General features: G+C 46.4%; 2 pseudogenes; both read left to right on the top strand.

Annotated features, from left to right (window-relative positions):
- The first annotated feature begins 14625 nt into the window (after window positions 1-14625).
- LOC146200817 (uncharacterized) lies at window positions 14626-17946 on the top strand (annotated as a pseudogene).
- A 17990-nt stretch (window positions 17947-35936) lies between these two features.
- Window positions 35937-40452, top strand: LOC146200816 (uncharacterized; annotated as a pseudogene).
- Window positions 40453-72089: the final 31637 nt, after the last annotated feature.

The raw sequence follows: 72089 nt of genomic DNA, 5'->3' as shown, positions 1-72089 counted from the left end.
GAAAAAATAACAAAGTTGGTATGCATGCGCATTTCCATCATAATCACATGGAGCCAAATTATGAGGAAATGGATTGTTGAAGCGGACAAGGCTTTATAAGGACCAGGATGTTTAATTTGGACTTTGGATATATTCTCTGTGTATGTTGCGGTCAATGAATGGGGTATTATTTAGTCTCACTCCTGGTATATGGAGGTACACATGCTATAGCTGAGGAAAAAAATTAACAAAGTTGGTATGATAAGTTCTATATTTGCCTTGACACAATCTATATATTACTAAGTTCTTTAGAACATACTTATAGTCAGCAAAACGAGCACAAAAAGAATGATTAAAAAACAAATGTTGCTCAAAGCGATAGATGGATGTCAGCTCTCAGCTCACCCAGCAGCCGCCGTCAATCTGCTGCAGATTTCATCCTCGGACGCCTCGGCCAAGCGGTGGCGTAGAGTCGCACGACATCTGCGGCTTGAACGTCTTTTTTGTCTCCATGCTGTTTCTACCATTTATTCACATCAAGTTGAATACGTTCGCTGGCCTGGGAAAATTTAGCGCGACTGCCTGAGTTCGCATCCTATGAACAAACTAAGGACGCGGGGTCACAATTCGATGGCGTCAGCAAAAGCCTCCCAATTGTTATAGGGATAAAGAAGGCTTGGGCCCGGATGACAAGACTTCGACCTTTTGTGAGTTCGCGCCGCATGAACCACCCAGGACTAAGCAGCATATGGTGCCGCATGTCGATAATTTCGTATGGAACTTCCTCAGCTAGCTAATTGACCGATGACTGGGCACAGCTGTGTCTCTCAAACTAAACTCAATGCAGTCAGTATGTTCCCACCTATGAAAGTGCATCTCCTGCGTGTCGGCACCTTGTCCGAAGGGAATGTGCAATGGACATCTGTTTGGCGTTTCGTTAATGCCGCACACGTCGCTAAACCGAACTGATTACTGGCTAAGCATTTATAAATAAAATTCTTAGCTTAGTGACAGGTGCACGGAGTACCCTTTAAAAAGACCAAAAGTTATCCGTTTCAGTGCTCATCATATGAATATGCCTTTTCAGTTCCTGCTAAGTCCTCTGTAAATTTGGTCCGCCTCTGCTCTGGCAACAACCACCCTATCTATGTGAGAGGGCCTAAAGGCGACACTTACTCAGCACCTGGCTGCCTTAATTCATGAGCATGGTTAGCGTATTCAACATACGGTGGTCTGTAAACTGCCTACTGATTTGGAACCCTCCAAGACAGCTTTGACTGCTCGCTACTATCCTTGGGTCTTCAGTCTCAAACTACTACCATGACATTGCTTCCATACGCTTAATGCGGCACCGCTTTTCTACGGTCAAATTGAAGTATATTTGTAAACTGCAAGGGAAAGGAAGGGATTGCTGTGCAGCACACTTGCTACCCCATGTGTATGAGATGGCATCTGATATTTTTACCTTTTAAATGGCATGCATTGTTGGTTTACAGGGAATGAATAAGTGCGGACTGTATACGGAAAGACTACCAACTTGCTTTTTCTTGTTGTTACAGGCGATATATCACTCCGTCCTTCTTTTATATCTGGTGCAGGTGCAGGGAGTTAAAGATGTTTCGAATTGTCAAGCGGCAGCAAAGAGTGACATTCATCTACCGATCCTCGACCGGGGAGCTGGTCTGCGCTATTAAAGAGAAGAGTCCAAAGAGAGCTTCGCAGACATCGTTGCTCGGCCCTCGTTGCTCGCCAGCGCAGAGCAACGAGAGCTTGACTCCTCGCTTCGAGCTACAGCCAACCAGCAGTGCGTGTGCTCCACAGGTTGTGGCGGAACGGCCTCCTGCCTACTGTGATGAATACGGCAACGAGTGGCCCGAAGAGCAGGCGGCTGTGTCGGACTGCAGCAAGCACGGTCTCTCGCGAGATCGTCCGCTCGCTTCCTGCGTGGACCGTGCCGCGGGACATCGCAGTTATCTAAGTAACAGGTGCACTTTCAGTAAACGCGAGCGATCAAAGCGTATACGTCAACGCCGCACCGGTCTGACATCGCAGGCTCTAGATTTGCTAGACAAATGTAAGGTTTTGCGCATCCCATTAGACCGGCTGACGCCTTCAGAGTGTTTGAAGCATATGCGTCGTCACACCGGTCTGAACTCACGGGCTCTGAACCTGCTGGGAAGTTGTCAGGAGTTATGCATCAGGTTGGAACGGCCGACGCCCTCCGAGGTGGCCTCGTGGATTACGGGCCACGCACGTTAGCGCACAACTCTTCTGCGGGAGCTGCCCAGCCTCCAGCGGCCCTAGGCGCTGCATAATTCCCATTGTGAACACAGCTAATGTGTTCATCGTTATTACTCATATTCCAACATTTGTGAACTGTCTTTCTAAATGACTTTGTGACCAAACGTGTCACACCTATCTTACGTCGTTGTGGCATATTCTATGTTGCACTGCAAAGGTGCCCTTTTTCAGTTATTTGTACTCCAATGCTTGGCTGTATTCATACTTGATTAATTAAAGCTAGTTGGCTGTGCAGTGTATTTGTAATCTGCTATGCCCACACACATTTGCATGTTATTAACCTTGGCAATCTATGTGGTGTGACCTTATGATAAAGCCTAGGGAACCGGAAAATCTATGGTTTTCTTATTGCAGCCATTTGTCACACAACTTTAGCACCAACCGACAGGTTGTCCCTGAAAATTGGAAACTTGCAGTGGGCAAAGTTCAATTCAGACACATATGTTTTCAGTTCAACATTTTTTGCCGCTTGTGCGTTAGTGGGCATTTTTAGAGTGAAGTAACTGGTATGGGCAGCAGGGGTTACAGCAGGAACTGTACAAAAAAAGTAATCAATGTGAACTAACCTTTGTCTAGAGCACAAGACTGTTGGGGCTTGGGCACAGCCAGAAATAAATACTTCATGGAAGGAATGAGTATTTAAAGCAGTTCTTGTGAGAGTGTTAAACTTAGCTTGTGTCGTTGCCGGGCCACATATCCAGAAGTAAATTGGCGAACTCAGTTGTTTGGTGACCTTTAATGCTTTATTCACAAATTTCGCTCAGTTGACTGAAAGTTGTGTAACTGGTGTACGTCGTTGATTGCTATATATGTATCGGGCAGCTTTTTTTCAAACCCACTGTAATTTTTCCATGTTAGTCTGAGTGAACGAGTCCCAAATGATAACATGGTTTGGAACAAGAAGAACATGACATTTGTAGGCAAGCAGGTGGACACATGGTACAGAACGCAATGCTCATCTTAAATAAAAAGCAATTGAAGAAAACCATTGCACTTTATGAAATTAATATGTATTCCAGCTGAGACTGTTAGTGAACCAGGACCCTAAACACCTGCATTGTTAGTTTTTGAAGTGTCACACTGCTGTTACAGTAATAAAAAAGTAGGACTTGTTAGTGATTATCTTAAATACGGTCTAGTCAGAATTGATAGACATTTGTGGGAAATTGCAGAATGTGAAAATTACCGAATTTCCACACGCAATGACTGAACAGGGAAAATGAATGCGAAAATGAAATGAAACACTTCTGGGAGCCTCCACTGTCTTTAATTTATTCTGTTTTTGGATATATTCTGCATGTAACACTCAATACGTCAACAGTGCAATTATTTTTTTTCCTAACGTTAATATTAATGAAAAAGAGTAAAAAAGATATCCCGCTACATCCAAATTTTTTGCACAAGTCACGGTGACCGGATTTTCCAGTGACGTAAACAAGTGGAGACATTCAAGCCATGGTTAATATATTTTGTGCTACTGCTAATATATGGTGGTTTGTGCTAATATATGGTTGCTACTCTGTCCGCAGCTGTAATGAATTCGCGAAATGCCATGTTCGAGCCATAGTCGAGGCCCTGTGTAGATAGCCAAAATGTGGGATTTTTTTTTGCATTGCACATACTAAGAATTTTGACGTCCAAAACAAAACTACACGAAATCAAAGCATCAGCGCAACAGTTCCAATAAAAGAATGCAGATATTCTTTTGGTTTGTTTTTTCTATAAATAGACGGGTACGATAAATTAGCAAGACTATGATTTCTAAATGTAATTTTGATCTTTTGAGGGTAGATGTTCAACACGACTTGTGGCGATTTTTCCAGCTTGTTGTTCTTGTAATTGAATGTATCACCGTTGCTTTGGACCTATAATTGTGCTCCTTATATCCGTTGATAGTTGGAGTATGCTCTTCTTGTACTTGTGTAAACCAGTCCATGTGCGTTCCATCATTGACTGCCAGTTTCAGAGGTTTTGGGCTGTTCGTAACAGTGTTTATCCCATTTTGAACATTTCCAGGATGTAATTTATTTTTTTCTGGAAAAATAAAGAAATGAATAATTACAAAAGGATTGTGAGAGGTGTATAAATGAATATTGGGACTGCAGAAACAGACGCAAGCGCAAAACAATTTTAAAATAATTTTATTTCCTTTGTTGGTTAAAGGTACACCCTTCCTTGTATCTGTGGTACCTTGTGCACATAACTTCCATGTGCATGAATGTATTCAAGCAACCGGTCGCAAGTGTTTGCGCTCACCTTTTTTACTGGTCAAGCAATTGTTGTAGTTTGTTCCTAAGCTCATGGCCCACTTGCATATTTTTCAGCCTTTCTAAAGAGATATCGTTTCAGGCACTGATTATATCCCATTCATGCTGCCTGTTCCCTGGTTGTTAAGAGATCACTGGTGTTTTACTAACCGTCAAAAGCCATTGCAGTTCTTCCCATCTTATCTTGCAGAGAACGACAGCGCTTTATGGATGCGTAGTTGTTTGGCTGCCCTTTGTGCGATCAATATTTGTTTTGAAATGTCTTGCAGCCTTGTTGGCTAACGCATGTGACATGATCTTAAAGAAGGATTTGGCACGATCGTGAATTTTGCCTAGAACAAAGTTAGCATGTGTCGCGTCGATGAGTGCTTTTGCAAGAGGCTCATTTTGGATGTTATACTCTTGAAACCACAGTGTATAAAATGCCTTGCTCTGGAGAGAGGTTATCCCCTCGTCATTGCACAGGACACTTAGAGGTGGAGCTCGCTGCCCCCGGAATCAGCCGGAAGTGCTGATGATGGGGTCTGCTACGATGTGCAGTTAGCCTATGAAGCCGATTGGGAAGTGCCTTTCACTCAAGTTGTCTAGGCTGTCGAGTTTGTGCTGCTGTATCAGAGACCAAATGTAGAGCAGAAAATAGCATGTGGGAATACAGAAGAGACTATTTTGATTCGGAGTAAACAATGCTATATCAGTACACATTAGAGAGAGGAAGAGGTTGCATCAATACAAACATTCTTCATAATTTAATAAACCATTTTCACCTTGGATACTTCTTATGATGTTCCTAAATTCACTGCCATAAAGTGATCAAAAGCTGTCTTAAGTGGTTGAATGCACTTACGCGTGACATAGTGGATGTTTTAGAAATGCATTTCCTTTTAAATTGTGCATTACGACACCACAGATTGATGCTACCTATTAAACAATAATTACTGTATACTGTTCACTGAGGAAAAATGCCTGTCATGGCAATTACGGGAAATTTAAAGCAAGGGACGGAGCAGCATCTGCTTCACGACAGCCATTGAGGTTTTTTTCCCAATGTTGGAAAGGTGACAAGTTTGAGCTCTCGTAACTTTGTAAGGAACAAAATAATGCAACGTGCATTTTCATATCTTTTTATTGAATACGTCTTGAGCATTGCTTGAAGAATTTTTGGCATTTAGCATTTTTGAAAAGAACTCATGTCATAAATGCAATATTTACCGTAAGATTTCTTATGCTTTCTCCGGATTTATAAGAATTTCATTTCATTTCATTTCATTTATTAACCTTAAAGGCCCCTTTCGGGGTATTACATAAGGGGTGGGGTAGACAATCATAAAATATTGCACTTTAAAAGTTAAAAGTTAAAGTTTAAAATTAAAGTTAGTGTGCTTGATTATTGCATAAGTGCCTATCAGGATGGAAAATTTGAAGGTGTGGCTTCTGGTCTCGGAGAAAATAATTCGTAAATAAGACCTAATTTCTCAGCAGTGTACTTTTCAAATGTTTTTCCTTGGATGTAATAACTGCCTCAGAATGGCGACTCCTTACTCTTTCCTGCCTTTAGTTTGGTTGCATAAAGTATATTATTTATGGCTTGAATGACTCCACTTGCTTTGCCATTGCAAATCCAGGCACAGCAATGTCTGCGAAAAGTCTGCCTGTGGGGTGCAGTTCGCATTTTTGCTCACTTAACGTTAACGTTAGCAAAATAATGGCACTGTTGCCAAATCGAGCACTAGGTTCAAAATATATCTAAAATCAAAATAAATAAATATATCTAATAATTAAGCAGTTTGATCTCGCATGGGATAACTCTTCTGCTATTGGCCATGAATTGGCTGCCTCGCGAGCTGCCTCTGGGTGACGGACAAAATTTCCTAGGAACCCAGAACCTGAGCGCAACCGACGAGCGACAGTGCTCTGGCGGCCGTCAGCACAATGCTGTCACGCATCGTGTCGGCGCGAATTCAAATGTTTACCTTCGTATGTGTCAGAATGGAAGTATGAGTAAATACAGAAATAGGCAAAACGCATTCAATTTGCCTGTTCAGTCATTGCAAGGTGCGTAAATTGGGCAATTTTCGCTTTACGCAATTTCCCGCTAATGTTTATCATTTTCGCAAGACTATATTAATGAGGATCACTGACAAAAAGCATTTTTGCCTTCATTTTGATCTTTACTCTGCCAAATTTGGGTGCCTATAAGCATAGGGGATTTTTTGTTAATTCTATTTTCGCTCTTTACGTGAGGTCCCCGCTGGGGTGGGGCAGTGTTAACACGCCCGACTGCTGTGCCGCAGCACTCGAGTTCGGTTCCGATCGCGGCGGCTGCGTTTCGATGGACGCGAAACGAAGAAGTGTCAGCGTGCTGTGAGATGTCAGCGCATGTGTAAGATCCTCAGGTGGTCGAAATTACTCCGTAGCCCTCCACTGCGGCTCCTCCTTCTCTTTATCCACTTTCACTTCAACCCTCCTCCCATCCCTTACAGCACGGTTCAGGTGTCCACAGAAACAAGTGCGACAGATACTGCGCCTTTCTCTTCCTGTGAACCAATTATTATTATTATTATTATTATTATCAATATTGCATGAATAGGTAGTCAAAGTGAACGAAGTGCAAAGCATGCTGGGTACTCCTGACTTCCGGGTTGCTCAGCGAGGAGCGCGTGTTCATTGTTTTCACCACAATGAAGTCATAAAAAAAAATCGGCATGATCTGCACAGATTATTTAGTTGTTGTCTGCCTGAAAAAAGAGCGAAAAGGCATTGTAAGCGCGGCCATTTCAGCAAGTATCGTCTGTTTGCACTGAAGTTTAGCATACGCTCCAATCACTTGCGGAAAGTTTGTTGGTTGCTACTTTTATCGTACAGCCGCACATCTGTCTAATATACATTAAAGTAAAACATTCTAGCAGTTCTGCATTACCAGGAGCTGAATATTCGGGCTGCTATAGCAACCATAGCCTAGCATTACATATACTGGAGGAAGGGTCGCGCGATTTGCGGTTGCGACGCCGAAGAACTGAACGCATGCACATCTTAAGAGGGCTTTCTGTACTTAAAATCTTTACATAACTTTCACATGTTACGTATGTTGCACTCAGTGTGAGCGGCAAGGGTTTGTTGCCGTGCAAGTATACACAGCAGCTTAAACTGAGACATGATGTTCTTAACGGTGCATCGAGCTTCTTGTCGCGAAGGTGTAGGTACCATGCAGAACATCGTAGCCTTAGACGGGAGCACTTCATGGTCTCTACAGCTGAACTTCTTTATCGAATAGTTATTGAATAAATACTGCAGAAGCTGGCATGCACCGATATCAACTGTACCATGGCTAATATTAAACTAGTAAATAACATACTAAACCCTTTTTTTCTTTATTGATAGCTATCAATAAAATGCTGCTGAGGGCTGCAGCAACCTTTGAACCTATACATATGCTCTTTCGTTGCACATATACATCCCTTCGCCAACCCACGTATGTCGAATTTAAATAGAAAGACAAAAGTTCGAGAAAAGCAGAGAAATGGCGCATTTGGCTTGGGGGACGAGAGAAGAGGCCCAGCACGCCGAGCGAGGGTGTAACTGTCCTCCCACGGGAACGCTTTCTGCGTGTCGAGAACAGCGCGCCAGCACCATGTGACAGCACTTCTCTCCCCAGCATTTTCCGCCTGCCCGCAGTGGTGGCAGTTGCAACCCAGGAGAGGCCAACGCCCTGTGCAGAACCGCTTTTGCATGCCGTTGTTCTCACAGCATGGCGATCTGTCCCTTTTGGCCCTTTCGACGCCAGCAGCGGCTATCAAACATGATTACAGCACCGAGTTAACGCAAATATTGTGCAGCAGTTCAACCCATGGCTGAAGCGAGGGACGTCGTTTCGTGGAACAGCACGTGCAAGGAACTCGTTCCCCCATTTTCGCTTGGCCTTCCGGCGGAAATGGCGGCCAAGCAGGCTTTTCGCGCGCGCAGTAGGGCTACTTGAAAAAGGTCGATTCTGCCACATTTAGAGTCGAGAACATTTTCAACATAGGGGTGTGCAGAATTTGTTTTCTATATGACGTTTACTTGCTTCAACAAATGATTTAAACGAAGCACGTGGTGTAGCTCAGTAAAACTTTCAATATTTAACAAAATGGCCATTATCTATAATCAAGCTAAATTTGTGTGCATTTTATGACTGACTAGCAGCTATTAATAAGCCATCTCACTCATTTTAGTGCACCAGTTCTAATTAACTATTCATTAAAGCTAAACTCATCATGTGCACCTAGATTGATATTTCAGCTCAACGCTACAGAAGTGGTTTTCTTTTAAAAGCAGTAGGTTTCGTCAAAATCTTGGTAAAAACAAGTCGAACAAAAATGTCATTACATGCCCTTCGTTTCTTTGTTCACTGCTCTCGTAAAAACATGATTTGTTTTTGCCAACGCATACCTCCACAAAGAAAAATTGGCAGTGGCTTAGCTTGGTTAAGCCTGGTAATTGCGAAAGCAATAGCTATGGCCACGCCTAGGTTCAGCTGGTGGTGTAGTTGGTTGTGGTGATGCTTATGGTTATGCAGTGATTCACTCTGGCCACGGCATATGGTTCAACTATTGTTTATTGCAGGGTGCTACCTGGTTATTCTATGTATAACTAGTAGCGAGGCAAGCTGCAACGATATACTTGGTTGTGGGTGAGGTTAAGGCAGAATGTACAACTGCCGCTCCGGCACCGGCTGCAACGGCATTCTTTACGCCAGCAGAAATGAAAGCATCCCTGGAGACTGCGTTGGTTCCACCTGCCGCTAGGAGATCTCCCATAGTATCGAATGTTGCACCCCCGGCGGTAACTACGGTAGGAGCGAGAGTTAGGCCGCGGTTGGCAGCTACTGCCTCGCAAGTTGACGGCGCGAGTTGGGGGCCCTGTTTTTGCGGCAGATGGGATGACGTCACTCCGGCTGTAGCGCTCCCTCATGGAGGGAGCGAGAGTTAGGCCGCGTTTGGTAGCTACCGCCTCGCGAGTTGACGGCGCGAGTTGGGGCCCCTGTTATTGCGCAGCGGTGCTTGACGGCGCACCAAAGGTCACGCTAAAGGTCAATGGTGGCTACCGGCTCGCTACGCGAAGGGCTGAAAAGTGAAAGTAGTATTGATTTCGCAATAAAATATGTTTACAGTGAAATAACCGTCATTTTACTAGCTCAAGCAAAAGAGTAACAGCGCTCGCACAAAACATACTGAAAACGGCTGCTACCACTGCTAGCAAGGCGGGATACGAAGCAGCAGCGCCAGGCATTTCTCGTACGCGGCGTTTTCTCAACCCGTCGTGTAGAGTCGCAGCCACATCAGGTTCGGACGAAATAAACAACGCCATAGCATGCTAGGTAACAGTTCATTACCCAGGCTCAAGGTAAAGCACACACTGCGGAAGAACGTTCCGTCGATAAATCGGCAGGCTCACCTAGCCGTCGCTGCCCACGGAAGATCCGACACGCAGGCACAGCGTTGGGAAGAATGCTTCCAGTCGGGAGTACATGTATTTCTCATACCGACAAGCAGTCAGCTGCCCACTCTGAGTGGGAAGAGCAGTGAAAGGAAATATGGAGAAGACGCGCGCGTTCTCAAGCACGTACATGCGTCCTGACGCCAAATTGGGCTCCTTTTACTCCCGTCTGGGGTGAAAAAAAAAGCATTTGTGCTCTGCACGGTGTGTTATTGCTTTTTTATTTACTTTCAGCACTGGAAAATAAAATGTTACAGTTGCTGCTGACTGGCCCTCAGTGCAGCTACGTCACGGCCTTTGCAAAACAACAGTAATGCAGATAAGACAGCCAGGTGCTGATTGTGCTCCACCTCCCGAAGATATTTTCGAAAAAGTGCTTCGAAACCTTAGAAGGGTGCACAGTCGTCGTGATCTTCGCTATTTCAAGCTACATGCTCTTGACAGCTCAATTGGTTTTGTTCACATATGTGCTAGTTTTATGGAAAAATACTGTAGTAGGTAGAATGCAATGAAAACATTAGGAAGATCATGAAAGAAATAAAAATGTTTCTCAAGCCTTTGATTTTTACTTTAGTTGTATTACAAAACTGATGTACGAGTTGCATTTTTAGCACTGGTGTATTCCTTCAGCATGCATGAAGGTGTGTGTATTCCTTCAGCATGCATGCTGAAGGAATACACCTGCTAGGACTGCTGCAGCTGAGGCTCTAATACTTCTGTCACACGGGCAAGTCCCAACTACCTCGAACTTCTTTTCCATAAAGGACCACGGAGGGATTTCAGCCCTAAAGGAGTTGTCGCCGTGTCAGACGGCTAAGAACTAGCTTCTCCGAGACGCCGTCGGGGTCCCATTAGGCGCTGTTCGTTTTGTGTATGCATATAAAATAATCAAGGTAAAACCATGTAAAATAATCTTTAGCTGCTTTCTTTTCAACAGTTTGAATTGACTTTAAAATATAAATGTATCTTCATTCATGTGAAAGGAATACGCTGTTACTTTTACTGGCATATCGGGTTTGTCTGTTCTGCTGGCCACAGTGTGCTTGCGAAATTCTTGCGTGCATGTAGTGTATGCTTGGATATTTGCACATTTACTTTTTTTCCATGCTTTGCGTTGTGCTACAGTATTAAAATTAGCTGTAAATTCAAAATTAGTGCATATGCTTTTTTTAACACCTGCACTGAAGCTCACAGGGAACCAGAGAACTCCCTTTACCTGCTCGAGGGAGAAAATCAGAACTCCTTACGCAAGGAACTTCCTTTCCTAAAGAACTGCCGTGTGACACGCCGCGTATCTCCATTGAGATAAAGACTGCCTTGGGTGAAGGGAGTTAAGGCGGGGGTCCCACTCTGGCAGCGCGAATGTGCCATTTTAGGCAATGTTTGCGTGAGCATTCTGAGCGTTGTTCTTTTTCGAACATTACAATGTAGGCATCATTCGAAAGCTTAATATACGCTCTGTCAAATGATGTGCGCTGCTTTAGTGTGCCAACGTTATCAACTGCATGAGAGGTGGTATTTTAGATGACAAATTCGCTGGCGTCGTTGATATACCCTACTTCGGATTAATTTGCTGAACTGCTGCACTTAGAACAGTTTCCTTTGGCCTACACATAGAATGGGTATTTATCTTGGGGAAAGTAACGCGTAATTAGTTTTAATTTAATCAGTATTTGATCGGCAGCCTTTTAAGCATGGTAAATATGGCTATTTTGGGCACGAGTATATGCGCTTTATCAACGTGCGCAGCAGTAAAATGTTTGCCACTTCGGGCGCACATTATAATAGTTGAGTGTACGAAGTTTCATCGAAATTTATTCGCTAGTTCGTTTTTAATTACCTTTCCAATTTGAAGATTTCCGTAATACTGCCTCACATCGCATAGCTTGACCAGAAAAACCGCTCATTCTACAGCCTAGGAATCATGCATGGCGAAACTAGAATAGTAGTTATTTGTGAAAATAAGTGCAAATTGCCCTTTATACAATTAACACGATTATACTGAGCCTTCAAATATAATAAATTTTTCCTACACGACATTCAATCGAGAAGGCCGTCATACTCAACAACGTGAGCCTTGTTTGAGTTGGCAATTTTTAATATTGTATTACTGTAAAATAAAGTTAAAATAAGAAGCACAAACTATGGTGATAATTAGTATTTGCACCTGTATTCGGTCATTAAAGGTTTTTTAGTGCTAGCGCCATCTAGGTAAAGGCAGCAAAAGTGTGAGTTCATTCAATTGCCAGGAGAGGCGCGCGTGACAACACACCTTCAAAGTATTGAAGCCAGTCATCTCTCCGCGGTATAACTACTTTTGTGCTGTGAAGCGTTTTGCTTGTTGATATTTGCACTGCTGTTTGTGAGGTGAGTGTTAGTGCGAGGTGCGGTGAGTATCGTCGCCTGGCTTGAATCACTACGACTCCAGTATTATTGCAAAGCCATGGGTGGGAGTCGACTACCGGCTTGCAGAACATCGAGGAAGCAACGGGCGCACCTCAAAACTGTGCGCTTGAGCCGTATGAGGTAAGCCTGCTTTTTCATTCTTCGTCCCGTTTTGTAGTGTTGTTATCTTCAAGCACGTACCGTAATTACTCGCGTAGTTTACTTACTCGCATAATGAACCCACTTTTGTCTTGAGATTTACGCACTAGATTTCATTACCGCAGTTTCGCTCCGTACGCAGCGCAGACCACGGCAGCTCACTGATATCACGCTGTATTTGGACGAGAGCGCCTGCGGGTGCGGCGCGCTCGGCGAACTTGGCTGTGCGCCCTTGGCAGAAGTGGGGATGGCTTGCTCAGCGCACTGCTGTGCGCCGTGTGTGCCTGCAAATTCGGCGGGCGCTCGGGGTTCGGAGGTGAAATGCCATGGTGGAAGCAGGACCTCGAGCCCTTCAAGCGGTTTTTCGAGCTTGAGATCGAGAGCGTAAATTCCCAACCTCTACCAAACAAACAAACCATATCTAACATCGCATTAATCGTGTAATCGTCCTGCGCTGTAACCGTCATGTCACCACGATTCGTTGTCGCCGGCGACCAAATCATCGTAACTCGCCGTGATGCAGCAAACATCTTAAAAGCGAACGATGCTGAACGGCACGAACGCAGCTGACCGCACCGTTTGTTGATGTATGGGTGTACGCATGGACGGGTGAGCAGGCGGACGGGCAGACATAACATTTTGACTCGCAGAAATGTTGATTGGAAGTTTTCCCCTTGCATATTGAAGGCCCCCTCAATTTATGTCAAACTTGTTTGTTACAAAACTGGGTTCATTACGTGAGTAAAACCTCAATTATGGCCAGTTTTGTGCTTCAAAGAAATATACTTTGAGTCTTGGACGTCGAGACGGATTTTTTCATAGGTATTACATAACTGTTGCAGGAGAAGTGTGCTTGTCCATGCAGAGTTTTTTCCTTGCTCAGTGAGAATGATTTTCTCGTCTTTTGCTGGAAGAATGCATTCACATTGCAGACACAAAATCAGATGTTTAAGAAAAGTTGTTATTCACCCCATCGCATTTTGAACTAGCGGTGAAAAAAGCCTCACCTCTGCTGACTTTTTATAGGCTGAAGTGTTGAAAAAGTGCATAGAGAGCAAAACTTGCAATGGAAGTGATAGGCAACCTTGTTCCCCAGATGATAACTTTGTGTTCTGTGCACTAGCCATTGCACTTCTTTTGACACAAGAACAAAGCCTGCCTTGAATAAGGCAAACAATTATCAATATGGGTCAGCCCTGATTTTATGTTGTGTGTGGCTGTACCAAGAGGTAGAGAAATTAGGCACCCCAGGTCAAAAAAATGATGCAAACTGCCAAAACAGCACAGTGTCGGCGGGCATGGTATGAACGATTATAACCAACCTGCACTAATTTAGTTACGGAAAGCATAATTACTTCTGTATGGATAAACACTTGTAGTCATACATGTCTACCGCACTAGCCTTGCGAACATCAAATCCTTATCATGGCTGCTGTCCATAAATATCAGGCTGACTCGAGAACACTGATAGCCACCATTTCTATTCCACATTACAGGGTTAGTAGAAAGCAAAAGCCATCAAAAGACAAATTAGATGAAGTGTGAAAATAATTAACCTGCTCTTATCACTTTTATGCCCCTTGTGCTTTTACTATTGCTAAGTATAACAACATATGAGCGCAATGAAAAAATAAACAGAATGTAGAATCTAATGCAAAGCACCTGTCCAATGCTACAAAGATTATAAAAACTTCACAAGGGAAAGTAGACCATAGCTACTCTGTGAGGGTAGTATTCGCTAGATGTGGAACACAGCAAGGACTTCTACGAAACAGCTTTACCACGTCTTCTACGGAATTTGCAATAAATGGACAATCTGTTTATTCTACAGTCAATGAGACTGCACGCTTATGAGCATGGGCAACGATTTATGGTTTCATTTCTTCGTGATACCACTGAACGGTTGCCTTTGGCGGCTGCATGTTTCCCAATTCCCTTTCAAGACCACTATCGGCTTCATTTGTAAGGTTTATTTCACTGCAGTACACCCATGAGTTTTTAAGAATGCCATCATATGTTTACCACTAAAAGAGTTAACTTTATATTTCGAAGCGAAGCAGGCATGCCAGAGATCAGCACCCGCAGAGATAGCGCAGAAATGGGCACTGCTTCACGTGTGGAACCTAATATGGGCCTCACAGATGCAGAAGGAGTTAACAACGAGCCCTTGCCGGACGTCTCCTTTGAAACACAGGGGAGCGCAGTGGAGACGCCACAGTCTCGGGCCATGGCGGGAAGGAGGGTGGTGTCACTAACACACTTCATGGCTGCCATACGGCACCTTGACACTCATAATTGTCCTTAGTCAAAAGAGCGAGGCTTTGTCTTTCAAAAAGAGCGAAAAGTAGGACTGTGGTCTGAGCTGACCTTTCAGTGCAGTAGCTGTGATGAGGTCAGAAAGGTCACTACAGACCCTGTTCAAGAACCAACGCCCCTTGGAGACAACCTGCAGCTTGGTGTCAATGATGCTGCTGTCTGGGCATTTATGAGCATAGGGTGTGGGCATTCTCACATGGGGGAGGTAATGTCAGTTATAGAATTCCCAGTCATGAGGAAAGGAGCATTTATGCGCAGGGAGGACTGCATTGGAAAGGTAGGACGATGCATATTTCTAGTTTTTCAAACTATTGTCTATAAATGTGCTCGGCATGTCTGCATTAATTCTAAGCATTGATGTTTGGGGATAGTTGTTCATATGTCAAATGAACAAAACTTCTTGGATATCTCTGCATTTAGGAAGCATATTTTTGCGTGTTTTACTATCTGCCCATCCATTTTGCTAAAGATATAAATATAGCTTAAAATATTATTATAAAAAATGGTATGTTTCATTACTACTAGTGTCTTTGGAAACAGGCTCGACACCCCAGCTAAACATGCATTTGGGGGAGGAGCGGAAAACGTGCTTCTGGACTTGTCATGCTAGCAATAGGCTGCTCATTTTTCTGCACTGCATGCCTTGTTTTGCCTCATAACTGCAACCACACGTGTCCACAGGTATGACTTACAGCAAGCATGAAATGGAATCTTAGCATATATTTGCACTGTTAGCATTACTTTCCTCAGTGTTGTAGCTCGTGATACCATAATGTATAAAAGAGAAAGCGGTGAGGAAAGCATTTATAGGTAGTCAGACATGGGCTCTTACTCATATACAAGCATGCTTGTGTTCCTCTTTGGAAATGGTCTGGTGTTGTAGTCGCAATGTAAAACCTATGCTGAGGCATGGGAAAGCAGTCGTACGTTGTATACGATGCCACAACCTTTAAAACAGCGGAATCTGTAAAGACACTTCTGCAAAATTTCTTCCTTTTTTTTGCAGAGACAACTAAACTGCTGTCGAGCCACAAATGATGTATTTGAGAGGCATATTTGTGCATTCAAACAGTAAAAGTGACAATGACGAAGTAGTAGAGTAAACATGAGGCACTGACCCTACATAGTGGCATCACAGAAGCAGGCAATAGACATTGGGTAGAGGATTGAAACCAGTTCTCTTTGGGTCATTTGCTACTGCACGCCTAACTTGTAACTGACTTAGCTCCTCCCACCAAACAGAAGCCTGAAGCTTAGGTCGTAAACAATGCACAGGGAAGTCCACCACATGCAAGCTGCTGGTGTGGAAGCACAGGGCTTGCATTTGGCCATGTCACTTGGAGATATGTACCACATGCTTTTTGTCAAGGCCTGTCTTTTTGTACTTGTCATTTGCACTTCGAAAGCATGAATCACCTATTAACGTGCACTTTGCAATGTTTGTGCACTATGCCTTGTGTGTGGTAATTTCTTTGCTCATATGATCCACCTGTTCTGTTTCCAGCAATGGAAGAATGTGCTCAATGATCAGATGCTCAAAGCTGGCCAGGAGGAGCGAATGCAGGCTGCTAAAGCAGGTGAGTTCTGCGAGGATCAGACCACCACACGCATCACCTTGGTAGTTGATGGCGGCTGGTAACACAGAAGCCATGGCCACAGATATTCAGCAAATTCTGGGGTTGCAGTAGTCATTGGAGAACGCACGCAGAAGCTGCTTTACCTGGCTGTGAGAAACAAACTGTGTAGTACCTGTGAGTACTACACAAGGGAACAGAAGGAGGTCAAAGAGCATGCTTGCTATAAAAATTGGACTGCAAGCTCAGGTGCTATGGAAGCTGATATCATTGTGGAAGGGTTCAAAATGAGCAGAGAGATGCATGGCCTGGAATACCGTACCTTCATAGGAGATGGTGATTCATCTGTCTACAACCAAATCAGTACCAAGGTAGACTACGGTCGTTTCATAAAGAAGAATGAGTGTGCCAATCATTCATTGAAATGTTATACAACTCGGCTGTACGGTGTTGTGAAAGAGTGCAAGCGCATCAAGAATGGTGTCCCCAAGTCAATCAGCCACTATGCCCGCTCCCTGAGGGAGTTTTAGGGTTCTCAAGATAGAGCAGAGCACACGAGATCTGAGAGCTGATCGTTTGAATGGGCCAAGTCATGTGTTTGGCTGCCATAACAAATGCGAACGCTTCTTTTGTGATGGAACAAAAGGTGAAAATGACTGCAGCAAACATGATTGCTGATAAAGCTGCCCGCCTTGTGACAGGGGACACAAGCAACCTTGCTGAAAACTACATGTCTCTTGTTGCCAAGTTTTCAGGGAGCAAACAGATAAACCGCTGCCAGAAGGGTTCTTATGAGCATCAGTGTCAGGGTGCTGGACTAAGTTTTCAACTCGGGCCTCAGTGGCATGCCATAGCTATTAAGGATGCAACTAACGAAAGCCCGGTAGCAGTCATGAAAAAGTATGTCGCAAAAAAAGTGCACATACAGTGCAGAAAAGGTAGCACCAGAAACGGCTTTTTGAGGACTGCAATCATCAAAAGCCTCGACGCAAAGACCCCACACCCTGTGATTCTTTGATTCACTATGGGCCTAACTGTGAGAAGCCAGATATGCTGCCTGAGCAGTTCTCTGAAAAAACTACAGATCTGCTTCAGAGCTTGCAGGTTGATCACAAACAGTGTGAGCAAATAGAAGAGGCAACACGGGGTCAGGCTGACAATCCAGCCTGGCATGCTGAGAGGCAGCATCGCCTTACAGCATCATACTTCCATGCTGTATGTAAGAGGAAGGACTCTACGCCATGTGATGTACTTGTCAAGGGCCTCGTGCACAGAAAGAGCTTCACAACTGCAGCTCTGGAGCATGGCAGACGCCATGAAAAAGAAGCATTAAGCTTGTACAAAACAGATGCAAACTGAAGTACAGCCATGTGGTCTTTTCGTAGACCTTGATCATGGTTTTCTGGCTGCTTCACCAGATGGTCTGGTTGGTGATGATGGCATTGTGGAGGTAAAATGTCCGTACACAACAAAAGATCAGGATCCACTTGAAGCTGCTCGAAAGATCTGTGGAAAAGTAGACATCACTACTGCTCTTTCGCAGTCTCACCAATATTTTTATCAAATTCAGGGCCAGCTTCACATTACAAGGCGGCAGTTCTGTGATTTTGTTGTGCACACCACAAGAGGAATCCATGTGCAGCGGTTACTGCGAGATGACGATTTCTGGAGGAATAAAATGGAGCAACTTCTGATTCGATTATACAGAGACTGCATTCTTCCAGAAATCGTTGACCCGCGAGCAACTCGCTCAATGGAAATCCGCGGGCAAATGAAGAAACGCAACTCAAAAAGGCCACTTCTAAGAGGAAGAAGGCAATGTCTGCACAGGAGTGAGCCTTTCATATTCGCAGCAGGAAAGGTGCCAATGGACGAAACAATCAAGGCACTTTTTGTTTCATAAGAGTTGGTTCAACCAGCCAACTTTGTAACCACGGCGCTCGACTACTGTTCCCAAAAACGCGGGATCGAATCCCGGCCTCGGCGGCGGCTTTTCTATGGAGGCGAAAAGCAAGGCTCCCGTGTACTGTGCGATGTCAGTGCACGTTAAAGAACCCCAGGTGGTCGAAATTTCCGGAGTCCTCCACTACCGCGTCTCTCATAGCCTGAGTTGCTTTGGGACGTTAAACCCCACAAACCAACCAACCAACTTTGTAACCACTGTGACGGCTGTCATAATGCACCTCTTATCTCATGGTACACACTGCATGGCATTGAGTAGTTGGTTCAGCCAGCAAGAACTGTATAACCACTACAATGACTGCCAAAATGCTCCTCTTCATGACATGACCTTTGTGACAATGAGTAGTTGGTTCAACCAGAGAGTACTGTGTTACCACTACAATGACTGTCAAATGCTCCTCACTGCATGCCGAGCATGACAATGAGTAGTTGGTTCAACCAGCAAGAACTGTGTAACCACTACAATGACTGTCAAAATGCTCCTCCTCTAGGCGTACCCATGCGTAACATTGAGTAGTTGGTTCAACCAGCGAGAACTGTGTAACCACTACAATGACTGTCAAAATGGTCCTGTAGGCGTACCCATGCGTAACATTGAGTACTTGGTTCAACCAGCGAGAACTGTGTAACCACTACAATAACTGCCAAAATGCTTCTCCTCATGACACCCTGCGTGACAATGAGTAGTTGGTTCAACCAGCAAGAACTGTGTAACCACTACAATGACTGTCAAAATGCTCCTGCTCTGGGCATACCCACGCATAAAATTGAGTAGTTGGTTCAACCAGCGAGAACTGTGTAACCACTACAATGACTCAAAATGCTTCTCCTCATGACGCCTTGCGTGACATTAAGTAGTTGGTTCAACCAGCGAGAACTGTGTAACCACTACAATGACTGTCAAAATGCTCCTGCTCTGGGCATACCTATGCATAACATTGAGTAGCTGGTTCAACCAGCGAGAAATGTGTAACCACTACAAAGACTGCCAAAATGCTTCTCCTCATGACATGCCCTCTGTGACAATGAGTATTTGGTTCAACCAGTAAGAACTGTGTAACCACTACAATGACCTCCAAAATGCTCCTCGAGGCGTACCCATGCGTGACATTGAGTAGTTGGTTCAACCATCGAGAACTGTGTAACCACTACAATGTCACAAGTCTCCTTGTGACAGGAATTACATGGCATTTAGTAGTTGGTTCGACCAATGAGAACTTTATAACCACTGCAGAGCCTGTCAAAATCCTCCTCCTTCTCGTGTCAGGCTCTACATGACAATGAATAGTTGATTCAACCAATGAGAACTGTGTAATCACTGCAATAGCTCAGAATGGGTTGTCTTGTGTGAGGAGTGCATGATTGAACAATTATGTATTGGAAGTTATGATCTGTGTTGATATCTCTTTTATTTTCATCAGCCAGGTTCCATCAACTGGAGGACAGTGGCCAATCGTGATCTCAATGCCTGTTGCAGTTTTGCTGCAAGCCTGATCTCTGCAATATTTCTAGTATTTTACTCCCCCTCACTGTATGCTGCCTTGGCCCATGCCTGCATTCCCTTGGGATTTATTGTTACCCTTACAAACCATTTGTGTGGCCAGCACTGACCATCGAACTTAGCCCAGTTGTTCTCTTCCTTTCCTTCTAGGGTATATTTATAATTTTTGTTACCTTTCATGGTACAGTCTCATGGGCATGGGCTAGGCACAGCCTTATACAGGATATGCTAATTTTTGCTGTAACATTATTACTTAGTTTTAAAGAAAGCTACAGCACACCACTTATAGGTTGCGTGTTCTTGCTTAGTTGATAAGATGTTGAAGCCTAATTTCTTAATGCTCATGCTATAACTAGCTTTCTAGTTAGTCCCAAAACAAAGCACCACATATAAACCTTGCAGGCCCCACTTATATGGGGCAGTAATGTGGTTTCAGTTTTTCGGAGCTTTCTGGTACTGTAAATATTTTGCTTTTATTCTAGATTGCAAGGCAGCATATGTTCAATATCTTATGTTGTGTTTTTTATTCCAAACGTGCTGAATTGTGTTTGACACGAGGTCCTCCTTTTACATGCCCATTATTTTGTTTTCTCTCCCATCCTTTGGGAGTGGCCGGCTTGTTGCATACGCCTTGGAAGTCATCTGATAGCACTATAATTTGCACACCATGCCATTTTTTGTAATCGCTGCATATTCATTAGGATTTCACCTGTTTGCAGTCAAGTTCTCTCATGGCAAACTGATGAAACATTGAAACAAGCATTGCATCATTGCCCCCCCAAATTCCTTTGTTTCACCATGCATGGTGTGCTTTCTTGTAATGTGGCAGCACAGAATACTAGTCTATCACCTCAACCTTATGGTGGTAGATTGTATTTTTTTCATACGCCAATGGCTCTTAAGTTGTGCATTTTATGCATCTGCAACATTACTGCTCTCGCTCATTTCAGCATCAGACGGAAGCTTTCATGTATTACTTAGTCTGTTTACGTTATCGGGACACTTCGCCTACAGAATGTAACGTGAATGATTGGGAAGTACAAAGAGCAGATAACTGTATTTGTGTGCACTAGTTTTTTTTTTCACTTTCTAATACAAAAATCTCACATGTGATGTATCTGTGTCCACTTATTTCCTTGCAGGCGACCATCATGCAATGCGCAGTGGTGTCTCTTCAAGGTCGTGCTTACGAATTCAGCAGACGTTGCAATAAATGGCTGCCCCAAGTTATGTGCTGTTTTGCTTATAGAAACAAACATTGCCGGAAGTGAATGCAGCCTTCTGTTGCTGCCTCTACAGACAAATTTCATGTGAGGAGCAAGTCGTTTCAGTTATGTTATAAATACTAAACACGAACCCTGATGTATGCATAACACAGGAAGAAAACAATGCACAGCTAGGTAGGAAAGGGAAGCATGTCTGCCTTTGTCTCCCTGCTGATGTATGTATTGTTCGCAGAAGGGGTGCAGTGTGATGAAGGGGGGAGCTGAATGAGCTAGTCTGTTCTCCTTCCTGCCTAGCCCTATCATTACAGGCACAATGGAGAGATTTAACTTGCCGAAGATGTACAAACCTAGATGTGCAGGCGAGGTGGCCGCTATTGTCCCCACCCCTGTCGATGAGCGAGCGCAAGCAGGAGTGGTCCGGAAAACCGGTGTAAGTGTACGTTTACACATCTCCTGCAAGCTAAATCTCTCTGATGTCCGCGAGTATTGGCGAATCTAGCCCAGCGAAACATACCCATCGGCCTATCGTAAACGACTTTTTTTTTTATCTCTACTCCTTGTGCGACGTCGTAGTCGAGTTTCTTGTAGCGGTTGAGAAGCTATATTCAAAACGGTGCTCTTCGAACAGGCGCACGTGTGCCACTGCAAGCTCTAGGGAACGGAGCACGCACCAACGAAGAGGTGAACGAGACAACCGCTGGATACCACCGGCCGAAACTATTTCTTGTGGTCCACTGGCCTATTCCATTTTCGACCAATATTTAAGAGTCGAATGACTCACATAACATCTAAACGATGGATCATATGCGTGGTACGCCAGCTGGCGTATCGTGATGTCACGTGGGAGCCTTTTGCCAGCACACCATGCAGCATAACGTGGCGACATCCGTAGCACTCGCTGTCAAACACATAATCTCTAGATTTTGCGAGAAATGTAACTGCCTACCAAACGCGCACGGCTGAAGAACCTCACTTTATCAGCCAGAATGCAGGGCAGTGTTCTACTGTTTTACTGTACGCATCTGAGATGAGCTCGCCTGAAAGAGGTAGGTGCACTGGGAACTTGTTGTCCAAGCAACCTGCACTCTGTCAAGGCATGTATTCATTTTGATAAATTTGCACCTTTGTCGCCAGCCGAAAAGCACGCCCGAGACATGTAAATTTACCGGAAGATTTTGCGCATTCGGTTCTGTTTTTGCTAGCCTTGTCACTTGCTATCCGAGCCTGAAGCGCCTAGTGAAATATGAATGCGTGAGGGAGAAATTACAGGGCCAGAAGTATATTCAGAAAAGCACAAAACGGTGCGAAGCCCCCCATCGATTGCATGTGAAGGTTAGCTGCTTAGCACTGCAGGCGATCGTCCACTGTTAGCACACAATGCAGGGGCGCAAATGGTGATGTTCAGGACCTTTGTGTACGTGAATAGCCCCGGCATAAACGACAGTGCACCTGGGCGCAAAACAGGTTGTCATGTCTTGTCACCTAAAAAAAAACCGCTCAGAGCACTAAACACAGCAACCCTGGATGCCAGGAAGAGGGAGGAGGATGATTGAATGCATTCCTTGGTAACGCACGTGGGGCGGCACTACGCGGGACTATCTGGCAAGGAGCAGTCGGGGCATGGAGGTCATCTGCTCGAAATACAATCAAAGGCTCACCATTGTTCGCTCACGGGTGCACGCACTACTCCGTGGCCATAAGAACTTTGTAAGATTTTTCGCGGTTACACCAATCGCCTTATAGACCACGAGCACTGCACTGCAATGAGAAGACCAACGCGGAACACTGCACATATTGCCACACGATATTCAGAGCTTAGCATAGCCTAACAGTCGATCACATCCCAACTAAATTTATTCAGGAAAAGAAGGACAGGAATCACGTCATGAACTATCACAATACATAGCATCTATTGCTTGATTCGCTATGCACTACGTCGACGCGTCGGCCCGTGCCAATCCATGTGCAGCAATTGAGTAGTGCAAGAGCAAAATACTGTCGACGAGCCGCATCCCCTCCCGCTGCCGACGACCCCCCCTCCCCTTTCCCCCGCCGACCGTCCTATCGCATATCCCTGTCGCACTGGGATTGGCGGGAATACCCACTGTGATGTACAGTGTCCACACGCGCTGTGAGAAAGCGCTTGGAAAGAGCCTAGAAAATAGTCGAACGTTCAGTCGCCTTTCAAAGCGCCCTTTCTGTATTGTCCATTCATCGGCTGTCATTGTTCCAAGGTCGCATAAGCCACGCGATATTCTTGGCGCAAGTCAGGTGCATCTGACCGCTGGCCAACACAGATCCACATTAAAAAAAAACACACACATACCACTTGGTTGGATAGAAATAATTGAAGTGTCCTCATCTCAGGCAAAATTACTTCGCTCTTCTCCACTTTTGTAGGGAAAACATTTCCCGGTTATACATATTACTCTTCCTGGAGAGTCCTCACAAGATATTTTCCGAATCAGGTCAACCGCTGCAGTCGGAGAGCACTACGCACGCATGTGAACATAGAACACGAATGTTGCATGTCCAGCGTTGCACGGCAATCACTCCCACAGGATGACAGCTCTGCTTGCTTAGGGACTACGGCGTGAGACATCACTGCATCAGACAATTTATTTAGTTATTATTGTTCCAAGGACATCAACAACGGCGATCCCTTTCGCGGTCCAATGCACGCCGTCTGTTCGACGGTCTGCGCCGATCCTCCTGAAAAAAAAAAGGTTATTATAAATCGGAACACTGCAAAAGACATGGACAACAACCTTTCTTTTCGTGTTTATAGCTTGGCCGAAGCGGCTTACATCCGTATTGTACGTTTTTTTTTTCGCCAGTTGTTTGAAGAATGTTGAACCAATTACTCGCCCAACAGCACGCTATATAAGCTCTTACATACCTCTAAAAAAAAGCAATATTTCACGCGCCGCTTGCCGCGCACAAACAGGCGATGAATTTGCAACGCCAGCACGCTGCCTGCGAAGGAATGAAAGCGAATCATTAACATTTGCTGGATTAAACGCTCATGATCTCGAGCTTACCTGTGCCTTGCTCAAGAATCCACTGGTTTACAAAATTCAGAATTCGCCAGTGCATGGCATTGCGGGGCTGCGCGGGCGACTGGCGGCAACGTCAACAACACGACGGCCGTACAGCGCCCACACAGCCACTCCACAATATGTGCCAGGGCGGCAACAAGCCTTTCGGCATCACCCATGGTCCGCACCTGCAAGTAAATAAACACAAATATGAAAACGCATGCACAAATGTTACTCATCCACAAAAGCTTACCCTGGTAAGGTCGTTAGTCCCGACCAGGACGACGACCATGGGCTTCACTGTGGCCACCCTGCACAGCCGATTCAATATCTGATCTGCCCTGGCGCCAGGAATAAGAGTAGGGCTTTCTGTGCGGTGAAAGTGTTGAAAAGACAATGCAGGTTAGGTACGTAGATAATAACCATAATTTCCACTACAGCACATGGAAGAAGTAAACAGAAAGTATTCTTACCGATGTTTCTGCGCCTCAGTCCAGAAACCCGCTCCGCTAAACACATAAGCATGCTATCACCAATTAATTGGTGATGATGTAGCGAAGCGGGATTGTATTGAAACATATGTATCGGAAAATTAAAAAAAAACTGAGAATTTGTAACGTGGTTTCAACAGCAGGGAGCTGACGGAAAATGTTGACGAAGATAAGTGTACTTACCGCGGGCGCCATGGTGCAGAGTGAAGTTGCTCTGCCCCTCACTGGTAATTGTACTAGTTTGCCCATTTGAGGAGGACGGGGGGGGGGGGTGATTGCAGAGGTATTTGGTAGTGCAGGGAAGCACTGAAAACACTTTTCCTTTGTCAAATTCCACCTTTCCAAAACAAGTTGAAACTGCTCTCTTCAAGACATTTTTCCTTCCCAATCAGAAACAACAAAAGGAAGGACGAAAACGCCGAGAAAACTCGCTCTTCCTTTCCAATAACCAACTCGGCATGCAATATGTCAAATTCGTGTAACAATGCTGCAGTCCGGAGCACCAGAGCTTCCTGGGCCCGGTATATTTGTGCTTTTCTCGCTAGCATGGTCAGCACTCGCACTCGCATTATTTGAAGAAGTGAGCAGAGGCAAACTTCCCTTTCTAATACCCCAGTCAAGCGTGCAAGTTAAAGTGCACTTCCGCGGAGTGCACTTCGCAGCTTGAAAGAGACTTTACGCTACGCAGTGCTAAACGGGAAAGCGAAGTGCACTCGCATAAGCACTCGTACGAAACTAGCCACTGAAAAACATGTTTTAAAAAGAAATTGGAACCTCCAAGCGCGAAGTTCAGAGAACTGTTTTTTAAAGTAGTAAAACATTAAAAAATGCTTAAAATTTGACACCGGGCCATGATTCATAGACCCCTTATCAAGGAGCACCATGAACAATAACAACCGCCCCCTAGGGAACTGAAAATGACGTAGCCGCAGTGGCGCACCACTCATAATGTGGAAGTTGCGTACGCGGTTACATCACGTTTTTTGTTATTTGATATTTTGCCCGTCGCTATTATAAAACATTTCATCAAATGAATATATGTACAAAACACGTAAAATCAACTTGTATACATATCTTATTACATAATACATTTGTGACGAAGTAATTTCTGCCGGCGAGGCTACGCGCTCAGCCCTCGAAGTCTGTTTTGCGAACGCACTCCGACCTGAGTGCACACTTTGGCAAGTGCACTTATGTTACGCTGTTTAGCAGCGGTAGAGTGCACTTTTCCTAAGTGACACTCGCCGTAAGCGCACTTTATTTTGCGCGCTTGACAGGGTTATAAGTAAACTCTCGAATGTGAAGTTGACTTCAAGATGTATCAGGGAGACATGTCACAAAGGTACAATGGTTGAATACCACTCCTTCATATGTAAAAAAGAGGATGAAAGGGGTGGAGAATGTCCAGCGCCTTGCTGATCCAGTGTGACTGGTTTCGGCCCATTCGTCGCGCTCCCTCCCTATCTCACTTTCGCGAATCGCCAGCATGAATGCGCCATTGAAAGGCTTCTGCCACTTCTCGTTTTAACAAAGACTGCGAGAGCGGCGTCTGGGAACAAGACCTTTTGGTTGGAAAACAAGCCTTGGAAAACAAACTCCCTCCCCCTATGTAAAAGCTACAGTTCAGTTCAGTTCAGGCGTTCAGTCGTGTCCGACTCTTCGTGACCCTATGGACCATGTCACGCCACGCTTTCCGGTCTCTCACTATCTTCTTAACATCACATAGCTTCATCTGCAATGCCTCGAGAATGCCATCTAACCATCGCGTTCGCTGCCTACCCCTTCTCCGGCGACCCTCAACCTTTCCCAACATCAAATCTTTCTCCAGCGACTCCTCTCTTCTCATCAGATTACCAAAGTAGCTGAGCTTTAACTTTAGAATTTCACCCTCCAATGAGCAGTCAGGGTTTATGGTCGACAATATCGACTGATTTGATCTTCTGGCAGTCCAAGGAACTCTTAAGAGTCTTCGCCAGCACCACAATTCAAACGCGTCAATTCTTCGGCGGTCAGCCTTTTTCACAGTCCAACTCTCGCATCCATACATCACAACTGGAAAGACCATAGCACGGGTTATACGGATCTTGGTTGGCAGACTAATGTCTCTGCTCTTTACTAGGCGGTCAAGGCTAACCATTGCTCTCTTTCCCAGAAGCAGGCGTCTCCTAATTTCATGGCTGCAGTCTCCTTCCGAGGTAATCTTGGCGCCCAAGAACAGAAAATCTGTCACAGCTTCCACTTCTTGTCCATTGATGCTCCAGGACTTGATAGGGCAAGACGCCATGATCTTCGTCTTTTTAATGTTCAGTTTAAGCCCAAACTTCTCACTCTCTTCTTGTACGCGCATCAGAAGTCTCTTGAGTTCCACTTCACTTTCTTCCATTAAAGTGGTATCATCCGCATATCTGAGGTTGTTGATACGTTTTCCAGCAATCTTCGCTCCAGCTGAAGACTCGTCCAGACCGGCCTTCCTCATGATACACTCTGCATATAGGTTAAATAGGCAGGGCGACAGTATGCAGCCTTGCCTCACCCCTTTCTCAATCGAAAACCAATCAGTAAGACCATGCCCAGTTCTGACTGTGGCCTCTTGCCCTTCATAAAGGTTCCTGAGGAGACAGATGAGGTGAATTGGAACTCCCATCTCTTGGAGAGCTTGCCACAATCTGCTGTGATCTACGCAGTCAAACGCTTTCGCATAATCAATAAAGCAGAAGTAAATAGGTTTCTGGAACTCTCTTGCTTTTTCCATGATCCAGCGAAGGTTGGCAATTTGGTCTCTAGTTCCTCTGCCCTTGCGAAACCCAGCTTGCACGTCCGGAAGCTCCCGATCCACATACTGCTGCAGCCTACCTTGCAGGATTTTTAACATCACCTTGCTAGCAATTGATATTATTGCTGTAGCGCAACTGTTTTGCGACCGCCAAGAAGAGTATGTTTGACAGGACGGGTTACAGAGAAAATGCGCACAAATTCGTTTTCCAAGCAGTGGTTGAGTGCAAGGCCTCCAAAAAGTTTGCAGAGGGGGCTCGCGGTGGTGATGGAAACGCTGAACACAATTTCCAAAATTCATTGCCTGTCGAAGCAACTTCTTTCGGCAGCAGATCCGGTTTCAAACACTCCACAGAGGAAGAATTTTGACAACTCTCTCACATGATGCAGTGGCTACAATTCATGATCTCTAAGCAGCATAACAGGGCGAAAACATGTAGATGTTTTCTCAAATTCAAATGTTTATTGCACAGTTAATTGTGGTTAGCTGCACTCTCTTTGCGTTGTTTGGATTTGACATCTTGTATCTTCTCCGTTAAAATCCTGTTCAAGTTCTTTGCAACAGGCCCGACATCCACATCTCCTTGCTGTCCCCAGTACTCGAGGTTGGCTGTAAAAAAAAAAAAAAAGAGTCTGAGAACTGTTTAAATAACACCGCTGAGATATTAGTTTCCACATGAAAGGAAGCAGGGGTGTGACAGGATGAATTGCTTCAGCATCATGACTTGTAATAGAAGAAACATCTGGGTGAGCTGGTACGTTGACATGATGAATAAACAGCGCTACAGACTAGGACGAAGATCAAGAAGCAAGGACGGGCGCTGTTTTTTTTTTCTGACTCGCAACTGAAGTTTATTGAAAAAACATACAGTATAAATATCCAAGCCAAGCTGCACTAAACCACACATTAAACAAAAAATCAAGTCATGATGACTCAGCACACATACCATTTTCAAGAAACCCCTCATTATCTGTTAAAGCGATTAACGATTCAGAAACACATTTTTCACGTAATCACATGATATGCCTGGCCTCCATGATTTCCCTGTTAATCTGTGCCGGATGGGCTTCAAAATACCTGCCCCTGTTAGAAAAGGATGGCAGCTATCACACCCCTTATAATGCGCAACCAGTTTAGAGCCTCAACCCATCTCCAATGATCTCTCGTGCTCTCGTAACCGAACTCCTGCCCGTTTGACCCACATACACTTTATCACAAGATAACGGAAACCTGTATAGCACTCCTACTTTACATGAAACAGGAAAACTCATGCTTCACCGGACAGCTCCCGTCGTCCTGTTTGCTTCTTGATCTTTGTCCTTGTCTGTCATCATCATCATCATCAGCCTGACTATACCCACTGCAGGATAAAGGCCTCTCCCATATTTCTCCACTTAACCCGGTCCTAGTCTGTAGCGCTGTTTATTCATAAGATGTTAACTTGCTAGAGTTATTATGCCGTTATGAAATCAAGACCTTAGCTGACTGAAAATTTCATGTGTCAATTTATGGTACAATTACAAGGACAAAGCTATTCGTATAATGGTTACGCACCAGTGTCACTTTACGCTTTATCTTCCCAGGAATGCACAGTTATTTATATTTTGTATTCTCATATGCACATTGTAGATGTTATGCCTAGTATCCCCTTCCCAGATGAGAAAATTGTGAATATGCATCAATACTAGTGCATAAATTTCTAGAGCTGAGACATACCTAGGACAACATCAACCTTTTGTGGCGTCAACGGTTGTTTCGGCTCCTCGCCCAGGGCCCTCTTCTTTGGAGCAGCGGCTCGTCACGCTGTGTACTGCTAGCACACCTGGACCCCAGATTGCATGGGCAGTATCTTTACATACCAATGTGCCTTTTTTATTCTGCAGAATTGTTGTGGCACCAGAAGCACTGATGTGATTCCTTTTGACAGGTAGAACTGAGAACAAGCATAAGAGAGTACAGTTTATACAGCACCCTCAGTACAAAATTGCATCAAGACAAAATCAGTCACAGGGAAAACTGTCATCACGCACAGCAGCTCCAATTAAGTGAAAATGCATTTACCACATGTTTGTTTTCAACCTTATACAACTACATGTAAAAATTAGCATAAAGAAATAAACACAAAGAAAGGATAGGAACAAGAAAAAAACAATGCATCCTTAGAACTAATTACTAATAGCATAATCTCTGAAACAAAATCTGAGGATTGCCACTCACAGAACCATCTTTCAAATACGAGAAATCCAGTCTTGCTGCTGTAATTAAAATCTGATTTTAGAAAGCCTCTTCCATCAGTAGTTTTTAGCCATAAAATTTCATATAAGGCAGTAAGCTTACCAAAAGAAGGAAGCTCGGATGATTCCGCTGCTGGATCTGGTGCTGCAATACACAGATTTTCGTAAAAGGTCACTTTTTGTTGTGGAAATTGCAACATAAAGCAAACTTACAGCATGTAGCCTCCGCTTTTTCACTAGAGTTTTCCAGGGTGGCAACAGGTTCTGCAGTTATAGCCAGATTTCAGTAAATGTGTCAGTTGCATTACAATTTGTAGCGCTGCTGGCTAGAGCATATGGGACTTACGTGCATGAGCAGCTGCAGCCTGACCACGCTCAAATGATGGAAGCAAGGTGGAAGCAAGAACTGTCGCAGATTTCGCGAGAGAAGCTACGAGCATGGAAGGTTCACTGCAGGAACGCTGTACCCAATACGGCCGTCAGGCAAGCGTAGCGGCCACACCCTACTGCGTGTCCGTGCCAGCAGCTAGGGACGAGGCATTGCGGGAGCTTGTGAGGAGCATTGTCCGCGAAGAACTGCAGAACCTCTACTTGAATACACCACCTGCAGTGAATTATTCTACCGGGGACGTCATTCGTGATGAAATCCGGCGAGCGGTGCAGCCACCACCGGCACCACAACCAGAGCCATGCATTATGACGTATAGTGATGTACTACGTCAACCTGCCCCCGAGCCACATTTATTCCGCCCCGTTGCCGGACCACCGCCTCGCTACCTGCGCCCCGTCGAGCCGCAACAAGACCAGCGTCCCGTCATCAGCAAGGTGCACTTGTGGCGCACGCCCAACAGATGGCCGCTCTGTTATCACTGCGGCGAGCCTAGCCACATTTTACGCAATTGCCCATACCGGAGAATGGGCTTAAGAGGATCTCTACCGAACGTGCCTCGACCTCTCTATGGAGAAAGAACACATGAGATTGAGGAATACCTGGCTGCTAACGAGATGCACCCGACGTCACCGCAACGGCAGTCGCGATCGTCATCGCCGAGGCGTTCTGCCTCACCCACTCGATATTCCTCCTCTGGGCAATTTAGAGGCACGTCCCCTCACCGGGAAAATTAAACACGGCGACCTCCGGGGGTGGGGCCGCCGCTACCTCTCAGATTAAAGAGCCTCCACCCGACAATTTGACGCGACGGCCCGAGCGGCGACGACCCGGTCCGAAGAACTTACCGACGTGCTGCGAACGCATTGTTTCCGGGGAAATTTTTGTAACCTCGGACAGTTGGGATGTGACCGCAGTTGTGGATACCGGCGCCGATTTTTCCGTCATGAGCAGCCAGCTAGCAACGACACTCCGTAAGGTTCTGATGCCTTGGTCTGGGCCAATGATGCGCACTGCCGGTGGCCATGTCATGACACCAATTGGTATGTGTACTTGCCGCATAGAGATCTGCGGTTTTACTTTCACTGGCACCTTTGCCGCATTAAGACTGCTGTAAAGATCTGATTCTAGGCATGGATTTTCTGCAAGAGTATGGTGTTGTTATAGACCTTCGGGAGCAGCTCACGGTATCGTTTTCAACCAAGCGAGCCGTTGATAGCAACACGGACTTCCGAAAAACAATGTTGCGCGTCTCTGACGACCACATAACAATCCCTCCGAGGGCGAGCAAGTTCGTCACAGTCGAATGTGATCACAGCACCGACACGCATGGCATTGCCGAAGCCAACATGTCGCTGCTTTTCACTCGACAAGTTTGTGTTGCTCGGGGCCTTGTCGAACTTGTCCGTGGGCAAACCGAAGTGTTAGTGACAAACTTCACATGTGAACCTCAACATTTGACGGCGAACACGACGGTCGCTTATTTTGAAGAACTTGGAGAATGTACAGGCCAGTACGCTTTATCAAACACGTCAGAACTCGACAATGCGACGTCTACAGCCATTCAGACCGATGTGAACCCACACCTGCATAGAGAATCTTGTCAATTCGTTCCGCGATTGTTTTGCATCAACCTCCAAGTTCCGACAGACACCACTAACAAAGCACCGAATTATAGTTGCCGACGACCAACGTCCACTATGTCAGCGTCCTTACCGGGTGTCTTCAAAAGAACGTGACGCCATCTGCCGCCAAGTAACAGAAATGATCCAGGACGACGTTATCCAGCCGTCGACGAGCCCATGGGCTTCGCCTGTTGTCCTTGTCGCGAAGAAGGATGGAACCTTGAGGTTCTGCGTGGATTATAGACGCCTCAACAACGTCACGAAAAAGGATCTGTACCCTCTGCCGCGTATAGACGACTCTCTCGATCGCCTTTGCCATGCCACTTTTCGTCACTTGACCTCCGCAGTGGATATTGGCAAATAGAGGTTGACGAGCGAGACCGTGAGGAGACCGCATTTATTACGCCGGACGGTTTGTATGAGTTTAAAGTGCTCCCGTTTGGCCTGTGCTCGGCCCCTGCCACATTTCAGCGAATGATGGACACCGTACTCTCTGGCCTGAAGTGGCAGTCATGCCTCGTATATCTCGATGACCTTGTAATTTTCTCGGACACGTTCGACGAGCACCTGAATGGTTTGCGCGCTGTTTTCGAGGCCATCCGATCTGCTAGCCTTTCTCTAAAACCCGAAAAATGCCACTTCGTTTTTAATGAGCTGATATTTCTCGGCCACATTGCCAGCGCTCGAGGTGTTAGCCCAGACCCAGAAAAGACGGCCACTGTCGCTTCATTCCCCAAACCAGAAGATAAACGAAGCTTACGTCGATTTCTCGGCCTCTGCGCGTACTATCGTCGCTCTGTTCACAATTTCTCCAAGATCGCTGTGCCTCTGACCCGCCTGACAAAAGATGCCGAACCGTTCGTTTGGGGCCCCAACCAGGAAAAAGCCTTCACGGAACTCAAGTCCCGTCTCCAATGTACGCCTATACTTGGCCACTTCGACGAAGAGGCCGACACGGAACTGCACACGGATTCCAGTAACGTCGGCCTCGGTGCGGTCCTTGTTCAGCGGCAGGACGGTGCAGAACGCGTCGTTGCTTACGCCAGTCGCACTTTGTCCCGTTCTGAAATTAATTATTCAACTACGGAAAAGGAGTGCCTCGCTGTTGTGCGGAGAGTCATTTAATTTCGTCCGCACTTGTACGGTCGTCCTTTTCGTGTCGTGAGCGACCATCACTCACTGTGTTGGCTGGCAAACCTCAAAGATCCATCGGGTCGTCTTGCTCGATGGAGCCTTGGGTTGCAAGAATTTGACGTTACTATCGTGCACAAGTCCGGCAAGAAACACAGTGATGCTGATTGTCTGTCCCGCACCCCTACTCCCTGCCACACGGACGGTTGCGACGACGATACCGCTTTCCTTGGTGTTATCACGTCGTCCACCTTAGCCCGAAAGCAGCGGGCCAATTCTGAATTTTTGCCCCTCATCGAATACCTCGAACGAACCGTGTCGTCTCCTCAGCTCTTCAGGCGCGGACTGTCGTCATTTTTCTTGCGGGATGGTGTGCTCTACAAGAACTATGGTCCAACAGAAACTGTTTATCTGCTAGTAGTACCCACCACGCTTCATGACGAAGTTCTTCGTGCATGCCACGACGACCTTTCTTCCGGCCCTCTTGGGTTTTGTCGCACATTGGCACGGATACGCCGAATGTACTACTGGCCCAGGCTAGCTGCCGTTGTGCACCGCTACGTCCGTACCTGCCGTGAGTGCCAGCGGCGAAAGACATCGCCCATTAAACCAGCTGGCTTCCTGCAGTCTATAGATTCCCCGAAATTCCCATTTCAACAGGTCGGCATGGACTTACTAGGCCCATTCCCGTAGTCTTCCATGGGTAACAGGTATATAGTGGTTGCCACTGACTACCTCAGCCGCTACTGTGAGACCAAGGCCATTCCCCGTGGTACCGCAGAGGAAGTTGCGCATTTCTTCATTCACAACATTGTACTCCGTCACGGCGCCCCAACAGTCGTCTTAACTGACAGGGGAACCTAGTTTACGTCGGCACTCACGAGCGAGGTCCTTCGACTCAGTGGCACCACCCACCGCCTATCATCCTCAAACTAATGGGCTAACTGAGCGGCTTAACAAAACAATTGCCGACATGATTTCTATGTATGTAGACGATGATCATGAGAACTGGGACCGAATTCTGCCGTACATCACGTTCGCATACAACACTGCGCTCCAGGAAACTACATGCTTCACTCCATTTCATTTGGTCCATGGACGCGAGCCTTTGACTATGCGCGATGCTATGCTTCTTCCGGATTCTGCCCCCTCCACTGTCGTGGGGGCTGACCAATTTATTCGTAACGCAGAAGCCACACGCCAACTTGCCCGACAGCGAATTCGGCACCAACAAGTACACGACGCCCAGTGCTACAACCTGCGACACCGAAAGGTGACTTACACACCCGGCGATTAAGTCTGGGTTTGGAGCCCAATACGGTTGCAAGGGCGCTCTGTAAAGCTTCTGCGCCGTAACTTTGGACCCTACGAGGTGCTCCGTCGCCTCAGCGCGGTGGACTACGACGTGCTACCACAAGGCACTGTCCGCTCCTCTCGGCATCCGAAGTCTGAAATAGTTCACGTCGCCAGAATGAAGCCTTATTACAATCGGTAAACCATTTTAGGGTCCAAACCAGAGCCAGAGACTCCCATATAACTTGCACCGCTTGTCTATTGTTCCCCTACGTTTGTGGCATCGGGTCGATGCCTCTTGGAAGGGGGGCAATGCCACACCGCTGCCCATCTTCTAGCATCACCAAGCGGCCGAATGTCTTGGCGCGTAGCTGAGCGTCGTCCTCGTCTGTCTCGAGCTTCGCTTGATTAAAAAGAAAAGGGCAGCTGGGTTGTTCTTCTGTTTGCTACGTGTGTTGGTGACAATATAAATGTCCACATGAATAAGTGCACTGATATGCCATATGCTATTGAAGTAAATTGAAACTTCCACAAACCAGTCTGGCTTTTGCCCTGCACAGGTGTTGAATGGTGTTTTGCATCCACTGCAAGAAATGGCACATATGCAAACAGAATGAGAGCTCTGAATAGTAAAAATTTGAAGTAGTACTAATCTTCAATTGTCAAAGATGTAAAATAAGTAATATAATTTTACATTCAATAATCTTTTTTTCCAGGCACCGCTGCAGGCTGCAGACTTGTTCCCTTAAGAAGAGCCTTTCTTCAAGCTCTTTGGCTCTGTTTTTCCAAAACATATTTCCTTTTTGTGCTTTTCTAAGCTCACTTTTTGCACAAAGCGAGTCTTCACTGCCAGAGGACGAGTCAGAGATGACCCGCTGTGTTTTCTTTGCGGCCTGCATGTAAACAATAATTCATGGTTAAGATGTGTAATGTGCAAACTTGAAAAGAAAGTTTCTCGAGAAAAAGCCTCCTAATAGCTAGCTGAGCAAGCATACGTACGCGGTGGCAGCTCCCGCGGCTTCGGGTTTTTTTTTTTTCAGAATGCTCTCATACTTTTCTTCTTTGGTGGCCGCCATGCATCGCTTTTAGTTCTAAAATGTTAAAAAAAGAATAAAAACGTACATATAACAAATATACACAACACTTTGCAAGCAAAATTTCAGCATTGCAGAATTAAACAAAAACGCATGCACACCTTTTACTTCTGGGCTGCCGTCTGTTCTTCGCAGTCGCTCGAAGAGTCTCCGGAGTCCAGAAGTTTTGGCTTTGCAAGTCTTTTTGTAGCCATCCTTTAATTTCTTGTTCGGTCTCTGCACGGTTATATAGAAACTCGTGACAGGTTTTGAAAGCATGAAATACACAGTTAAAATGGAGTCATTACCTGCTGGCATCAGGACTTGAGCGCTGTAATGACCGCTGTCTGTTCCGTCCACTCGGCCTTGCCAGAACGCCGTATAAACAGCCCACTTGTCGAAATCTTTGCAGTCTTTTCGGCTGAAGCTTATGTCCTTTGCAGGAATAACTTGCAACTTTCAATCAGGCAGCACAGGAATCAAGTGTAAAAGAAGACACTCCCACCAATGATGCCTACCGATTGCCAAGATGTTGCACTTAATCCCCCTGCTTGTGTGATATCACAAGTGACTAGCATGAGCTAGGGGGTTGACCGTGAAATCATTAGAATGGGTTGATACCATTGGTTGAAAGGCCTTGGAAAGATATTTGCCACTTTGTTGTTGACTTCTATTCAGCTGTAGTGGCTTGCATCTATAGGTTCCTCTAAAATGCTATAGAAAATTCCCTTAAAGTGCTGTCCTTTTTTCATTGCATGACAGAACTGGCTCTTATTTTTTGCTTCTTGCATGTTACTATGCCCAACAGGAACTGTGAAGTATCCAGTTGACTGCATCGTACCTGACAGAAATTTCGAGGAAACAAGAAAATATGCACCAGGCTGTGGCAACCGGAATGGTTATTGAAGGAGTCAAGGGCCCAACACCCTTGATCAACCTTACAAACTGTGATGTAATCTGGAGTTTTTCTCTAGATTACATGCACTGCTTGCTTCTAGGGGTGTCACGGCAGCTAACAGAATGTTGGCTGTCAAATGTAGGTGAGCCATATTATATTGGGTCTCCGCAATATCTCTCTGCAATTGATGAGCGCCTTTGTAGTATAAGGCCTCATTTTAGCATTTCTCGGCTACCCCGCTCCCTCTCTCTCCGAAAATACTGGAAAGCATCTGAATGGCAACACTGGTTGTTGTTTTTTTTCTTGCCATGTTTGGAAGGCTTCCTGCCGAGACAATATTTCAGACATTTTGCTCTTCTTGTATAGGGCATTGCCCTACTGCTACAAGAAACTGTATGTAGTGCTGATATTGTGGCTAGTACTGACTGCGTTGTAAAATTTGTGGTTGATGTGCAGTTCCTGTACGGAGAGAGGCGCATGACATATGTGCACCAGCTGCTGCACATTGCAAAGAGTGTGATAAAACAAGGGCCCCTGTGGGCACACTCATGCTTTAGTTTTGAGTCCAACATTGGCCACTTAAAAGAACTTGTGACATCTGCAAAAGGTGTGCCCTTGTAAATTGTAGAACGCCTCATGCTGGCGAGTAACTACAAAAGTCTGAGAGCACAACTTTTTGTCTCTCACTGGCCCAGCAAGCAATGGAGGCATTCTCTTTCTGAGCAGGCCACGGGATGTCTCTGGGTCATTACTTCACTTTGTCCAAAACCAGGTTGGCAACATAAATGGGCCTGTTGTGGAGCATGACCGTGCTAGAGTGTCTGGGTGTATGTTCCACAGTGAGCAATATATGAGGCCAAACAAAACAAACTGCACTGCCTTAATGACAAACCAAGGGACTTGCCTGCAGGTAGCATATATTGTTTCGTTTAAGGATATCATTGGGCATCCAAAGATTTATGTTGTCTCTGAGACATTTTCATCTCGATTTGTGCACCACTCCAAGCATATAATAAAGTGTGAAAGAACAGCGTCCAAGAGCCTTGTTGAATTGGTTGTTGATGTCACTCCCTGTATATACAGAGTATGGTCAAAGCATATATTTCATAAAACACTCTAAAGGTGTACTCTGCAAGGTAAATGAATTCTAAAAGCTCTGTGTAAATCTAAATACATGCAGGGCCTGTTAGAAAAGCATCCGGCCTTTTTTTTTGCGCACACTGGACGGATATGAAACAAGCGCTCTTGCATGAGCCGACCTTGAACCTGCGTGCGCGTCCACAAATTTTTTTCCGCGTGCCGATAGCGTCATTAACTGGAACGCAGCATTTTAGTGAGGTAGTACAGGGCTCTCTTCTTCGGTTTATATATATATATATATATATATATATATATATATATATATATATATATATATATATATATATATATATACATGAAGGAAAGAAGCCAACAGTCGGCGAGGTCAAGGAAAGCATTGGGGGTTGCACTTTGTCTTTTATTTTTCTTTAAATTGTTTTTACTTCGGCATTCACATAAATTAGTAATGTGATCTGTTTAGGGGAAAGATAATTGAACACAAAGTAGAAGGGAAACGTACCGTTTGCACAGTATTTTTCCTTCTACTTTGTGTTTGATTATCTTTCCCCTAAACAGATTACATTACTAATTTATGTGATTCATCATCATCATCATCATTATCAGCCTGACTATACCCACTGCAGGGCGAATGCCTCTCCCATATTTCTCCACTTAACCCGGTTCTGTGCTAGCTGCATTCACTTGACCCCTGCGAACTTCTGAACCTCATCCGCCCACCTAACTTCCTGCTGCCCCCTGATACGCTTTCCTTGCCTTGGAATCCAGTTTGTTACCCTAAGCGACCATCGGTTATCTTCTCTTCGCACTACATGTCCTGCCCATGCCTATTTCTTCTTCTTAATTTCCACTAGAATGTCGGTAACCTGAGTTATTTCTCTGACCCACTCTGCACGCTTCCTATCTCTTAATGTTACCCCTACCATTTTTCGTTCCATAGCCCTCTGGGTTGTCCTCAACTTAAGCAGAACTCTCTTGGTTAGCCTCCACGTTTCAGCCCCATAGGTGAGTACAGGTAAGATGTAACTGTTATATACTTTCCTCTTTAGCGCTACCGGTAAGCTGCTAGTCATAATCTTTGAGTGCTTGCCAAATGCGCTTCATCCCAATCTTATTCTTCTTGTTATTTCGTTTTCATGGTCCGGATCTGCGGTTACTACCTGTCCTAAGTAGACATATCGCCTACTACTTCCAGTACTTCGCTACCTAATGTAAACTGTTGTTCCTTTCTTAGGCTGTTGAACATTACCTTAGTCTTTTGCATATTGATTTTCAAGCCTACCTTTCTACTTTTCCTGTCTAGGTCACCAATCATTATTTGCAGTTCATCCCCCGAGTTGCTTAGCAAGGCAATATCATCAGCAAATCGTAGATTACTGAGGTATTCTCCATCTACCCTTATCCCTAACTGCCCCCATTCCAAGTCTCTGAATACTTCCTCTAAGCAAGCTGTGAATAGTACCGGGGAGATTGTGTCTCCTTGCTAAAATTAAAAGAAAAAAAAAGACAAAGTACAATCCCCAATGCTTTCCTTGACCTCGCCGACTGTTGGCTTCTTAAACGGTTTCAAAAAATGTTTCTGTCTACACAACATTCTATATTTATTTCGTGATAACTAAACGTTAAGCGTATTTCAATTATTTTGTCATAAGTGGTTAGTTTAATGCCTGCGTGATTTCGCAAAGAAGCAGACCAATAGTCATTCGAAAGCGCATATTTGTAGAAGCGTTTCACAGAGGAGGAGGACCGCTAAAGTCGAAGAGCGCCAACTTTCGAATAGGATTGCGCGACCTGTACTGCGTGTAAATGTGTTTTATTGTGTTCAAATGTGTATCGCAGCATAATCTAGTGACTGAGATAGTTTGTGAGCAATGCTCGGGAGGTGTTTGTGGGCCCCTTAAAGCGGGATTCGCACGGGGGAGACCCGCGGGGATGGATGTGGAAAGGAGGTTCCCGACATCACTGATCGGGCAAACTCCTCCCCTGCTCCCAGATTCTCAATTCACATGGGCGGCGGAGAAACGAGGGGGCTGCCGGGAGGGTTTCTTCTGCCGCTTCTGCGCTCCGGCGTGTCTCTGCCGCTGATATCGCGGAAATGGATGCCGGGTGGATGGGAAAGTACATGTTGGTGGCGGGGTTGCTTGAAACAGAAGACGACGATCTATTCGAGAACGAGCCCCATTGTCGGGTAAAACCTTGGATGGAGAAGTTGCTTGGTGTACAGCACCTTCTATACGAAACGCTTCCCAAGCATGATTCGGAGGAATACCGCAGACTGCTTCAAGTGCCTGGAAGTGTTTTTCTGGATTCTGGACTGCATTAGGCATCGCATAGAAAAACAAACAACAAACAACAAACCCCCCATCAGCCCGAAGACATGGCTTGAAGTGATGCTCCGTTTTCTGGCATTGGGTGCGTACCCTTTTAGTTTTCTTTATTTAGGATACGCGTGCAACTTACAGAGTGATAGAATATAGATTGTACTCAAAACTAGAATCATTAAATTGGATTATTTAATATTGCTTTTTTTCCAGGAGAAAGCCAGTTCTCGCCAAGCCGGCAGTTTCGCTTGGGACACAGTTCTGTCAGTGGGATCATAAAACAACATGCCAGGCAATATACGATGAGTTCAGAGCGGAGGCATTGTCAACACCGAAATCGGAGTATGACTGGCTGTTGTCAGCTGAAGCTTTTGCCAATCGGTGGCAATTCCCAAATTGCATCGGAGCTATCGACGGAAAACATGTAGCCATTGTGAAGCCTGCTAAATCAGGGTCGTTCTATTTCAATTATAAAAAAAAAACGTTCAGCATTATTATCTTCGCCCTTGTAGATTCTGACTGCAAGTTCCGGTACCTTGATGTTGGGGCAGCTGGATCTAAAGGAGACGGTGCTATATGGCAAACACCATTCCAGAAAGCCATTACGTGCAAGAAGGCGTATCTGCCCGATGTTGTAGGCATGGGGATTTCTTCAAGCCTTCACCTTCCGCCTGTTTTAGTAGGGGATGATGCTTTCCCCCTTCCGCAGAACCTGATGAAGCCCTTCAGTGGCACTCAAATGGCACCAGAACAAAAATCTTCAACTATCGGTAATTAGCTTTTTTGTGCTATTTTTTGATAACACTTGAGAATTAATATTCGGTAATAATACTGATACAAAATAAAGGTGCAATTCGAATGATCCTCAATTTCATTCACTTTCTGCATTTATTTTTTCAGGTTGTCCAGAGCCCGACGAGTGTCGGACAACGCTTTTGGAAATTTAGCTCACCGATTTCGGTTTCTGCTTACTACGATTCATGCAAAGCCGGAGAAGGTGACAACTATATGGTGCAAGCAGCGTGTATGCTCCAGAGTATCCTCAAAGGGCATGGTTTTGAGCTGCCGGAGAAGATACACACAAGTGAAGACCAGCCAGCATTTTTTGATTTTCAACAATACCGGTCTCGTCTAAGTTTTCTCGCTGCAACTGTACGCGAACGGTTGTGCGAATACTTCAACGGAGACGGCGAGTGAGCTGGAAAAATAAGCATGCTGGCGTTGACATCACATCACCAACCTTAGGAGGAGTGTTTAGTTTGACGTTGCTGGCATTCAGCATTGAAATGGCCAGCTTGAGGTACATGGCGTATGCCAACAAGTAAATAAAGGCTTTTAAATGGGAAAGAAAAATGTTTTTTTTTTTATTTTGATCAGATACATGAACAATCAATCTGCATGCATCTCACGCATCCTCTAAAGACTTCTGCCTGGAATTTCGCCCTCTTAGCTAGCGGCAACGCCCTGAAATACTACGCCAGCACCATGGAGAATGTGGTGCACTTGTCCTAGCAGGGTTATCCAGTGTCTGCGCCAATTTCGCCAGCGAGTCGGTGCGCTGCTGCAGAAGGGAAAGCTTGCGGTCTTCAAACCTTTTCCTTTTCGAAAGGCCGATGTTAGGTTCAGTAGATGCCGGCTGCGCTTGTTTAGCCTGTGCTTGTTCCCCACGTGCTGATGGCCCAAGTGCTTGTGCCACAGTTGCTCCGGGTGCCTGCTCCACAGATTCCTCGACATTTTGTGAGAACTGCTCACATTCTTGCAGGTAAATCACCTGAATAAACACAAAGGCTGATTGAACAAGACAGTGATAGCACGCCATACATTCTAGAGCTGTATAGGGAGATTTTGATGATGGCATATTTTTTATCGAGAAAATTTGTACAAAGGGAAATGTTCTCACAGTGGAAGTCCCGATATGACATTAGCGAAGCGCGCACAGTGTGCAAAACAGCACGTAAAAACGATCGCGAAAGAAAATAGATGTCAGGATATTAGCTCTAGATAGATATGAAGAGCTAAAGCTCAAATTAGCCGCCAAATAATTAATCTGCGGTTAAAATACCAGATGGAGCTTCCAGTGAGCAATGGAGTGCTTATACCGATCGTTCACCTTTGCGTGGCCATCCCGTACGTGTCTGTGTACGTTCGGCTATCGGCTGGAGCTCCATTGTCTAAAACCTTCATAGATTTGAAATATTTCCATTTTCCTATGTACACGTCATCAGCTCCTTGGCTGCTCTTTGTAAAAAGCATTTTCTTTTTCTCGTCTTTGTACGCTCTCCTTTTGTTTTTCAGCAGCGTCTTCAAGTAATCTGTGCACAAGGACATGGACAATAATATTAATTATATGGGCAACATGATAAAAAAATTAAATTTCTCCACGTGCATACATTATGATGCACAAGGACAACATAAATAAAAATATAGAAATAGCCAGTAAGCAGAAATTTGCTTTTCCATGACTGCTGCTGCATAGATATCTGTTAAACAAGAATGCATAGATTACAGCATGCGACAGTTTTTACTAAGACAAAGGGATTGCATGTGCTCACCAACAGTGTACGGCTCATACTGGGGGAAACGTGCTGCCATAACCCAGCAAATATTCTCGCAGACGGTTGTTCTCAAATGCTGTAGTCGGCGTTGCTGACGTCTTATAGTAGAGGATACCCCTCAACCAATGAAAAAAAAAATCACCTCTTCGCTCCAGTTCATCTTTACGTTCTTGGCGCACTCCGAAAAAAAAAAACGCGTATTAAAGTTTGATGCACGAAGCAGCGACAGGAACGGCGAAGCGCACTGCAGGCATTTCTGCCAACTGACAGAAACATCTAAACGAAAACAAGGTGTTCAGCGGAAAAGCAAGCAAGAAAAAAAAAACATTAAAATAGTGGAAAATAGAAAGGACTGTAGTGACTGAGGCACTTGCGGCCGTACAGCTGCCGGTGCGTTGATCGTTGGCTAATTGTAGTTGAAGAAATGGCCTGAAGCGTCTTCCCACGCTTCTCTCGAAGGCTGGTCGTTTCCCCTCGAATTTTTTTTCAAGCTTTCACTGATTTTAGTTTTCATTTTTTATGCAATTGGCTTTAAGCCCCGTAAAACTTTCGCTGGTCCGCACTCCCTCTTTTTTTCAGAGGAGAAATAAGATGGGTGAAATGGGTGATCTTTCCCAGCGAGGGGCCCCATTGACAGCGACGGATTGTCGGAACGAGCAGAGGCACGCCGTTCGGGGGAACAAAAGGAATCTGGAGATAGGACCAATTAGACACATTCGGTAGAAGCCGTGTGCAACAGTGGAAAACCCGCCGATTGGGAGCTGGCGTCCGCGGGGCCGCGCAGGCGCCATCTGCTTCGCCCTTCCAATGGACAAAGCTATGAGCGACACTGCCTAGCCCGGGCATCCTTTCTTTGTGCCACCACACACAATCTACGAGGATAAACACGAAATACGGCAGCGACCGGAGCACCGCGCAACTGCGCGCAGCGCCCACGCCCACGCAGCGGCGCGCGCCAGCTGGCCGATTTTCTCTCCGGACTCGGGAGCGTTTGTCCTGGCCGGCCCTGACGTCCCCCAGCTCGGAGACAGCGGCCGGCGGCGGAAAACCGGAAGTTGCGGCAACGCGCGGGGATTCGAGCGCCCGTGTGAATGCCGCTTTAAAGGTCCCCTGAAATGGGTCACCAAGAAGGGTAAACAACGCTATAACACTGATAGATATTGAACCACCCATCATTCTCCCGCAAAAAATTTTCGATCTAGCTTCTGCAACACCAGAGATATCGGCGATTAAAAATGACTCTTCCAATTTTCCTTCTCAACTCGTACGCCGAAGGGAGCCATAAAAAATGAAGAATACAAGCAAGTTCAAAGCTCCGCCCAGAAATACGTCACTTCGACGAACTTCCGGTTGCCGCGCGCTCGCTCGCTTGCTGGCGTACTCGCGTCAACCCGTCCTCGCTCGCTCACGCCTGAGGAGTTCGCCAGTTCGCGCAGCGACGGTTATTGTAACCACGAACCCGTGGTTAGCGCATGTTACACGGCAAACCAAAGCATGGCTACACCACTAACCGCGGTTATCGCAAACCGACCTTGGCGACCTCGGTTTACGTCGTTAACCGAGGATATGGCAGCGTCTGTTGACGGAGGCTACTCGCCGGCGCCCGAATGCGCGAAACATATGAGCAGGTCTGCTTCGCAGTTATTCATTTGCCCACTGTATCACGTTTAAAGATCGATGTATAAAATACGGTGCCGCCCGACGTCTTCGATTACGGCCCGACAGCGCAGCGACTGCGTACTGAATCATGTCTTGCCTGCAGTATCGTTTGAACGGTTTGTTGCTGAGCAGGACGTCAAAAAATGCGCAGCCTTAGCTATGAAAGTACACAAGTTCGCAACGCTTGCAGTGCTGGATGCCGCGAGCAGGCTGATGTACGTTACACAATTACCGCGGGGAAGGGAGCGCGCGAGCGCGGCCAACGACGGCGCCGTGCGTGACCGTCCCTAGTCGTCACTAGGCCTGAATTGTTTCGCTTCGAAGCCGTGGCGGTCGGCGCTTAGGACCTGATAACGCTGTCATAAATCGCCTACTTATGAAACTGCCTTATGTGAATCCTGCCATAGTAAAGTAATTATAGGATTAACTCTGGCGACGCAATAATCGCAGAACTAGTACGAGCATATACGATGAGCCGAAATGCAACAGCGGCAGCTGGCTTGAGCAGAAACTAGCTTGTATCACGGCTGTCGCTCTTACCAGCAATTTGCTGCTGGTCAGCGATCCTCACGAGGGCTTCATACTTGATATTCGGCTCAGTCATATATGCTGGCTTATATGAGTACAATGTTTACGACGTCATGACAGCATGCCTGCACTTGTGGTCGCAGGTGGCCCTTTGGGCGACGGAAGGCATTTTTCCCTTGATTTGCATCTTACTGCCATGTCACTGTAACCGTTTAAGCAGGCCGAAGACACATAACTCATTCACTTAGTGAACTGCAATCTATTTTAATCTGCGTTTTAATTTCCTTGTGCCAATAGATGCTATATGACCTCGCAATTTTTGTTATGGACCCAACGTTTTATGTAAAAAGCAGAAATAATTTGTTTTGCTTGATTGTGCACGTTGACAACACTTTGCATTATTTTATCATTGTCTTTGCAGCACAAGATTACGTGAGAGTTATCACGAATGTTTGCAGCTATGGGCATGCGCTTGTACATTGTTACAGGTTGTTTCAGTTGTGGTTGGTTGGTGTATCGATTATTTTTTTGTTCTTTAAATCACTATTGCCCTGAGCAGCAGACACGTGGAGTGCAATGCCAGCCCAGCTGCCCGATTGCTGTGTGGATGCAGTTCAGACCAATAAATAATTTCAGTAGGGGTCGCGCTAGTGAGTGCATTTGTTTGCTGTGCCATTACCACTGCTCCAGGACAATGTGTACCGGAGTAATGCGAGGTTATGCCAACTGCACGTGTACAAGCATTCTGTAACACCTGCAACAGGACACATTGAAAGTCACTGCCATTTTGAGAACATGTGCTCCACTGTGTAGCAAGGATCTCACTGACGTACAGCATTTTTTTCTCATTCCATTCGTACCTTGTTGCTGTGCCCATGTGTGGCCCGAAACTTTCGGTCAGACAAAAGTCTGAAATGAACCTTACACCTTGCATGCAACTGCTGTCTGGCTCTGTGCGGTGTTATCATGGCAGTTTTAAATTTCAGTGTGAGCCATGTATTGGAGGGACTATCATGCACTTTCCTCGACTGCGCTGCAAGCATACTTTACAGCAGTTACATTAGGAAAATATGTATGCAACTGTCACTGTACCAATTCTTATCTATTTATTTGCGAAACTCTGACACCTTATTTCCAAGTATTTTTCTTCCTTCAAGACGATCACACCTAAGGTCTTGAGATGTTGCATAGGAAGGGAGGACATGCTTACTAACATGTATTCCTTACCTCTCTTCACCCACATGCAATGCGGTTGCTGTGTTGTGCGCAAGAAATATTGTGGGTTCGTGTGCTTCATACATTTTTCGCAAACAATAATTGTCTATAACACACACCTATTCCTGCTAAATCTCTATTTTTGGTGAATGAGAAGGTGTTTAAAATTGTGTTGCTATGTCATTGCGGCACACAGGTGATCTGGATACATCATTAGGTGGTTCTATGGGAACGAAAGTGTAGACCCAACGAGGCATAGTGCATGAATGACGCTTTAAGCAGGAGACATGTGCGAAAGCTTGACCGGTGTGCCGCAGCGAACGCCGCATGCGAACTGCCGCCGCAGTGCCAGCCGGGACACATGGATCACCGCGCGTCCGGCGAGCGAGCTCCCTCAAGCTCCGCCCACAGCCGGTGCCACTGCGCAGCGGAGACGGAAGGCTGCTTGGCTTGATAAACTTCACATGAAGATGACAAAACAGCGATGTTATCAGAAGGATTATCTGCTGTACTCGTGCAACAACAGCAAGCCTGCACACGTACGAAGCTTTCGGCAACGATGCAACCCGCGGACGCGCTGGGCGACGAACTTCACCGATTCGTGCTGGCCCTAGTCGTCGCTAGGCTTAGCCGGTGTCGTACCGAAGAGGCAGCGGATCGCGCTTCGGAACGGGCCAACGCTGTAATAAAGGTTCGAATTTCATCACCAGGGTACTGAGAAGGCCATCTTATAATAAAATGAACATAAGCTCGATTTGAGCGGCGCATTCGGCGGCGGAGCGAGCGGACGTTTGGCGATCGACCGACCGGGCAGCAGCAGTGGTTGGGCGAACAAACTCGCTTGTATCGAAGTTATCACTCGTAGCAGCTCTTCAGTATTGGCTGGCGATCTTCACAATTTACTTGTAGTTGACAGTCCTGTATTTAGTGACTTTTTATGTACACGAAGAAACAATATTGAAGGGTTTTTCAGATGCCGGCGTGTCCGCGTCGTCTGCTCGGTAGTACCTCGACGGTGGAGCCGAGAGGCGCTCCACCGCACAGCCCCCCTACGTCACCGTGACGTCGCCGCTGTTCGCGCTCGCGTTGGCTGCAGCCACCCGCCGGAGCGTCGCTTCGCCACGCTTCGCATGCGGACTGCCGGAGAAATCTGCCCGGTTGAAGGCGGGCGGCGAGCGCCGGTTTGCCGGATCGGACTAGTCCGGACGCGGCGCGCCGGAGCAGATCGCACTCGCTTTTCGGACATGTGTCCCCGCCTGTATTCAAGAAGGCGAGCGGTTATATAGGCAAGCGGTTAGATAACAGAAATGGGGGTGGCTTCTGTCCGGCTAGGCGCGTGTCCATGAGTGCCCTACGTCACATCTCCCCTCTGTTCTTTTTTCTTTTTTATAGTCGAGAAATGCAATGTTTTAGAACTCTGGCGCCGGGTATCTTCGTGGTGGTTGGCGCTTCCGTTGACTCCTGCGGAGCTGTATAGATTCGGATGGCTCTGTGGTGTCTTGGGCTCGCACAGCAGGTAGTGGCACGGGTGTCTCGTGGTTCGGAGACGAGGGTGGAGCAGCCGGATTGAGGTGCTCTCTTGTGCGCTGAAACTGGAGACCCTCTTCCGTTTTGGATGATGTAGGCACGAGGAGTCTCAGCCCGCTGTACTACTGTGACAGGGGACCATGATCTTGAGGGTATGTTGTACATAGTTGCGGTCGAGCCAGTGCAAAGCTCTGGGAGAGGCCGTGCACCTTTGTTGCAGAAGCAGCATTGCTTGCTCCCGATGTCTTCTAGCCTTCGTCGCGTCGTCTTGTGTGGCACTGTTTGTGGCTGTAGGTGGCTAGTTGGTACATGAAGCAGCGTTGTTGTGTGTCGGCCCATGAGCCTGTGCACAGGGGACTTCAGTAAAGAGTCCCGAGGTGAATTTAGGCACTCAAGCAATGCGGCACAAAATTCAGTGCTGCCGAAACGGAACGGCCTTAACAGCTTCTTAGCTCCCTGTGCTGCTCTTTCTGCCATTCCATTCGAACGGGAATAGCACGGACTAGACCGGAAGTGTTGCAGGCCAATCTTATCGACGTAATTCTTGAACTGTTCACTAATGAATGATGGTCCGTTGTCTGTGCAAAGTCGCCTTGGGAAGCCACTTGTTGCAATGATGTCATTGCATGCTAAAATAACCTTGTTAGCTGACAGCGCTTGCACAAGCCTGATTTCAAAAAAAAAAGTCACCAACAGCTAAGTACTCGGCACCGTCGTGATGACAAATATCAGCTCCTACTGACTCCCAGGCCAGAGTTAGTATCTCGTTACTTAACAGCGGTAGTCGCGCATTTCTTGATTTGTACTTTTGGCATGTTTGGTAGCTTTGAGCTACTTCCTCATAAACTTGGAGGACGCTTAAGCTACGCCTTTAAGAATGGAACGCGATAGCGTTATCGCGCCCCGTTCACACCGTCTACTCATTTGCTTGTCGCGCTTTTGAGTGACACAAAGACGTAGTTCACATGATACAACACTCGTTATCTTGTCCAAAGTTACTCATTTTTATTTATTAATCCTTCCGGGACGTAGAAGCGGTACCACCCACCTTGCCGAAACGCGCGGGCCTCAAGTTGCAGTCGTAGTCCGTCGGCAACATCGTTGCCAATCCGAGCCGGCGCGATGAAGATCTTATTCCGTGCGCCATACGCATGATGGCGCTACGTGCACACCATGCGAAGAGAAGTATAGCGGAAAAGTAATTTGCGAGTCGCCTAACTGCGTGTTCTGTAATTCTGTAGTTTACATGCTCATAAATATTATACGCCACAATATACTTCTCTAAGGGACATTTCCGAGACAACACCGTAATCAATAGACGCGCCTTTGTCCATTTCAAACCTTCTAGCTGGCGTGGCGGAGTGGTTTACGCGCTCGTCTCGCACCCCGGAGGCCCACGTTCGATTTCTCAGGTCGGCGAATTTTCCTGCTCATTTTTGTTTATTAATGCTTTTGGGATTTTTCGTCAATGGCCAACGCCGTACGACGCGGGACGGCGGCCGCCGACGACGACACCGACGTTTCTGCGACATGGGGCCTTTAACGCTATCGCGTTAATCTCGCTATTTATACTTGGCCAGAAGACAACGGTTCGGGCGCGTGCCTTCATTTTTTCTGTTCCTGTGTGAGTAGCATGAAGAGAATCCTGTCCCTCACTGCGCAGTTTGGCAGGAATGATAAGGTGATTGATCCGGAACACAAGGCCGGATTCCGCATGCAGCTCGTCGCGGAAGCTCCAGTAGCTACGTAGCTCGGGAGTGATGTCAGCCTTGTCAATTGGCAGAGCTGTGCTTGCATACTGGCGAAGTTTCACCATGCTTGGGTCACGGTCCGTCTCCCGCAGAACTTGCTCCAGGCGCCTGTCTGAAGCTTGAAGACAAGCGATAGCGTTACGTGGAAATTCGTGCACTGTTCTACGAGCTGTGCTTTATTAGGAAAAAGTGATAACGCGTCAGCGATGAACAGTTGACATTTATGTGGTATTTTTGTAGGTGTAGACGCATACGCTGCAGGCGGAGAGGGCACTGGCATAATGGCTTCTTCAAACCATTTAGAGCGGCCTGTGATCAGATTCCACAATGACTTCTGGCTGCGCAAAATGTAGTCTTTGAATTTTTCACAGCCGTGGATGATTGCTAGCATCTCTTTCTCTATCTGCGCGTACCATTGCTGCGCTTCTGTCAGCGAGTGAGAGGAGTAAGCTGAGGGGTGTTTATCCGGCATTATTACAGCGCCAATTCAGTTTTGGCTGGCGTCTCCAGATAGGGTTATTGGTTTGCCCGTCTGGTAATATGCCAATATGGGAGCTGTTCCTTGTGCTAAGCGTATTGCTTCAAAGCTCTTTTTATGTATGCCTTCCAAAACTCATGCGGCATTCTTTTTCAAAAGTTCTCGGAGCGAAGCTGTGAGCGTTGACATATTAGGAATGAAGCGGGAAACGAAATTCACCATACCCAAGAATGTCTGTAGCTCTTTCCGGTTGCAAAGGGCATGCACATGGAAAACATCCTCGTCTTCCAGGATCTAGGCTCAACCCGTCGCGCGTCAACACGTGGTCTATGTACTTGACGGATTCTTGCAAGAAATTACATTTTTTTTGTTCAGTTTCAGGTTGTTCTCTTGACATCTTGTCAGCCCATAGACAAGATTTGCGTCATGCTCTTTTTTAGTTCGACCCCAGACTAGAATGTCGTCCATTACGACTGCTGTGCCAGTGAGACCTTCTAGTACTTTGTGCATGGCGCACTGAAATACTTCCGGAGCCGAAGAAACACCGCAAGGCATACGCAGGAACTTATAACGACCGTACGGAGTGCTCATTGTGCAAATTGTGGAGCTTTCCTCACCCAGTTTTATCTGCCAAAACCCCGTAGTGGCATCCAAAGTCGAAAAGTATTGTGCTCCATACAGAGACGGTGCAATATCTTCTAGCGTTGGCATAGGATAATGTTCCCTCTGCAGCGCTTTGTTCAAATCAGATGGATCGAGACGTATGCGTACCTTGTCGTTCTTTATGACGGTAACCATGTGGCTGGACCACTCGGTTGGCTCGGTCACCTTGGAAACTACTCCGCCTGCTTCCATGCCGTTCAGTTCCGCCTTTACTCTGTCCTCGACTGCGAACGGAATCCGGCATGCTGCTTTGACCACTCCTTGGGAACCTTGCTTGAGCTTCAGGTGGTAGGCGACACCCTTGAGCTCGCCTAATCCGGATAAGACGCCTTCATACGGCTTGACTACGTGGTACAGGTGCCCCAAATATAATACGGAGCACGCGAGCTGCGGTCGAACTGGAAAAAACTGCGTGCCAGCGTACTCTATTTATTGATGCGCGGCAAAGAGCGAGGGTACGCCGGCACATCCAGCTGACCCATCTCGATAACTTGATGCTCGCGTTATCGTCGCCGCGAGCGAAGCTGCGCTGTTACCATCATTGCTCGCCAGGGGTACTTTTAATACATTATGCAAGAGTGGTTGTCCGCGCCGTGTAGAAAGTTGGCGTTCGGTAGCTTGCGCTTTTTGCTTTATCAGGAATGCCATCATTTTCAGTCTGCTTGACCACCTTGGTTCGCTATTCGCTTCGCGGTGAGTTTGTGACAATGAAAACGGAGAAACCTTTACGAAGGGCGCAGAAAGGGAAGACGAGACACAGGCGCCGATCCAACAACTGATCGTCGTTCCCTAGTCGCCTTCGGTTTCTGCGTCCGTCGTGAAGATTGTGCTGTTTTTATTGTGATCACCAGCGACCTAACTCATGATGTGTTCTGCGATTTTGAGTGCAAGCTGTAGAATACGAACGCTTGTCCATCGCTTTGGCAAGTGTGGTCAACGTTTTCTTGGCTCGAGGAAGTGAAGGAAAAAGAATAGCTTGCATGTGTTGCCTTCGTTGTCTTCATTATAAAGATAGAGGCTCAACAGTGTAGAAAGTGAGCTAATTAAGGATCGCTTCCCTCGGCACTAATTTTGCTTTCTTACATTGGAGGGAAAAAAGACAAACAGTAAACGAGGTTATCTCATTTATTCTTCTGAGATCGGCTATATTTTTCAAACGTGCTAAGAAAAAAGGAAAACAGGGTGGAGATGACTAAGAAAAATCTCCCAAAGGCACTTCTATGTAAACTCAAAGTTTAATAACGGGTGAAGCTCCCGTTCAAGTTAATGACATCGGTCATACGCCGAGGAAGGGACTCATATAAAGTGTTTACGTATCCGGGTTGTTCTCGGAGGTTGTCCCACTCCGCCTTGACAGCCTCCAAGAGTTCATCTGGACCCGTGCTGGGATTGATACGAGACGCATTACTTTTCAAAGTTCCCTAAACGTTCTCAATGATGTTCATATCGGCGCCTTTTGGAGTCCACTCCAATATCTGCACAGCCCGCTCTTCAAACAAGGCTTTCACAACTCGCGCAGTGTGGACGGGGCTATAGTCTTGTTGCAAGAGGAACACTCCATCATTAAATGGCCCGTCCAGCGCGTACTGGATGAGATAGTTGTCGAGGATGTCGCAGTAGCTGGCTGCGTTAAACTTTGATGGCAGTCTTAAAAGAGGGCCGAGGCCTTCTGCACTGACAGCTCCCCAGACGTTCACGGCACAACGACCACTGCCGATTACTTGCATCGTGAAGTCGGGCAGATACCTATGTGCGAAAGAAACATGCGTTGATCAGCTCTTACGTAATGCATGGTTAAAAACGCATTTAACTGAAAACCATGATCGTAAGGCCACAGAGAAAGAGAAAACCTAGTTTCTGCTTACAGAACCCAAGTGATTGCTGCAAGAGGACTAGGGAATAAAAACAGTTTCATTATTCTCCATTTACTTGCCCATGGCTCACTGTGCTTTAGAATGGCGTGTTCTTTACGTCACAAAATCAATCTTATTCGAACATACCTGCAATTGTATGGAAGCCAAACACGTCGCTGCTGGTCCCATCTTGAAGAGAAAGTTGATTCGTCTGTAAAGATGACTTGTCGCCAGTCGTCCACAGTCCACTGCTCGTGGGCGCGAGCAAATGCTAGGCGCTGTGCCTTCTGTCTTGCCGTTAAATACGGCTTCTGGGCCGCCACATCCACTTAATCTGGCCTCCTGGAGACGGTTCCGAATGGTGCTCAGACTGACGTCTAGACCGAGGGCATTTCTAATTTCTTTTGCACTCTGAAAAGGATCCGCAACAGAGCCAGCGACGATCAGCCTCGGCCGAAGTGCACCGCTCGCGACCTGGACGTGGAGCATCGCCAAGGCCCTCATCCCTGAAAGCTTGTATAATCCGATTCACTGCAGTCAGCGACCTTCCAGTCCTGCGGCATATTTTTCGTTGCGGCAAACCTTGCGCCCACAGGAGAACAATTTCGCGTCTAACATCCAGTGGAACATGGGGCGGCATTTTTCCGGAATATGAATTTCCACAGCTTTCGTTGATATATATATGTGCGTGTGGGCGTGCCTTGCAAAAGGCGTCCTGCCGTCTTCTCATCGATTATCAAGGTGATACCATGCTGCAAAGTGCTCTACCACTAAATCTTCCCATATGACTTGTACGATCCTTTTAATGATGATGTATGCTTCAAGAAGTAACACTGTAGTCCCGTCCACATTTCGCGAGTCACGAAAGTCTTGCTCGAAGAACGGGCTGTGCTGCGGTTGCAGTGGACGCCAAAGGATGCCGATATGAACATAAGTGAGGTCGTTGTTTGAAAGTTGGAAAGCAATCTACCTCATTTCAGCCGCAGAACGAGTCCATATGGTCTTTTGGTGGCAGGCTGTCAAGAAGATGTGGAAAAACCTCCCAAAGCGACGTCGTCTCTGCACGAATCTCTTTTTCGGCGGTTTGTCCACATCGTAAACCTGCGTGGGGGCTTTACAGGTTATGAAACTCAAGTTTGCATATAATGGCACCTTCCGAGGTTATTTTCTGAGCTTTTTTCTTTCAGCTACCTATTTCTACCTTTCACGTTTACCATTTCGTTCTACAGTGTAAGAAAGTAAATTTTTGTTGATGAAATTGGTCTTGAATTATTAGCTCACTTGCTATGCCGTTCGGCACCTATGATTTAAGAAAAAACCTTATGGTAAAGCCCCGAGCCCGGACCAACTGCGGATATCAAAGATTAAGCTACCAGATACCGGATTTATTGAACTGCTATCCAATCATTCTGGATCTATTAACCGACAACCGTACACTGAAACATTTTAAGAAAAAGGTGAAATCATTCTTCTTAAAGGAATAATACCGTTTTATAAGTGACAAATCTGCTCTCAATGTGCCGTAATTTTTTTTCCTACTTTATATATGTATGTTTTTTTCTTTAGTGTGTTTTCATATCCATGTCGGTTGGCTGTAAAACTCAACATTTGTGTGCATGTAGAAACTTCTGTCCTGTGAAAGAACAAATTTTATCTGTCTTTGACCTGTGCTTGAGTGTCGACAGCTGCTTGTCTCAGGGTGGCGTGACCTCGTTAGGCAGTTTTTTCCCTGCCTTTAGTCACGTCCCCCTAAGACAATAGTTCTGTATTATTGTCTTGAATAAATAAATTAAAAAAAAAGAGGAAAAAAGGTATCAAAGACAACTCATGCATGCTATTGTGTTTTGTTTTTCAAGCGTCGCCTAGAGCGAAGCAATATTTTCACCGCATTTGCGAAAACATTGGACGAGCGTTTATACTCGTCAGCGTAGAAACTCGCCGCAAAGTGAAGCAAAAACTTCGGCTGTTACGCAAAGGTAATGCAGTTCCCGACGAATATAAAGCGCACGGTGCCCATAGCAAACACTTCTGCACGGCTCAGATGAACAACAAACCATGAACTATTGAAAGCGCCCCTGGCGGGCAGTGATGGTAGCAGCTCAGCTTCGCTCGTTGAGGCGATAAAGCGAGCATCAACTTATTGAGATGGGTCAGCCGGATGTACTGACGCCCCCCCTTGCCCTTTGCCGCGCATCTGCTGCTAGAGCGCGCTGGCATGCAGTTTTTTCCAGTTCGGCCGCAGCTCGCGTGCTCCGTATTACTTTTGGGGCACCTGAACATCCCTAGGGGCTCCAACCAAGCCCAGCTTCTCGGCAACTGAGTCATAGAGAAAGAGATTGGTAAAGAGCGGACACTCGGCGAAAACTGGCCCCAGGAAATGACGCGCGACTTGTTGCGCTGTCGCCGATTGATGGATGGAGGAATATTGCTAGTTTCATATCATCATCATCATCATCATCAGCCTGATTATACCCACTGCAGGGCGAAGGCCTCTCCCATATTTCTCCACTTAACCCGGTTCTGTGCTAACTGCATCCACTTGACCCCTGCGAACTTCTTAATCTCATCCGCCCACCTAACTTTCTGCCGCCCCTGCTACGTTTTCCTTCCCTTGGAATCCAGTTTGTTACCCTCAGCGACCATCGGTTATCCTCTCTTCGCACTACATGTCCTGCCCATGTCCATTTCTTCTTTTTAATTTCCACTAGAATGTCGGTAACTTGAGTTATTTCTCTGAACCACTCTGCACGCTTTCTATCTCTTAATGTTAACCCTACCATTTTTCGTTCCATAGCCCTCTGGGTTGTCCTCAACTTAAGTAGAACTCTCTTGGTTAGCCTCCACGTTTCAGTTCCATAGGTGAGTACAGGCAAGATGCAACTGTTGTATACTTTCCTTTTGAGCGATACCGGTAAGCTGCTAGTCATAATCTGCGAGTGCTTGCCAAATGCGCTCCATCCGAATCTTATTCTTATTGTTATTTCCTTTTCATGGTCCGGATCTGCGGTTACTACCTGTCCTAAGTAGACATATTCGCCTACTACTTCCAGTATTTCGCTACCTAATGTAAACTGCTGTTCCTTCCCGAGGCTGTTGAACATTACCTTAGTCTTCTGCATATTGATTTTCAAGCCTACCTTTCTAATTTTATTGTCTAGGTCATCAATCATTATTTGCAGTTCATCCCCCGAGTTGCTTAGCAAGGCAATGTCATCAGCAAACCGCAGATTACTGAGGTATTCTCCATCTACCCTTATCCCTAACTGCTCCCATTCCAAGTCTCTGAATACTTCCTCTAAACAAGCTGTGAATAGTACTGGGGAGATTGTGTCTCCTTGCCTAACACCTCTCTTTATGGCAATTTTGTTACTTTCTTTATGCAGAACTATGGTCGCTGTGCAGCCACTATATATATCTTCCAGCACTTTCACGTACGGCTCGTCTACCCCCTGATTTCGCAATGCCTGCATCACCGCCGAGGTTTCAACTGAGTCAAATGCTTTTTCGTAATCAATGAATGCTATGTATAAGGGCTGGTTATATTCCGAGCATTTTTCTATCACCTGATTGATGGTATGGATATGATCGATAGTAGAGTACCGTTTCCGAAACCCTGCTTGATCCTTCGCTTGATTGCAGTCTAAGGTTGTCCTGATTCTATTAGCGATTACCTTAGTAAATACCTTATACGTAACAGACAGTAAGCTGATTGGTCTGTAATTTTTAAGGTCTTTAGAATCCCCTTTCTTGTGAATGAGGATAATGTTTGCATTCTTCCATGGTTCCGGTACCGTCGATGACACCAGGCACTGCGTATACAGGGTGGCCAGTTTTTCTAGCACGATATCCCCCCCCCCGTCCTTTAGCAAATCTGTAGTTATCTGATCCTCTCCAGCTGATTTCCCTCTTTTCATAGTTTCTAGTGCTTTCTTGACCTCATCCTTCGTCACTGGTGGAACGTCTGACTGTTTTTCCCTACCGCCAATCTCATTACGGTCCTGACTACTTTGGCTACTGTAGAGATCTGTATAAAACTCCTCGGCTACTTTGACTATCTTGTCCATATTAGTGATGACGTTGCCCGCCTTGTCCCTTAGCGCATACATCTGGTTTTTGCCTATGCCCAATTTCTTCTTTACCGCTTTAAGGCTTCCCCCATTCCTTACAGCATGCTCAATTTTTTCCATGTTATACTTCCTTATATCGGCCACCTTGCGCTTATTGATTAGCTTTGATATCTCGGCCAATTCGATCTGGTCTGTTGGATTGGAAGCTTTCATAGTCTGGCGTTTCCTAATCAAATCTTTCGTCTCCTTAGACAGCTTACCGGTATCCTCTCTAACTATCCTACCGCCTACTTCTACCGCGCACTCAGTAATGATATCTCTGAAATTATTGTTCCTTGCCTCTAGGGTAATGTCGTCATCCTCAGTTAGAGCTGAAAACCTATTCTGTACCGAGATCCTGAACTCTTCTGCCCGCCCCCTCACCGCTAGCGTGAGGGGGCGCAGCCACCGCAGCGGTGGCGTAGCGGTAGAACATCGGCCTCGCATGCAAAAGGACCGGGGCTCAAATCCCGGTGCCGCGCAATTCTCCACCGGATGAAAAAAAAAAATCCGCGCGTCGATGGAATTGCATACACAGGTTTGGGGTGCGACCTGATGCCGGTGAACACCTCCGGCAACGCACTCCCTCACCAGAACAGGAGTTGGCCACCCTGTTGCAGTAATTGGCCACAACCTCCTATGATAAGCTCCATAAAACCCCGGCCCTCAGTCACCAGCGGCTGCGGAACAACTGACCACGGCGGCGGTCAGACCTGTGACGCAGCAGGGGGTGCTAAGAAAGCCTGGCTCCGCTGGACAGGCCGCCATTGGAAACTGACCCTGGCAACGTTTAATGCTAGAACCCTAGCTAGTGAAGCTAGTTTAGCAGAGCTGTTAGAGGAACTAGAGGGCATGAAATGGGATGTCATAGGGCTTAGTGAGGTTAGAAGGCCGAATGAAGCATATACTGTACTGAAGGATGGGCATGTACTGTGTTATCGAGGTTTACCAGAGCGGCGACAACTAGGAGTAGGTTTCCTTGTCAATAAGTATATAGAAGGTAATATAGATGAATTCTATAGTATTAATGAGAGGGTGGCAGGCATCGTAATTAGGCTTAATAAGAGGTATAAACTGAAGGTTGTACAGGCCTATGCACCTACATGTAGTTATGATGACCAGGCAGTTGAAAGCTTCTATGAAGATGTAGAATCGGCAATGCGAAAAGTAAAGACGCAGTATACGGTACTAATGGGCGACTTCAATGCCAAGGTAGGGAAAAAACAGGCAGGAGACAAGGCAGTAGGTGACTATGACATTGGTTCTAGGAATAGCAGGGGGGAGTTACTAGTTGAGTTTGCAGAGCGCAATAACTTACGAATCATGAATACCTTCTTCAGCAAACGGAAGAACCGGAAATGGACATGGAAAAGCCCTAACGGAGAGACTAAAAATGAAATCGACCTCATAATGTGTTCAACCCCCGCCATTGTGCAGGATGTAGAGGTAATCGGGAAAGTGCGATGCAGCGACCACAGGATGGTGAGGTCCCGAATTAGGCTAAATCTGAAGAAGGAACGCAACAGATTAGTAAGAAAGAAACCCATCAACGAATTGTTAGTTTAGTGGTTGTTATTTCACGCTCTGTAGAAATGCACTTTCAGATAGGTTCGGTTAGCCTGCATTTCTTGACCTCTACGATGCAAGAGCAGCTTTTGCATCAATTTTACGAATCACAGCTTTTCTATTCTGGACGATAACTGCTGCTCACCAAGTCTTCAGTACACATCCACATGCACAGATGTGTGCGCGGTGCAGTGGCCTTACATTTCATTGCAACCTTCTGCATCATATTCATTCGTTTTCCAACAGCACTGCATGGACCCACGGACTGCAGCCGAAGCACGGCAGATACGACGAGTGAACGGTGTGGCCTTCCCCCAAGCGTCAGTACTCCTCTCTGCCCTGAACAATACAAGTTACCCTTGCTAAGGTAGCCGTGACTGGGACTGTGTAGTTTATGTATAATGCCTGTTTTGTTACATATCATTTGCCATAATTCAGAAATCAACGTTATGCTATTTTTGTCTCTACCTAAGGGCTGTTTCTCGCCTTATGTATTTTTATTTTTCTGTATTTTGCACATCGCCTAATGTGTGCCAAGTTTTGTCAATGCATCCGTGTACATCTGTTGCGTCTCTTGTGTGTTTTATATGCAGCAAAATAAATGTTCATTTCACAAAGCACTTGGCGTCTTTTCTGCAATACTGTTTTGCAAAGGCTGTGGCGCAGCTGCGTTGATGGCCAGTTTAGATAACTGGGAATCTATTTCTCATGTTGTTATGCATGCCGAAAATAAATAGAAACGCTAGCAGACCGTGTAAAACCAAAATAATGCGCCAAAAGGCCAGGGAATGGCGCAGCGCATGCTAGCATTCAAATCACGCGCCTTTCAGCAAGACCGAAAGTAGTTGCCGCCGACCGCTTGGTGCACTACAGTCAAATGGGCCGCTGGACCCTATGGGAGTGCCCGCTATTATCAATCTCTTTCTCTATGACTGAGCCGATAAGAGTCACGGATACGTCGTCTTTCATTACGAAGAATTCCGTTTTAAATGTACCCTCGGGTCCGGTCACATGAAGGTGACTACGTTTCGTTGCTTCTTTCTGTAGGCCAAATAATGTGTTCAGCCTGACAGCGCAGTTTTCGGGTTGCTTTTGAGTTATCTTCTGCAGCTGGCTGCGTCATATGACCGAGCAATTGGTGCCTGAGTCAAGCTTGCAGACAATGGGCGTTTCTTCTATTTTCACGATAGCAGTCCAGCGGTCGTCTTTTTTGCTACTTTGCGATGAAGTTTCCAACCAGAAATTATCTGCCTGTCCGTCTGAAGTCGCCTCTAGTGACGCCACGTTTTGCTCTTTCACGCAACGGTCTTAGTAAAAAATGTGTGCCAATTTCGTGACACTGCCCCTCCCTTACAGAATATTGTCCTACAATATTCACAATACACGCGAACATCGCGCGCACATGCATGCGCTCACAAACTTCACGGGCAAATGTCCACATCACGCACATACATTAATGTTTAACATAAGCGTCAAGAACTTAACTGAGTTTTCACCACATGACACAGTGACATGCCACCATAAACATGACACTTTAACTCCAGATACATTCAACATAGGCCGCTACTCGGCAACACTGCGACACACTCTTGTTGCAAGAGTCGCACAAATTCAACCATGAAAGGTTTCAAGTACCGATCACTGTATTTTGATTCACTCTATCCGCGCCGTAAGGTATACGTACAATATACATAAAATACAAGGTTTTCACAGTTCCTCATTCGTGGGTTCAAGTTCAAACCTAAATCATTTTTCCAGGCGTTATTCTAACTTGCTATCAGTGCGTGACACGCTTCTGTCTCTCAGGGATTCTGTCTTCGCTCTAGGCTCTAACAATTTAGGTGCTTCCATATTCCTAGATCAGGCTACTGCAAATTCCTTAAGGCATAACTGATAGTCACCTTGCAAATCATACAACCAATGTGCGCTGATAAATGCCCCTACAACCAGTCACGTTCATGGATACACGGGAACCTGCGCCAACGCACACAGACCCACTAAAAGAATCACTGTAGTAGTGTTCTTTCCTAGGCACCGGTATTCCCTTGTTCGAAGATTGAATAAGCAGGAGAAACACTTGGGCTACTTGCATCAACGACGGCCTATGCATTCCTGGCTTAATTTCCTGTGCCGTCTCTTTTCGGTTTCCTCCTTAGGTGTTTCCTTTTCTTTATTCTTTTCTCGAAGCTTTTCCTCCGGCATATCATGGCCTTGCTTGCCTCGCCTTCTCCTTTTTTTTTTAGGCTTACTGCAGCGCACGGGCGCGGAACTTCCATCAGGTTCCTCGGGAAATGTTGCGCCTTTGATATTGCCCAACACCAAATCGTAGATAGGGCGTTCCATGCAAAGGGCTGTCAGTTTTCCAGAATAATATTGCGTCTGCACTTCAAATTTTTCCTCAGGTAGCAACTGAATTGAGCTGTAAATTAGCCTCACAGGACATTTCTCACCAGACAGATCATCCTCATGAATCAAACTTCGTTTAACAATTACGGCACTGCTACCTGTATCTCGTAGCACAGAAACTGATTTTCTTCCTATCTTTCCCTTCGAAACCGGCATCCGATTCATCGCAGCTCCAGGTTGCGCGTGTACTACGGCGTTCACCACCCGGATTTTCTTGTCCTTTCGATTAACAACATTCTCTGCTTCCTCCTCCTCTAGGCCATGCACCACGCGGACTTTCTTGCCTTCAGCTCAACAAAGCCATCGGCATCTTTTTCCTCCATGCGACATTCCGACTCTGACAGAGCCCTCGCGCATGCCGCCTGCGGGGCTGCCTTGTCAGTGTCAGGACACGACATCGCTTTCTGGCTCTTCTGTCCTCATTTCCAACACGCGGATGGATAGTTGGTTGCGAGTTTGTGGCAGTTAGGTGCATAATGGCCTAGTTGTCCGCAGAGATAGCACCTCGGGGGTGACTTTACGCTAGGTTGTGTCTGCTGGAATTAGGGCTTTCGAGGGATTTCAGAATTTACATTCTTGCTCAAATTTTCGCCTCCGTGAGCTTCCAAATATTTATCTGCAAGATCCATCATTTCGTCCAAGGTATTAGCTTTTCTTTCTTTTAGATACAGTCAGTGACAGACAAGGGTGACAGCTGCCCAGGAATTGTTTCTTAATTAGGAATTCGCGAAGTGCGCCATACTAGAGTTTAATTTTTGAGAGTTCAGTCCAGCAGTCAAAATAATTACTCAATCGCGCAACATACTGTGTTGCCGTTTCACCTTCCATAGGCTTTCCAGTCCTAAACTTCTCACGAACCCATCCGTCGTAAACCTAACCCCCTTAAATAATGCAGCTTTCACTTTGTTATAGCTGCCTGCGTCCTCAGAAGGAAGTCTACCAAATACCACATTCACTGTCTGTCCAATTTGCATTTACGGCGATCCTTTCGTAGCGCAAGAGGACCACGTCGAGATCGTCTCTTCTATTGTCTTATTTCGGGATCAACTTGCGTCTATCCGCAAGCTGCTATGTCCTTCACTGCGGCTATGCACTTCAGCTAAACCGTTGTTATTCCCTGAACTTTGGAGCTGTAGTTTCATAGTAAGTAGTTCCTTTTCCCCCTGAAATTCCTCTTCTCGCTCCTTTAGAGCCCTCTCTCGTTCTTTCATTCTCTCTTCTCTTTTTCTCTCTGGCTAACCCATTTGCGCAGTTCGGCACCGGACAACCCCAGCTGGGTGCCAGCCTCAATCAGCTCTTTCAGATTCATATCTGAAGCGCGAACCGTTTGGGTGTAGCTTAAAATCTGCTTAGCGAACCTCGCCTAAACGCTTCCGCGCGGCACTACCTCTCGCTATCGCTCTGCTGCTACACAGTTTATGACCTGTTCGCAAACTCCTTCAACTCGTTATCCGTCCTCTGAGCTTGAGTGCACCAAACGTCCTGTCGCGGACGCCAGAATAATTGTCACCCATTAATAATTAGAATTATTAACGATGCACCCACACCGGTGCCCACACTCCCAGACACCCTTAGAGTAAGTGGGGGTAGCTGTTCCGGTCGCAGAGGAGATGCCCTCGACCTGCGTGGCAAGCTCAGCCGGAAATAAACTACCTTGTAGTGACAGAAGGGCGTGGCCGTTTGGTGCCCAGCTGTCGCCTGTTCAAGCCAGAGTAAGGGTCGGAGTCAGAAGTAACAAACTAAACACTTTATACACAGCAAGAGACGATACAGAGGAATACACACGCTAAAATTGCACAGACGATAGGTTCACAGAAAAACACGCTAAAGGCCCGTTTGCACTAGGCCGACACGACAGCGACGCCGATTATAGGCCGACGGCGTCGTTGCCAGACGAGCTAGTCATACTACACCGACGACGACGGCGACGCCTCCGATGACTGACGATCGTCGTTGTGTGACAGTGTCGCCGACCGAGGACACCGATGAGACCCGTCGGCCGACGCGTCTTTGCCAAATCGGCGACCGAGCGAAAGCAGCCGCCAACTCAACCAAGCTCCGGCCCAAATTGTATTAAAAAATGCACGAGCAGCAAGTAAAACACAGATACAGTTCTCTATGGGCATCGACACTATCGTACATGTACCGGCGCACGTGCGAACGTGCAGGCAATTTCATTGTGCGTTTGGCGAGGGCTGTCTCGTTTCCTGAACTTTGTCCCCACGACACCACAGCCGGCGCTTTTCACGATGGAAGAAGAAGCCGACTTTATAGCGCTGATCGAAGAACACCGCATAATCTGGGACGTTCGGCACCGGCACTACCACCTAAGAGAATTAAAAGAGCTTGCATACAGTGAGATAGCAGCAGCGTTCGGAGGCAAGTTCACCGGTAGGTATTCTTCCATCTTGTCATACGGTGTCGTCGATTCTGTCCTGTTGGGTATGCTCCTAGTGCTGATATATTCACTTTGCATAACGTTACCGCTGTTATACATGTCTTCAACTTTGTTCAGCCTAATTATGACATGCAGTTAGCCCAGTGATCGAGTCCTACTAAAAAAAATGAAATATTTGCAACAGATTCAGCGTTTTCGACGCCCAGGTACGTTGCACGAATTTATGCTACATTATTTTTATGCCCAACACAACCAAGCACATCTACTATGCAAACGGAAGAGGAAATGGAGGCAAGTTTTAACATTGTTATGGTTATTGGTGAGAAGTATTTTTAAACATTGTGTACAGGGCAGTGATGGTGGCAGTGAACAATAGAAAAAAAAGCATATAGACTTATGGGCAGAAACAGGATGGAGATAGGCATATATGAAGTGTTGCCTCACTTGCCAGTCATGGTTTGTGATGATACAGAACATATATGTTCTCAAGTTTCTGTTTTTCATTAACCTTCTTTTTCTAGTGCAAAAATAATTTTTGTACGACCCTTCATCCCGCAAACTGTTCTTATTTACACGAAGAATAAAAGAGAGGTCCATAAACTGTTCATAATTATAGTTTAATGCTGAATCATTTAGCACATTTTTTCTTTACTTAAATGCAGTATAGCAGACTTTTTGTGGTTATTATGCAAGCTTCATTTATTACTGGCATTATATTGCTAGAATTTTACATGGCGTTCGTGGCCTCAATGAATGCTGATATGTTCTTTTTACCTACTGATGCAAGGTTAAAATAAATGTAGATATTGTTACGGGAAATATTCACAGTACGGCAGTTGTCCACTCCGCTGAGGATGATCATAGCACAGCACTCGCACAGCACAGCACTCGTTTGCGTCTTCTTCTTCTGGGAGTCTGTCGCACTTCTTTTTCGTCAGCACGGCCAGCGAATACCGCTCAGTAACACTACCCCCCTCGGGAAAAGCACAGTCCCGGTGCGTTCTACGTTTGTGAAACAGAACGTGCATAATAGGGCTTTAGGCGGGACACATGCACTATTTCAGAGGATGGCGCTCTGGACGAGGATTTCGGAGGCACAGATTCAACTTCGTATGTGACGTCTGTCACGGGGCGCAAAACTCGGTATGGGCCTGTGTAACGGGGCAAAAGTTTTTCACACAAGCCCACGCGACGGCACGGGAGCCACAGCAAGACGAGTGACCCAGGAGTGTAGTGGACATCACGGTGGCGACTGTCGTACCGGAACTTTTGAGAGTCTTGGGATGCAGAGAGCCTGGCATGAGCAATCCGGCGGGCATCATGAGCGCGGGCTACGGCATCACTGGCGTAAGTACTGGTGGCGTCTGCCGCGGGTAGTGAGGTGTCGAAGGGCAGTAACGGGTGTCGGCCAAATAACAGATAAAATGGGGAGTATCCAGCGGTGGAATGGATAATGAATTGTAGGCGAATGTCACAAAGGGTAAATGAATGTCCCAATCCCGGTGGTCGTCAGACGCATACATGGACAGCATGTCTGTGAGGGTACGGTTTAGGCGTTCCGTGAGGTTGTTGGTCTGGGGGTGATAGGCTGTGGTGAATTTGTGACGGACGGAGCACGAACGGAGAATTTCTTCAACCACTCGCGACAGAAAGCAGCGGCCACGGTCAGTTAGTAGTTCACGAGGGGCACCATGATGTAGGATCACGTTTTCTAGGAGGAAGTCAGCGACGTCTGTGGCGCAGCTGGTCGGGATGGCTCTGGTAATAGCATACCGCGTAGCATAATCGGTGGCGACGGGGATCCATTTGTTCCCTGAGGCGGAAACTGGAAAGGGCCCAAGAAGGTGAACACCTACACGGGAAAACGGATCAGTGGGTATGGGGATCGGCTGCAAATGGCCTGAAGGCAAAATTGTGGGTTTCTTTCGACGCTGACACAATTCACATGCGGCAATGTATTGCTGGACGGAGAGCCCCGGCCAGTAGAAGCGTCGGCGCAGGCTGTCGTATGTGGGAGAGACACCCAGGTGGCCAGCTGCTGGAGCATCATGAAACTGGTCAAGGATGGTGGAACGCAGATGTTGAGGAACGACGAGCAAAAGGTCTGATCCGTCTGGTCGCATATTGCGTCGGTATAGGGTGTTCTCGTGGGTTGCATATAAGGCAAGAGATGGATCAGGTCGGTCGCAGTTCAGACGGAGGATAATGGAATGGAGCTAAGGATCTAAGTGTTGTTCGTCGGCAATGTTAGAAAAGGCCGACACAGACAAGACACATGCGTCATCGTCAGAGCTGGTAGGACTAGGGGAGTCGACGGGATGACGGGACAAGCAGTCTGCATCTTGGTGAAGCCGGCCGGACTTGTACACGACGGAAAATGTATACTCTTGTAATCGAAGCGCCCAGCGCCCCAAACGGCCTCTAGGATCTTCGAGGGAGGAAAGCACCGACAAGGCATGACGGTCTGTTATAACAGTAAATAGCCGGCCAAACAAATAAGGACGGAATTTTGTAATAGCCCAAACAAGTGCAGGCACTCTCGCTCTGTGATAGAGTAATTTTGTTCGGACGTAGATAAGAGGCGGCTGGCATACGCAATCACCCTTGTGTGGCCGTGTTGTCGCTGGGCAAGTATAGCTCCAATGCCGTGACCACTTGCGTCGGTGCGGAGTTCAGTATTGGAAGATGGGTTGAAATGGGCCAAGACGGGTGGAGTTGTGAGAGCAGCAATAAGTTCCGAGAAAACTGCAACTTGTTCAGGCCCCCAGGAGAATGAAACGTCTTTCTTTAGGAGATTGGTGAGAGGACGAGCTAGCGCTGCGATATTCGGGACGAATCGTCGGAAATAAGAACATAGGCCAATAAAGCTTCGAACATCGCTGGATGAACATGGAGTGGGAAAATCTCTGACGGCACGAATCTTGTCGGGGTCAAGCTGAACGCCGGCAGCATTAACCAAGTGACCAAGGACTTTGTTTTGTCGGTGACCAAAGCTGCACTTTTTGGAGTTTAGTTGCAGTCCCGCGCGGCGAAAAAGCGCTAGGATTGTAGAAAGGCGACCGAGATGGCTTTCAAATGTAGACGAGAAAACTTACGTCGTCAAGATAACACAAACAAGTGGTCCACTTGAAGCCTCGGAGCAAAGAGTCCATCATACGTTCGAAGGTTGCTGGGGCATTGCAAAGGCCAAAAGGCATGACTTTGAATTGATAAAGGCCGTCAGGGGTGAAGAACGCTGTTTTTTCACGGTCTCTCTCGTCGACAGAGATCTGCCAGTAGCCGGAACGAAGGTCGATTGACGAAAAGTAGCTGGCTCCGTGCAAAGTATCAAGCGCGTCGTCTATACGCGGAATGGGATACACATCTTTTCTGGTTATCTTATTTAAATGACAATAGTCAACGCAGAATCTCCAACTGTTATCTTTCTTTTTGACCAACACAACAGGGGATGCCCAGGGGCTGCTGGAAAGCTGAATTATGTCGTTCGCCAACATTTTTTCGACCTCTGTTTGGATGACGCGTCGCTCGGCAAGCGAAACACGATAGGGTCGCCTGTGAATAGGACTGGCGTTACCGGTGTCAATGCGGTGACTGACAACTGTGGTTTGACCCAATGGGCGGGTACCGAAGTCAAAAAGGTCACTGTAGGTGAGCAAAAGCTGTTTTAACTCTGCGGCGAATTCAGGCAGGAGATCAGCTGCAATCATGCTTTTAACAGGATCTGTGCGCGATGTAGAGGACAAGGGAGGTGTTGCAGGGACGGCATTTGAATTATCGGTAGTCAGAGCTGAAATGGCACAATCGATCATCGGTGACAACTCTGGTAGTGAAATTCCCTCGGGCAGAACTTGAGTTGATAAGCTGAAGTTAAGGACCGGGAGATTGGTACGGTTCTGGGAGATATGCACAATCAGATGAGGAAGGGTGACGTGCCGCTGCAAGATGACATCAGTAATGGGACACGCGAGATAGTTGCCGTCTGGGACGGGTGGGAATGGTGACATAGGGATGTAGACGGCAGCTTCAGGAGGAAGGCGGCAGAACTGTGCTGATCGAAGGCGGGGTGAGCAGGAGGGGTCTTCAGAGCAGAGCGGACGGTCCAAGCGAAGTAGGCCGGTGGAGCAGTCAATGAGGGCAGAGTGGGCTGTTAAAAAGTCGATGCCAAGGATAAGGTCGTGGGGGCATTCTTGGAGGACGGTGAACAACACTGGAGCATGACGACCACCAATGGTGACTCGCGCTGTGCACATGCCAACCACGGCAGCAGGGCTTCCATTGGCGACGCGAACTGCGGGGGTGACGGCTGGAGTAAGGATTTTTTTGAGGCGACGGCGAAATGAGGAGCTGAGAACGGACAGTTGGGCGCCGGTATCAACGAGAGCAGAAACGGGAACACCATCCACAAGGACGTCGATGCGATTATTTTGTAGGGCAGTGGTCAGCAGAGGTTTTTCAGTCCGGGTCACAAATGCAGCGTAACCTCCGGGAGCTGCATTGGCTAGTTTTCCGGTATGTGGCTGGAATAGGACGGGGACAAACGACAGCGAGGAAGAGGAGAACGCGAGCGTCGGGTCTGTGGGGATGGTGAACGGATGGCATCACGTGCAGGGACACCGGGGTCAACAGTGGTCTGGTCGGGGCGAGGTGAGGTATAGCGAGGGGCATAGTCTCCGCGGCGGTCGACGTAGGTGAATTGACGACATGGCGTGTACCAACGGCTACGGCAGTGACGGGAAATGTGGCCAATGCGGGAACAAGTAAAGCAGATGGGACGATTGTCATGGGTACGCCACTCATTCGAATTGCGGTACCGATATCGGGGCGAGAAACCGGCGGTTGGTGAGGCAGCTGCAATTACTGGAGGGGCAGGTCCTGAATCCACGGTGTCGGTGCGGCAGGTAGAAGGAAGACCCATATTGGCAACCTCTTGGCGAACAACAGCCTGAATGAGTGATATTGTAGCCAAGGTATTGTCGGGGGTAGGCGAGAGTGAAGCTGCAGGAGTCATTGCCTCGAGCTCTTGGCGGACGATGCGGGTAAAAGTGTTGTCACTAGTTGGCGGTCGAGGAGGCGGAAGATCGACACAGGAAGAGCTGGCAGCCGTGTTCGGTACACGGTCAAAACGATGAGATATGCGTCTCTGTTTCGCTTGTTCGAAACGTCGGCACACTTGTAGTACAGAATCCACGGTGGAACAATCCCTGCATAAAAGGAGGTTGAAAGCATCGTCGGCAATGCCTTTTACTATGTAGCCGACTTTATCCTCCTCAGGCATGGCGTGGTCGACTTTGCGGCACAGGGATAGGACGTCCTGTATATAAGTGATGTAAGACTCTGTAGACGTTTGTGCGCGAGAAGCGAGCGCCTTTTTCGCGGCAAGGTGACGGCCAATGGGCTTTCCGAAGAGGTCGTGGACCTTCTGCTTACAGATGTCCCAAGATGTGAGGTCATCTTCATGGGTCTCAAACCACACCCGCGCTGTCCAAGTCATGTAAAAGATGATATTAGCAAGCATAAGTGTGGGATCCCACCTGTTGTGCTTGCTGACTCGTTCGTATAGGGCCAGCCAGTCGTCGACATCAACGTCGTTGGTCCCACAGAAGGTTCCGGGGTCACGCGGATGGGCCATGACGACAGCAGGTGCGGCGGCAGTAGTCATAGTGGTGGTTATGATGCGTCGGCCGCTGCGGAGATCCAGCTTGTGACGGGGATCGAAAGATTCACCTCCACCAAGAGATGTTACGGGAAATATTCACAGTACGGCAGTTGTCCACTCCACTGAGGATGATCACAGCACAGCACTCGTCTGCGTCTTCTTCTTCTGGGAGTCTGTCGCACTTCTTTTTCATCAACATGGCCAGCGAATACCGCTCAGTCACGATGTTTACCCATAGGAGTCCCGACGTTCAAAATATTAAGCGTTTCATTAGACCTGCGTCACCTTAAACATAAATCTGGAAGCCACTCATTACTCTAAACATTAAGTAAGAATGATATGCAGTCTGCACTGCTGTATGTTTAAGTGGGCAGGAAACATGCATGAAGGAAAGACTCTGTTTTCAAACTTTGCTTTTAATTCAGTATGTGGATAGCCAGCTAGAGCTGAGCCCACAGCACCCTTTGGAGACCGAAGAGGCTGTCACACTACGGCGTCACGCAGATCGGAATGAAGGCACTCAAAACGATGAAACTGCAACCAGGCTTCCAAGTCTATCGAGGGCTGGGGGAAAAAGAAAGAATGAAGACAATGAGGCAGAGCAGCGGAAACGGCTGCTAAATTCAGCTGTGGGTGTCCTTGAAAGGAGCCAGAGCCTGGCCGTAAGGGATGAGTGCGATGGATTTGGCACACTCTTAGCCCACACCTTACGAAAAATACCAGCGGGGCCTCAAAGGCAGCTGGTAATCCTTCAGACGTATCAGTCGCTAGTGAAATACAGCGTATCCCTTCACGGGACCACTACCGACGTGAGTGTCATTGATCTATAATAAATTTTTGAAAACATAGAACCCAAACTTAGCCACACAAGTCGACTCCCAGCTGAATTGTCCCTCTTTGTTGAAATACTCCTTGAAGTCTTCTCTGACATTTTTGAGCAGTTTTGCAAGAGTTGCTCCCAGTCTTCTTAAGTGGCTGCATGGCACTTGCTATGCTGTCTGTTTCTCGCCATGTTCCCCTTCGAACATCACCTGTAGAAAGCAGTGAAGCCTTTTACTGAATGGTCACTTATATTATTGTTTTGTATGCAACTGGGTTACAATACTTATTCACCAGCACCAGTAATGTCTCACAAGACGAATAATATGGAGATTGGGTTTCAGATATTCATGGAGTACATCAGTTCATAACTCGAGCTCAATAGTTCATGCTAAGTTGCTTGCAGATTAATAACATCTACACAACCTGCTGAACCACATATAAGGTCTCCACAGGTCCCATCATCTGCTCAGAAGTAGTACATATTTTTAATGCAGAAGCATCACTCCCCGCATTCGTAGATCTTGCTGAGGAGCCTGTGAAGCCACCTTTGAGCAACCGCCCGGATAGAACCTGCAGCCAGTGAATTTCAAACCCCAGCCAAGGCACAATTCTGCAAAGCTTAACGTGTTAGGTTTTATTTACTTCTTTGCTTGCAGGCAACTAAAGCTCCCATGCACCCGGGAAAGGGGTGTTTATTATGGCTTTTTAAATAAGCAAAGAGTGTTCTAATGACATAGGCTGTTTTATTGTCTGCCCCAATTAGCATGGTCTTGTAAATTAATTATTTTGATGACCTTTTCTGCACTGGACGCTAAAAGCCAATCATTTTCTTATTGCCTCTTCGTACGGCTACATGTGCACACTTAAATAATGAGGGTATATTTTCCAGGGGTTTGCGGCTGTGGAAAGACACCTGCAATTGGAAATGCACTGATTATGAAATATAGAATGCAAAATTTAGTATTCAAACATAAGAAAGGAAATGACTGAAACAATGTGAAAACCAGTACGCACACTCCATTTTTGTTGCAGTCATACAAGTAGTCTATGATGCACGGGCATGCGTGACAGTAATATTCAAACAGATTATGTGGCTTTACGTGATAATGCATGTTTCAACCACTAAAGGTCAAAGGCACAAAGGCATCTCCAGCTGATTGCAAAGCCTGAATATTTTCCCTACCTGCTGACAGCACGCTTTATATATGTGCCAAGTGCAGCAGCCCTTATTGCTCAGTCATCCTATCACTGTGAATATACATAATGTTACACGCAGCAGCAATCAAGTTTCCTGCTTCGCCTTCATAAAGGCAAATCATATTTCTGGATATTACAAAAAAAGATAGATGTTAGAATACTGTGAACCAACATAGTACCATGATAAAAGCATCCACATCGTGACTGTCCATTGGTATTTAAAGACTTTGCAAGCCAAATTTGGTGGCATTGGTCAACACACATTTTGTGCACTGTGTGAATCTTCTTTTGAACTTTGGTCAATTGAATTTTCATATTTTGGCACTCAAAAAGCAGCACATTGTGTACAAGGGTTGGGGGTGGGTCAGGTCCATCACACAAACCATTTCTTACCTTTAACACACTTTAAGATGCTGTTTTTTTTCTTGGGACTTCTTTAGCCCACTGAGCTGCCCGCTCTCTTTTTTTTATTCCCCTCGTCTTTTCTTGACTTGTCTTCCTTCCCACAGTTCCCTGCACCTTCCTTCATCATGGCCACTTGCGAGCACATCTGAAGTTTCCTGGCATGTTGGATACAGCCTTGTGTTTATTTTTTCGTCTCCATAATGAGTCATTTTGTCGAGGGTGATTTCCGCCCTAAAGACCACTTTTACCCCCCGACAGTTGTTCCATAGTTTTCTTTTTCTGCTAATTCGCTTTCCTTAGATTTTCTCTTTGGAGTTTCCTATTTTCTTTTATTTTCTGTAACCTCTGGTTCAGTGCCAGCTTGATACTTTTACAATAAAGGACTAATATGCTACAACCATATTCAATGCAAACAGTCTTTTCGAATCCTTCTTCTATATTTATTTACCAATCCCCCCCCCCCTGCACTGAGAATGACGCCATGTTGCACTTCATGGGCATGCTGCTTCTCTTGACCAAACATGTTTGTAATAGTAAAATTAATGCCTTACTAGTCAAGATGTCTTCAACATCTAAGCTCCCAGGAGGCATGTAGAGCTGCCGAGTCCCTCTCCTTAGTCGCAGGAAGTTGTGGAGGACAATTGTGGCTAGTACAAGGTACTTGGATCTTGTGGGGCTGTGCCGTAATGATGCCCGTACATTTCCCACGAGTTGGCAAAAATGCCAAAAGCATTCTCTGCTGTACGTCTGGCTCTAGACAGTCTGTAAAAAAGAAATTAATAGTATCATACTTCTTATCTCAGCTTGTGAAAGGGATTGCTGTGTACCCTTTAATAGAAGCAAGAACATGGTTGCAAAAGATGTGGCTGCACAGCTGCGCTTAACTGATGAGTGAGCAAGTGCTGGTAAGACTTCCCCATCTTATGTCATTGCGGTAGGAAGGTAAAAGTACATTTGGGCGAAAAAAATGTTATCAACCCTGCACATAGATCTTGGTGTAGCCTAAAATGCGTTAGATGCAGTTTTCTGAAATTTCCCCATAACAGTGCAGCTTCACATAGTTATTAGCTTCCTGCCTTTTCAATTTCATGCTGCAATTAAATTATTCAACACAACCTGAAGAAGAATAAAAATGTATACAAGAAATGAAAACTGATCTTTAGTACAGAAGATTGCTACCTGTAGTTGCCAATTCGCTTTTCATGCTGCAGCTGTGGAGCAGGGTACAGCCTCAATAAATATGGCTTTAGGGCGAAGCCTTTATCTCCCACAATCACGTATGGTGCTGGAGTAGAGGAGTGTGGGAGAACTGTGGGTGGTGGTAGAAATTCCACATTGTTTTCAATCTTCTTGCGAAGGTCTGCGGCTAACCATAGCCCGCTGTCATTAACCCGTCCATTTTTGCCTACATCTGCAAAGATGAAGTTTAGCTCCGCATCAACAAGCGCCATCAGCACAATGCTGAAAGAGCCCTTGTAGTTCCGGAACTGAGCTCCACTTTTAGGTGGTTGTCGTATGACAACATGCTTGCCATCCAGAGCACCAATGCAATTTGGGAATTTCCATAAGTCTTGGAAGCCACGAGCCACTGTTTTCCATTCCTCGTGTGTTTCCGGAGTCTGGAACAGAAGTATCTCTATTAATGCATAACAGTTAGCCTCATGTGCAAAAGAAGTCTCTGCAGAAAGTGTGTAGAGAAAGCGTCTTATTGCATGCCCGGAACGTACCCTCTGGACAGACTAAACGGCACTGTGTAGAATTGGATATGGTCAAATTTGGTGTCCAACCTAATTTGAGTG

This window comes from Amblyomma maculatum, chromosome 2 (genome assembly GCF_055883805.1).
Source record: "Amblyomma maculatum isolate TAMU_Amacu chromosome 2, ASM5588380v1, whole genome shotgun sequence".
Lineage (NCBI taxonomy): Eukaryota > Metazoa > Arthropoda > Arachnida > Ixodida > Ixodidae > Amblyomma > Amblyomma maculatum.
The sequence above is the reverse complement of the archived record's forward strand: the minus strand, read 5'-3'. Positions and strand labels throughout refer to the sequence as shown.